This window comes from Medicago sativa, chromosome 3 (genome assembly GCF_051527215.1).
Source record: "Medicago sativa cultivar Bolivia chromosome 3, Bolivia_mono, whole genome shotgun sequence".
NCBI lineage: Eukaryota > Viridiplantae > Streptophyta > Magnoliopsida > Fabales > Fabaceae > Medicago > Medicago sativa.
In genome coordinates, this window is record NC_140751.1 from 64,408,400 (window position 1) to 64,479,693 (window position 71,294).

Consider the following 71,294-nt stretch of genomic DNA (forward strand, 5'->3'; position numbering starts at 1 on the left):
TTTAAAAAAAAATGACACGTGACACCTCATTTAGGGTGCCACGTCAGCGTTGGGGCTAAAACTGCCAAAGATTCAATACTTAAGGGACTGTTTTGTATTTAAATTAGTTAGGGGGCTGTAACCGCAAGTTTTAAAAAAATAGGGGGCCAAAAGTGCAATTAAGCCCTTTTTGAAATAGGCCCCACCTACTTTTTGAGTCTCCGCGAAGAAAGGGAGAGAGAGACCATGTTATTTCCATAGTTACCCCTCTTTCTCTCACATTGTCTTTCATATTATCTATACTTACTTTATAGCATTTTTTTTTCCAGGGAATAGTTTATAGCATTGTTACGATCCAAAAACACATAAAAGTGTGTGAATTGAATTAATTAGTTAATTAAATCAAAACTAGCATGTATACCCGTGCAACGCACGAAAAACTTACTTTAAATAAGAGTATAAGAATACTTTTTATGAATTTGATGTAAGGTCATACTCAAAAAAATATTTAGAGTAATGCTATTAACACGAAACACAGATAGATATTTGTTTAAAAACTTCTAAAAGATATTGATATAAAAAATAATATGAAAAAAGTGTGTGATATTTGAAAGTATAGTATATTTCTCAAAATAATGTTATATTTTATTCAATAGTTTAAATATTCATCAATAGTTGAAAACAACACTCGACACTGTGACTTAAAATAAAATATCATACTACAAAGATCATCAATAACACGTATTACAGTTTTGATTTCTTTTAGAAAAGAACTACTACAATTTTGTTTATTGTTTGTGTATCATGTTTATCTAGGCATTGGATTTATATTTGTTTATCATAATTCATAAAAATTTATAATAATGAATACGATGTAAGAATGTTTAGAAAGTTTTGTAAAAAAAACAAAATGTTTAGAACCTTATAGTAGTACCGAAGCAAAAACGCTACCTAATCTGTGTTCCACTAAATCGATACTAATGTCAAAACCTACAAAGGAAATAAAAAAAAAAAATCAAAATTGGAAACATCAAATTGCAACAATGAAGAGGAGACAATAATAAAGTCGAGACAACATTCAATAGAAGGAATGAAGAAGAGTGCAAAGTAGTAAGAAAAATTAAATTGCTTATATGTAAAACGACTTTTCTCTATCAATCTTTAGAATATATACCTTCTCTAGAAATCACTTGTGCAATACTTGTGATCATTTATCGATTAATAGAATAGAAGTCACAGTTGATATGAACATGGAGAAGTTTGACCTCCAAGCCGTGGTAGCAGATTATAACATCAACCTTACTTGAAAAAAAGAACCAATTGTCTTTCAAAAATATGAGAACAAAAGGAAATAGAAAAGGAGAAGCAACTGAAAAAAAATGCCAAAATAGAAAAGCATAATGTGTCTTACCATCCATATCTTTATCTATATCCAACATGAATACCTGCACCAAAAAAGTAATGAAATGAGAATAACCTGTATACCAAAAAATACTAAGATCCAAAATGAGATAGACTTGCAACTGCACTATGTTCTATAGAACAATCAATAATTTGCTCCTGCATTTGTCAAATCCTTAATCACCTGAGTAAGAAAAAAAAGTTTAATTTAATTTGACTAAATAAAATCAAGAAAAGAAAATAAAACACACATACATTAATGCTAACGTTTGATTAGACGAAGCATTAGGCAAGGGCGATGCAAAACGGAAGTGAAATGAAGTAGATTGTAAAACCTGCATACATGTGATGGATCTTGTGGTGATTTCTGCATATAGGAGGGAGGAGGAGAATGTGGCGATTTCCGCATGCATCATAATAGAAAGAAAAAAAAAGAGAAATAAAAACTGTTGAATAAAAGATATGAATTGGTGGTTTGAATAGGTAGATTGAGGTAAAAAAAGGATCGAAGTTGTGTCTGCGTTAATTTTGTGTGTGGAAATAAGGTGCTCTTGTAGGAAGAATACAATGAACCTACGATGCTTTGTGTTTTGAAAGAAACAATAGTAAAGCCTCTAAAACGTTTTCAAGGAGAAGGGTAAAAGGCAAGTGAAAAATCACATTGAAAAAACAATAGGTGGAAATTCAAAAAATAATACATTAAGTAGGGTGATAAAAAACAATATATTAAGCCAATGAGAGGTGAGAGAAATCAACACCACATTAATGGTCTTTAGAAAAATTGCAGCGGCCATTATTGTTTTTTTTTTGGTAGTGAACGGCCATTATTGTTTTGTCTATATGATTAAAGAAATTAGATTTAAGGAAATAATAAAATTAACAAATAGAAAATAAAAATTAGGCTAATAGTTTCCTCTTTTAGAAATTATTTAGGAAGAGTATGTTGGAAGGAATTGATCATAGAATGACAAATGTCACACTTGCCATAATACTAAGCTTGCTTTGCTTTATTATTATCTATAGATAAACTAGTTACAAACCCGTGCTTCGCACGGGGTTCAGTAACGTATTTGATAAAATATTATATTGGAAGGATAGATTGCGAAATGACATATAATTATAAACCATAATACAATATTTAGAGTACTCTTGCATTACGGATTGCAAAATTAAATCTTCAAAATGGCTTGATCACGAGTAACAAATGAAAACATATTTAGTCAGCGGTAGAAACATTTTTCCAGTAATAATTGATATCTATCTATAAACCAATGAAAACCCTATTACCAAAGCTACCTGATTTATATCATTTTGACTTTCAGAACATATATAAATCCTTTCACATGATCTACAACAAAGGCATATATTAACTGCAATTTAGTATCCAGTTCTTTCAGGTGAACAAACTTCTGCATCAGACGATAGCTGAAAGCCTCTCTACCTAATTTATATCATTTTGTGTTTTAGCTTCAACGTATATAAATCTTTTCACATGATCTACAGCAAAGGCTAAGGGATGCCAATGGATACCCATGGGTACGGATAATATGATACTTGTCCCCACCCCGTTGGATAAATATGATACCCGTGCCCGCCCCGTATCCTCGTGGGTACCCACTATACGGGTACCCGTGGGTATTGAGGTATCCATGGGTATCCATGGGTACCCATGGAGTTTTGAATTTATTTATTTTTTGGTACAAATAATAACTTTTTTTAATTACCAAAAAACTTCAACTTTTAAACACCATACATAATCCACTCAAAATTTCATAAATCATACATAATTCATAGAAAATTCATGATTCTTATATAATCTATATGTTTTATGATGTGAATGAAGTGGAAACGGTGAACTTAATAAGATGAATTAAAAAAAATTAAAATAAAAATAGGTTATTATTGAGGATTTTTAGGTGGGCGGTAAAATTTTCTTTAATAAGGTACCAACTTTAAGTAATAAGATATGATATATAAAGATATATTAGTAATTTACTTAATTTATTATCGGATATGGGTACCCGTGGGTATGGATACAATCCAATCCGTGTTTGTGTCCATATAATAATGGGTAGTCAAATACCCGTTTATTATACCCGTGGATACCAGTTTAGCTGCCCGCTCCATACCCGTGACGGATTTTACCCACGGGTACCCGTGGGCATGGGTATTTTTGCCACCCCTAGCAAAGGCATATATTAACTGCAATTTAGTACCACGTATATAAATCCTTTCACATGATCTACAACAAAGGTAGATATTAACTGCAATTTAGTATCGGGTCCTTTCAGGTGAACAAACTTCTGAATCAGACAGATAGTTGAATGTCTCTCTACTTGATTTATATCATCTTTCCTTTCAGTTTCAACGTATATAAATCATTTCACATGATCTACATTAAAGGCAGATATTAATTGCAATTTAATATCGAGTCCTTTCATGTGAATTATACACACTTTTAAAAAACTTGTTTTAAAGGAGAGATGTTCAAATTACGGAATATTACCATTCTTCGTAAATTTGAGAATGAAGGTCGCATAATCCAAATATTTGTGATGCATGGTCTAAGGCATGGGGTTCAGTGACGTATTTTGTAAAAAAATTGTTCCGAAGGAAAAATGAACAAATTAATAAATATTGTACAAAAATTATAAATCTTTATCAAAATATTTATGAAAGCTTTATCAAGAGCAGGAAAACATCATAAATTACATATCAGTTAAAATTATAAAAGTGAGCGCACTGTCATAGAGTTACCAAAAAGGGATTAACACCAAGATTTACATGACACAAAATGAACGAAAGAAACACATTAAACTCTTTAGCGTCTTGTGTAGGAACTTGGTTATTAATAATTTGACCGTTAAAAAATAAAAAATCTCTTTGATGTCAAAAAAGTAATATCAGCTGAGCAATATTCAGTCTGGAAGATTACATTGAAAGGATAGATGGTAAAATGACGGATAATTGTGAATCATTGTAATATGTCAAAATATAAACCTTAAAAACCATGAACCATCAACTTAGTTTTAAATAGTTAAAAATAAAAAATTGTAAAATAGTTAAAAGTTTTTAAAAATATAAAAATTGGAAAATAGTTAAAAAATATTGGTGAGGTAGCACTTAACCAAGCAACACTAAAAAAATTATATGCATTAGCGTAACAAAAAAACAGACAGACGAACATAAAATATTACTCTAAACGTTAATGTGTGTATATAATCGTGAGGATGAAGAAAGGAGATAAAAATATTTGGGATCATTAAATGACAGCGTGAATAAAAATATTTGTGAGATTGTGATGATTAAACGATATTGAAATTAAATATATAAGTGATAAAAAGATAATAAAATTCCTTTGAAAAAAAGGTAATAAAATTAAATGGAATCTCCTTAAAAAATTAATGGAACGGTTAAAAAAAATAAAGTTAAATGGAAAAAAAAAACATATTGAAATATAATATTAAAAAATAAAGAAAAGGTTCCCAGCGTGGGTTGAAAAGAGGTGCTTGTGAAATAAATTGTCGAGAAGTAGTTTTTTAAAGTAACATTCAACAGCTTCTGGTCAAAGCTCATTCCATTCAATTTTATGCGTTCAAAAAAAGTACTTTTTTTAGTAAGTACTTAATTGCTATTGTATTCGGCCTAACTTCTCCTTAAAAATGTAGAGAAGTTTGAAAAAAGTCAGGTCAAACGATACCTTAATCTCCCACAACGGCAATGTAGAAGCAACTGAATTTGGGAGGAAAAATTGAAAAATAGTTAAAAATATAAAAATTGGAAAATAATTAAAAGTTATTAAAAATATAAAAATTAGAAAATAATTTAAAAAAATTGGTTAAGGGCAAAAATGGAAATTCATAGGCCAACCCTAAAAAAAACCACCCTCCAATAATTGAATTACCAAAATGCCCCTCCTAGGGGCAAATTGGTAAATTCAATGGACATTAACTTTTATATATAGTATATAGATAATTTATTACTTTAAATAATCATTTCATTTGTAAAAAAAATAAAGCACTAATTATTTTAATTAATATTAACTATTAAATGAGCAAAATTTATTTTGGATTGGTGTTTTAGAAATTGTGTTGGCTTTCATGTATGAGATTTTATTTGGGTTTTTCATGGATTGAGAATTATGTAAATAAATATTCTGAGATTGTTTTCGTTTGTGTTGTAGTGGGAGAGTTTGGGAGTCAAGGAGCGATAAATAATCTGGTTCTTTTCTTCTTCATCAGAAGTTCGCTTTCTTCCTCATCAAAGGTGATTTCTTTGTCCATTGATGAATCTAAAATCATGGTTGAATGGGTTTATTATGTTTTGTTTTTATTTTTGTCCTGACTATCATTTCAGTGTACTGTGTTATTTGTTCAATGGGTACTATGCATGTTCGATTGCATGTAGAATTTTTTCATTTTCCAGAAAATTTTTGGGTTTTGGTTTGAACTTTGCTTGCATGTTTTCAGAAAAGGTTTTATTTTTTTATTTTAATTGAGGTTTTGATTCTTTGGTTTTGTGTTGTTGTTAATTGAGGTTTTGATTCCTTGATTTTAAGTGAGGTTTTGATTCCTTGATTTTAATTGAGGTTTGTCATATCGATTTATTCATTACTCTAATTTTTTTTTGGGACAAAATTACTCTAATTGTTAAGAGCATTGATATAGTTATTCAATTAAAGTTTTAACATTGGTTTTATTATGGACTACAGAAAGAATGATAATTTTTATAAGAAAAATTGCATGTTAATGTTTGTACAAATATTTTAGAAAATAATATTATGATTTAAGGTGATTTGAAATGTATTTGGATTTCTGTCTAAAGTGCATAGATATTGAACTCAAAATATTGATAAAGTAAAAGCAGGATCAGGTTACCTCTTACTTTCAGCTGCTGGTTAAGGCAATATGTGTGTCGTATCATCAAACACTTCAGTTGAATTCCCTAGAAGGTTATCAAGAGAATCAATGGTATATATATTCTAAAGAAAGATTTAATTGTAACAATTGAATGGAGAAGGGCCAAAAAATGTATCTCATCTCACCAATAGAAGCTGAGATAGGTGTGGTGTAATTCATCTTTACCACATGCAAATTTTGATCAAGCTTCAAAACTGAAATATTACCACTAGAAACTCCAATATAAATAATAGGATTGGATTCAGATAGTTTGGCAGATAGGATTCATTCTAGCTTTGTTTTATTGTTCTTGTACAACTTTTTTTTTTTTTTTTTCTTTTTTCATGCGAATCTGTTATACTCATTTTTATAGTAATTTGTCAAAAACACAGAGGAACTCAAATATAAAAATTTTGTGTTGCCTTAGTTCCATAGTTTCACTACAACGTCTCTAATATTTTTTCCCCTATTTCTAATGTTTTGGAGATTATATCCATTGATATATGAAAGGTAGCATTCAATAATTTTTCAGTTATTCAGTTGAGGCATAACATGATATTTTTCTATTTGCCTATTTGAGTAGTTTTTTTTCAAATGTGCACGAGTCTTATCTGTTGAGGTGTGTTGATCAAGGGAAGAATCAAAAGTATATTGTGAGTTGAGTTTATGAATCATATTTGAGTTTCCATAAGTTATTGATTTGTGAGGTGGGATTTGTAATGTCTATTCTATGTATGTTTGTTTAGATTACATAAAATTTGGACTATTTGGTCATCGTAATTTTGTTAAAGAAATGTACCTGTTCATATATCTCTTTGGATCTTACAAATCTACCATATAAGACTAAACTAAACTATCCATGTTTGATACTCTATATTCTGTAACAAGAATAGCCAAGAAATATTAAGTTAGCATTGTAATGGTAAATCTTAGTGAAGTATTAGAAGATATTTTAATTGATTGGTGATTTGGGTATGGAAACTTCAGTGTGAACTTTATCTGAAAGTTTTATTTGCTTTGAAAAGAGAATTTTGAAAGTTAATTGGAAGAAATTTTTTAGTTATTCACTTCGGGTATTCCATGATATTTCTCTATTTGCATATTTGAAATTCTGCAAAAAATTCTCCCAATGATAAATGGTAATTTCTCAGGAATTCATGCTATAGAAAGTTTTGATGTTCATGGTTGAGATAATTTATGATGCAGTCATTTAAAAAAGGCAGGATTTAAGAAGTAGCAATTGATAGCAGAATTGAAGTTCCTAAATGTAACTTCATTTATTGTATAGTTAATAACCATGTATAGATGTCATAAGGAAAGGGTGACTTCATCTCTGATAAAGAGACAAGGTATGTTATATTGGGAGAGAAGGCTAAGGCTCAGTTGATTCGTGACTCAAAGAAAGACATTGCACTCAGTTTAACTGAAATACAAAAGAATCCTGAGTTATACTTAGGTTAGTATATTGTGTCTTGAACCTTGTGTTTTATATATATCTAGAAAACAAGTTTAGTCCTAAATTAAATTGTTAAGGAATATTGCAAAATATGGACATTGCTTTGATGGTTTTATAGCAAAATTGTGTTATCCCAAGTGTTTAGCAAACAAAACTCATCCTCCATCAATGTTATTGAATTTCATTGTTGAAATTTTGATTTTCATATTTTTATGCCCTAATTTTGTGTTTCACTGTTGAATTGTTGAATAATTGAAGCTTTGCATGTATCTTTTCCTTCTCAAATCTATCAACAGAAGTTACAGAGAATCAAGGTGAGTTGGGATTATTCAATTTTCGTTTTTGATTTGGCTGAACCACAAATACCCTTTTTCTCCAAAATTAAAGTTTCTTGCTTTTAATTAGGTTGAGATTATTGCATGTAGAATATGGATTAAAAGAGTAGTTGAATGCTCTTCAGGTTAGTTTTTTTTATTGAATTTATGTTCTTGATGTTGAATTATTTTCTGGGTTATTATCAAAATTCTAATTTGCATGTGATTTATGTTTGAGGTTGCAATTATGTTTCTGATAGATTGTGTTCATCGCAACAAATATTAGGTCTGATAGATTGAAGTTGGTCTAATTATGGAAATGGTGTTGAATTTGTTTTATTTCTGTATTTGATTTGATTTATTTATTTATTGTGAAATTTAACACTCACCAAGTGTTTGAGAAAATGTCTCAGTAAAAAGATTTTTAGTGTTGATATTGATTTTGTTTTGGATTTGTGTTGTTGATCTTCTTCTATTCATTTTTGTGTTCTAATTTTGCTATATATTTGAAGAATTCCTTTCAATTTCTCACTCACTGTTCTTTATCTTCCTCTCCACCTAAATTTTCAGATTTCTTCATTTGATCCACTTTTTGATGTAATCGCTGACTAGAAGAACAAGGTAGCAGCACACACTTCCGCGACGTAGGTAAGGTTTTATTTCCCTTGGAAAAGAGAATTTGGAGGTTTGTAGCCCATAAAGTATTATATGTATTGAAAGTTTTGGTTAAGCTCATAATTGGGATTGCATGTGTGTTACTTTTTTGATTCTATTTTGGTGTTAGATGCAAGAAAGTGAATTTTGAAGTAAAGTAGAAGCTTGGGGTCTGATAGCAGCTTGGAGCTTTTGAAGGGAATCAACTCAAAACATGCGAGTTCCTGTTAGTGTAGTACTACCCTTGAGTTTGATTTTATGAAATTGAGTAAGATAACATAAAAAAATTAGGTTATTTTGCATGATTAGAAATTCCCCCAAATTAATGCATTGATTTTTTTTATTGTTATTACTTGATTTTCTATGTTTCTATTTGTTTTCTGTTGGACTGAAATGACAAGAATTGCTCAAAGTATAATATGTGGGAAAGTGCTGAAAATTTGTGTAGAAATGCATTTGATTGAATTTGGCAAGGATGTTAAGGTTAATATTATTTGCGAATAACACTGTTATACCATTGAATCGTAGTAATAATGTCTTAGATTAAGAAAGTAGATGTAGAATCAATTGAGTAAGTTAAAGAAAGAATAGATTGAAAATTCTGCAATTTGCAGCTTGGCTACCCTGTTAGTAAATTGATCATAGACTTTTATACATAGATCATTTGAGAGTGAAACTTGAACCTTTGTAAAGTAGACAAAAATACCTACGGAATAGGCTCAAGAATCATTGAATTTCATTGAGTGAAGTATGAGAAATTCATGTTGTAAGTTGAGAAAAAGTTTCTGCTCTGTTTCTGTATCTGTACATGTTCTTTAGTAAAACTGTACAAATTGGAGAATTAAACACCAAAACTAAAATTATATTTATAATCTTGACATTCTAAGCTTTCCAAGGAATGTTCGTTTAGTCAATTCGGACGTCGTTTGATATTTTAATTAAATAGACGAAGTTGAAATCTGTCTACTAACAAAACTGAATTTTTGGATTGGTTTTGTAGAATTGTACGCACGTATGATGTTTGATGAAATGCTAATACTCTAACACAGATGGTTTTTTGGCATAATTGATGACATAGAAAATTGATTGCCTGTTTGGTTATATCATTTGTATAATCTAACAAAATTTTAATAAGCGAATTTTAAAAACCACATACTTCTAACCAAGCATCACAAAAGATGATGTTCTGGGTGGGGGTAGTTTCTATCTTCCATTTAATTTAAAATGTTTCTATTTATGCTTAGCTATTGTCATTCAATGGTATGCATGAACTCAAAATTTGTTGTGTTCTTCATGACAAATTCGTATCTTATACTACGCTTCGTGTTGTAGGAAATTTGTCATAGAGATCTGAAATTGGAAAACACTCTCTTGGACGGAAATCCATCCCCTCGGCTTAAAATTTGCGACTTTGGTTACTTCAAGTTTAATATTATTTCACTTATATGAACCTTTATGGAGATATATCATATTATGATATCTTATACTATATCTAAAGTTGATAATATTTGTTTGTTGACCTTCAGTAGTTTGGTTCACACATATGTTGATAAAATTCTAACCTCGATTAGGCTTTTGTTTGTTGACATGATGTTTTCGTTATTGAATTGGGTTGGAAAAAAATGGTTTTTGATTTGATTTTGTTTGAAAATTGGTTTTTTGGGGTGTTAAAAAAGCTTTACCGGTTAAAATAAATGCTCTTCTGATACTTTTTTTGCACTCTAATACAGGACCATGAAGATTGGTTTTGAAGTTTTAGCTGCTTGGCATGTGATTGCTACTGTCAATTAGGCTTTACCTTACATATCAATTAAAGAGAAAATTGGAGCAGTGAAGTGATAGAAACTGATATCAAAATATAAACTAATAGTAATTGTACAATATAATCCCAAGAAATTCGAGAGTCTTGGTTCTCTCCCCTCCAAGAATTCGAGAGCTTGGTCTCTCCCTACCTATCCTTTATCCCAATCCCTGAATTCCTTTCTTTTCCTCTGCATCTTATTTATAATACTAAGTCCTATAGCTGTTACATAGAAGTCTAGTAGACAGCAATTACTGCAGACAAGTAACAGTTACTTATTTATAATATTATTAAATAAACCACTAGTATCTATAACTTCTGCCCTTAGGAGTCCTATTACTAACAATACTCCCCCCCTAAAGACTCACCTTGTCCTCAAGGTGAAGGATAACATAACTGTCCACCAGGGTCCCATAACTTGAAGTAGAGTGACAGAGCAAGGTGTGAAACATGATAATTAATGCATGCATCAGACACTCTCTTTTGGGGAGGAATTTTCGGCAGCAATAGGCATAGTGCCAGTTCGATCAAACCAGAGGATAATCCACTCTTCACCACAAACACATCTGGATCTGGCGGCTTTGGCAACGGTGGAGGTAGGCCGCCAAACTCGAGTGAAACCCATCCCTCTCCGATAATTTTTCTAGGCAATTTCGCCCTCGATTCGAACACACTACTCATACCATGTTCATAAAAGAGTCTGTCGATACCAAGAAATTTGCACAGATCTGTTTTGGTCTCTTGTTGCTTTTCCACAATGATGACATTCATGGAGGAATTTTCTGCATCCATTTCTTCTGCCTTCTCTACCTTTTCCTCTTCTGCTGTCTGAATGAGTTCAGAATTTCCTTGATCAGTTTCTTCTGATTGAAGGCTGAATGTGTGAGGCGTCGACGACTCCCATTCCAATCCAGATTCCTCTTCTTCATCCGATATAGGTAGAAGGTCTCTATACTCTGGCTTAAAATGCCAAATGAATGCAACGTGAAACGCTCGCCAACTCGCATGTGGATGGCATCGACTCCACCACTGCCACCATACGAGAGCACGGTTTCGCAAGGCTTTCACCGCCTCCAGCAACTTCTCACCCTCCTGTGTTCCCACGACATCAAAATGTTTCTCAATACAAATCAACCACCAATAAGCGTCACCGCTGCCGTCAAATTGTGGCATGTCCATTTCCCCCCTACTGTGAATTTCTTTCCCTGGATCAGAACTGCTCTGATACCAGTGATAGAAACTGATATCAAAATATAAACTAATAGTAATTGTACAATATAATCCCAAGAAATTCGAGAGTCTTGGTTCTCTCCCCTCCAAGAATTCGAGAGCTTGGTCTCTCCCTACCTATCCTTTATCCCAATCCCTGAATTCCTTTCTTTTCCTCTGCATCTTATTTATAATACTAAGTCCTATAGCTGTTACATAGAAGTCTAGTAGACAGCAATTACTGCAGACAAGTAACAGTTACTTATTTATAATATTATTAAATAAACCACTAGTATCTATAACTTCTGCCCTTAGGAGTCCTATTACTAACATGAAGATGGTTATGGGAGATCTCTTTGGTTGAGGCTAGGAATATTTAAAGCCAATGGCAGATGAGGTTTTGTAAAAAATCAGATTAATGAGGTTTTATATTTGAGTGCCTTTGTTAAGGGCTATGTCCATCATCATCTGTCTCCTTTTCAAGTGTCTCTAGATTAGATTCTAACAAAGGTCGTACTTTCTTTACTTTTAATTAGGTGACAATGTATATGGAGGAAGGAAGGTGTTATGATTTCAAGCCTACACATTTTGATCAATTGTCCAGACTTCTATGCAAGGGCATGTGAAGACTTAAGATAATCTTTGTTTGGTTTGACGATCTTATCTATTGGTACAAGCATTTGTGAGATTGTTTGTTAGAGCTTACAGAAACAACTTATGACATATCCATAAGTTGCTTGCTATAAGCTTGCTTCCATAAGCTCTCTAAAATAGCTTATGAAAACAGTCTATGTGAAAACAATTTGATTTTTGTGGACAAACTTGCTTACCTGTGGGAACTAAGAAGTGGCCAGGTATTGGAGAATTAGATGGTGAAAATAACAGAGGCCTCAAGATAATATGTAATGATTGCAATAATCAATATGAAGGATCAACTTTGGAGATGGATATGTGGAGGTATGTATCAAGGAATTGGTTATTTATTGCTAATTATATATACATAAACTTGCTGAGGTAATATGCACCACCACACTTCTTAATTTGACTGATGAAAGGTATTTTGAATATTAAAATGTTACAATAACCATTTATTTTTATTAGGGGCTGATGTGTTGAATTTATGTTATGGATTAAAAGTGATAAGATCGAGTGTGCTCTCTTTGGTGATTATGTTGATGAGCTGAAGGCAATGATGGGCCATGGAATGCCTATTGTTATGATTCAGTTTGCAAAGATAAAGATATTCAGAGGTTGGAGTCACCATCACTAATCTATATTTTTTTACTAATATTGTTTTAATTTTGACCATCAAATTGACTAATATTTGCATGCAATTGTGCAGAAAGGGCATCGGTGCAAAATGTTCTGAATACTACTAGGATCATGGTCAATCCCGAAATTCCTGAGGCATATGTCTTCAAGGCTGGGTTAGATTTTATTGTTTGTCATCTGAGATTTTTCACTCAGTTTTTCATTCATGTGGTTATTGTTTTTAGTCCATCCTATCATTTGTATATATAAAGATATTCAGAGGTTGGAGTCACCATCACTAATCTATATTTTTTTACTAATATTGTTTTAATTTTGACCATCAAATTGACTAATATTTGCATGCAATTGTGCAGAAAGGGCATCGGTGCAAAATGTTCTGAATACTACTAGGATCATGGTCAATCCCGAAATTCCTGAGGCATATGTCTTCAAGGCTGGGTTAGATTTTATTGTTTGTCATCTGAGATTTTTCACTCAGTTTTTCATTCATGTGGTTATTGTTTTTAGTCCATCCTATCATTTGTATATATGCAGACTTGCTGTTCAAGGCATAGATGCATATGGTGAAGTTTATGCATGGGTTTGCATGTCAGGCCCTCTTTAGAGGATGAATTTCTTCGTATGCATCCGAAGAAAACAATTGCTGAGTTAGTTGGCTGATCGGAATGATATAGGACCTATTGTTCTGATATCGACTCATGCTCAATGCAAGCTTGCAGGTATACATTATGTATATGTATTTATCTTTGCTAATGACTTGGTGTTCTGAAATTATTTTTCTTTTGGCTCATAATAATCTGAGTTTTGTGATACTACCATTAGAACGACAAAATCTCAATACCCCAATTTGAAATAAGTGTGAGGCCGATTGATATATCTGTGGAGCAGAAAGAGTTGATAAGCAAACATGAGCAGAAAGTAGACAGGGATTTTAAATGAGTTGGATGGAAAACCATAACCTTGCTATTTTCAAATTTACCTCAGTCAATAATGCTCAACTGATATGACATTTTATTAATGCCTTTGGTTCTAGTATGATGATAACTACAGTTTTCACTAACATTAATTTTTTTTTAATGAAACCAGTATAGAAACTATGAAATTACAATCACTAATTGTGTGATGGATAAAATTTGAAAAGGAAAATTGGCAATCCAAGCTCCAATTAGAGAACCACGAGTCAAAGAGACTGAGGCCAAGAATGTTGCCGCTGATGTGTTGAAGTGAAGGACAGGTAGAGCTTTGCTAATATCCCTTTTCTCAGCCTGATCGTTCGTTATAAAGTTTAAAAAGAAGATGAAAAATGAATTAGAAGATGTTTCTAATTAAACGGAAGGATAAGGATGATTACTTGCCTGCATAATTCTGTCAACCCAGGCTCTTTTGTCATTGTTTTCAAATCCCATGAACGGTGAAAACTCCTTTATATTCAGTGAATGAAGTTTTAATAAAAAAAAAATCTGCATTAGATTGGCAGTCTTATTGTATATATGCCACCAATAAAATACTCCGTAACTAAATGTAAATAGCATGCAGCTTAGAATTTGTAAGTTAACATCTTAATCTTTTATTTTTACTATGAATTCTATGCTTGAGTTTTTTTTTCATAGGCTTTATGCTTCAGTTGTTAATTTTCATGGAAAAGTCATGCAACAAGTTCAATATATTCAATTTTAGCATTGGTATATAAGTCCTGATGATAAAAAGGCTCAGTACTTTAGTGCTCACTGTGGCTTGGTCAGACATTCAAAGGATAAGCACTACAAGAAACCAAGACCGGATGATCATCCTCATTGCATCGACCAAAGTTATGATGCTTCATGCTACTGATGATTCACTTATTCAGCTAACAAACCGCCCACAAGAGGGCGACAAGCTGCTATTCGATTTGAGTGTTCCTCCTACAGTGTTGTTTGTTGAGGTGGTTCGTAGAAATAATTTTGCTTGAAGAATTCTAATCTTTTGAAAGTTGTATGCTGGCCTGTATATTTTGTATAATATTTTAATGGCAATATGTTTTAAATGTGGTTTGGATTTAGTAATCCAACTCATTTTCGGTAATCAACCTTAAATTGGTTGTACACTACATGGCAACATCTATATTTCTGCCGCAGTACATTATGGATGTAATGAGAATGGTTGTTATGTTATCTTTTATGTCATGCCTTAGACCATGCATCATAAATATTCGGATTATGTGACCTTTGTTATCAAATTTACCAAGAAGACAATGTTCCGTAATTTGAACATCTCTCTTTTAGAGGAATTTTTTTTAAAAAATAAGTAATTCAACCCTTGCGAAACACGGGTTTGTAACTAGTATATTTTTAATTTTCAACAAACCTGCCTCAAATGGGATTAAGTTGCCTATATGGAAGGAGGCAAAGAAAGTAACACACAAATTTGTTATATAAAAGAAAATCACATTCACTCTTTGAAGGATGTATAAATATTAAAAAAAAAAAATTGAGTTTTTTTTCCTGAAAGAACTATATAACGTATATAATCAAATTATTTGTGCGATATGCATCAATATTGTATTGAATTCTTTAGGAATTCACATATAATAAAAATTGTGCTTTTAAATTTTTCAGGAACTATTTACAATCCCTTTTGTGCATTACCGTTGAATTCTTTAGGAATTCATTGAGAAAAAATTGAGTTTTTAAGTTCATTGAGAACTTATTAACATTTCTAATCAATTATTTGTACAATCCTTCAAGGATGTAACTTTTTGATGAATTCTTGTGGAATTCATAGAGAATAGTATTGAGTTCTTCAGGAACTACACTTTTGAATTTTCAAGAATTCACAAAGAATAATATTGAGTTTTTGAGGAACTACATGATAGATCTCTTTAATTTTATAATATGAGATTAATTCTTATGCAATAATTGCATATGGAATAAATAAACACAATAATATAATACAATTTACATAATAATGATTTAATGTATTTATAAGACACTGATTCCAATTGATGGAATTGTAACAGTATAGTCTATAATCATCGATACAAAAATTTAAAACTTATTTACACAAAAATAGATCAAGAAGAATTGCATACCTGAATTGGTTAGAGCATCATGCTGATAACATGTTATGAAACTATTAAAAGAAGAACAAGATTAAAGAGAAGTAGAGAAGAAGAAAGAAACAAAGATGATCCCTTGTTACGTACTTAAGGGATGAGTATAAATAGACGTGACTTAAAAAAGTATAAATAACTTGAAGTTGGAGAGAATTTTGGACAATTATGTACAAAACTATTATGCGGCGATCCATTAACTGCATTCTGTCTGTTCACATTATCTTTAATACGACGTGTGAATTCAAACATAAAATACAAAGGTGGATGGTTGACTCTAGTGTTAAAACAACCGTAAAAAGCATTTAAGTTAAAATGAATGTTAAGACTCGTGTGATAATTACCATGTAAATGGATGGTTGGCTCATTTGGAGAAACTAATCTTGTAGCAATGGTAATTCTCTTTTGATTTCAATTTACATCCAGCCGATTTTTTCATTTAACATCTTTTCTAATTTTGCATCAATACTTATTCAAATTTAATGTCAATTTAACAAAGGTAGCTTCCTCTTCATCGTTGACAATTTGAATATTACTCAAAAATGTATGAAAATGTTGATCAGATTTTGAATGCAGTTGCACACCTTCCTTTTATAAAAAAAAAAAAAAAACGCACGTATATAAGTAAAAAGTAACGCATATGAAGATTACTGTACTAAGAGTTAAATACTCAAGGGGCAAGGGGTAAGTACGTGTGACTTATAAGATTTCCCTAAAAAAAAAAGGTGTGACTCATAAGATAATTAATAAAGTGTCACGTAAGATACAAGCACAAGGGTTTGTGATATCCTTTAAAAAAAAAAAAAGAGGCTTATTTGATTCAATGGTCCCTCAAATAATTTCAAATTTTCATTTTGGTATCACAATTAATAAAACGTATTTTTTGGTCCCTTACTTTTTCCTCCGTTTGTCAAATAAATCCCGACAGTTAAGTTTAACCCCAAATGATGTCTATGGTGGACTAACCATAGATCATATTAATTATTTTAATTTTAACCGTTTGATTCTTTTTTAAAGGAGGACCATCGGATGCGCATGTCTATTTTATCTTACGCTGTGTCAACAACAACCAATTACCTTTCACTTTCTTCATCTTCTTCCTCACTCTTGTTCATCATCTTCATCATCAACATTCATCAAACTTCAAACTTTAAAACCCAAAAACCCAGAAAACTCAATCTCAAATTACAAAATAAATAAATCGGTTACAAAAAAATTGATAGATCCATCACAACATAACCAAATCCAGTATATTACAAAATCAAAAAATAGCGAAGATCCTTACATATAATATTCATGATTCATCTTTACCTATATGTATACACCTTCATTATATTTATGGGTTGTGTTAACCGGTGCCCCCGGGGCACTGGTTAAGGAAACAAAAAAAGAAAGTTTTAATTTAAAAATAACACTTTTTAAACCTTTAAAGAGTTGACTTCACAAGTTCCAATGCAGTATTACTGTATATGCTTCCTTAACTAGTGCCCCGGGAGCACTGATTAACATTTCCCTATATTTATTAATCTTCAAACCCAAAATCCAACTCTTCATTCAACAAAAATCCATTCATTCATACGTCACGTATAAGAAAAAAGAACAAAAAAATCACATAATCTCAAAAAAATCACATAATCTCAAGAAAAGGAAAAAAAGTTAGATGGTAGTGGTACATTATAAGATAAAATAGTCATGTGTAATCTAACGGTCCTCTTTTTTAAAAAAGATCAAAAGGTTAAAATTGAAAAATTAGTAAGGTCTATGGTGGATTATCTATAATCTTGGTCCACCATATATATTTGGGGTTAAACTTAACCGTTTGAATTTATTTAGCAAACGGAGAAAAAATTGAAGGATCAAAAGATATGTTTTATTAATTGTGGGACTAAAATAAAAACTTGAAATTATTTGATGGACCATTGGATCAAATAAGAAAAAAAAAAAAAAAGTTTTGTGATATCCACGCTTATCATATTCCTAACAGATTTCCGGCATTAACAATTTATCAAACATCAAAAAACCGTAAAAAAACATCTTCCGCCGAAACTAAACCACACGACCATGGCTCTTTTGTCGAGGTACTACACCGCCCCTGTTTCTCCATATTTCTTGTCCTTCCGTCGTCAATTCTCAGTGGATCGGGTGCGCAACATATGGATCTCGGGGCTGATGGACCCTGCCAACGCGAAGTCGAAGTGCGTGTTATTCACGGATCCGATCGGAAAGATGCATGAGCGAAAAGTACGACGTCTTCAACGTATGAATTATCAAACTTTTTTGATGAAGCAGCAGTATTTCAATAATTATGGCTGCAAATTTTATGATCATTGGGCTGATTATATCGCGGACCCGGCAGCTATCACCTTTTCCAAGTCAAAAGATTACAAGGTAATAATGAATGACTGAATATCATTCAAATCATATTTGAATTTACCTATGATGCATAGGTACGGGTACCGGTACCCGGTACGAGCACGGGCACCTATACGTAATACGGTAAAATTTTTAAAAAATGATGGTACTGGTAAGTTGGTATAAAACATAAAAAAAAAAATGATTTTTCAAGTGATTTACTACACATCTACCATCATGTTGCTTGAGAGTTTATTTTTTTTGTGCATCACCTCTACTATTTTCATCAAAAGTAAAATAATTTTGGTTATTTTTTCAATACCCATACTTTTTGCTGCATCAACTACGATGAAATAACCAAGTATACCGTTCGGTACTAAGTTACGAGTACCATTAGCGTACCTGATATGGGTGCGTACCCGGTACCGGTACTTCTCAATGTTTGGAGTACCCTTGCTTCAGCTGAATTTACCTATTATTATTTTTTATATAATATATTTCTTTAAAATTTTGTCCTTGCAGATTAACATGATTCATACGCCTGATTGTGTCGATAATTTAACTGTTGAGGTCAACAATGCTTTGCGTTCCTTTGATTGCGCTGTTCATACTCTCAGTAGTGTTGGTGAGGTGCAAAGCCAGTCCATTTCCGTTGATAAGAAAATGAGAATGTATCAACTTCCAAGACTTGTATATCTCAACAAGCTTAACAAGAAGGGAGCAAATCCGTGGGAAGTTTTAAATCAGGTAAATGAATGAATTTGAGTTCATCATGAGGTGTTTGTATTGCAGTTTGGATATCCTATCCAAAAATAAAACCATACACAGTTTGATTCGGTTTTAATGTTTCTTTACAAAAAATCCAATTAATTTGGACGGTTTTTGGATATTCTAATTTCAACTACAAAAACATTCAATTAATATTATAAAGACATGGTAAAGTATATGTTTGACGCAAACTATAACATAATATACAAAAAAAAAAAAAAAATAGAGAAAATTACATTGACCTCCCTCGTGGTTTCACTAAATAACACAAACACCCCCTCTAGTTTTAATAAAACACCCACCTCCCATCAAGTTAACACCGTTGGTTAGAACAACACAGTTCTACAATTTAGCCCTTGTAATTGCTGCCTATCTTTTTGCATTTTCTCATAAACTCTTTTAAAGAGGTTCTATTATTTTCCTTTCAATTCTTTAAACTATTTTGCCTCTAAAATTAATGACACAAATGAAACCTTTCAACTCAATCTCATCGGTCAATTTGATAACAAGTTATCTTGGTTTGTGTAACCTGACGGTAATTTAAGAACCAAACCATCAAATTGGATTGAATTAGAATGAGAACCATCGGATTAGAATAGATTAGAATACAATAATATAGTTTGAGGGCTCTTCATCATGTGCTTCTGTCATGACAGATACTTGGATTAAAATGCATCACCGCATCTGTACAGATAAATACCGATTTTCGATTGAACATTGCCATTTATTAATTTGAGATACTGAAAAACAAAAGGAGAAATAAATAGGAAATGGAAAGGAACTTTGAATGGAAGAAATATAAGAATAATTGCAGAAATGGAGGAAGCCACACTTGAAATGTAACGGAGGCTGCTAACAGTGTTAACTTATAAGGGAGTTGATTATCACATTAAAAATTAAGTAAGGGAGGTTAATGTCTGATCAAAAAATAGAAGGGGTGTAAGTGACATTTTAGCAAACCTCAAGGGAGGTTTTTGCAATTTGCCCAAAAAAAAATTAGCATTATGGAATGACAATGATCAAGTATGTTTAAAACATTAGATTGTAAATAAAACATATTAAATTAAATTAATAAGTGTAATTATTATTAAAGTGTTCTTATCTGTAGACCATTTTGTTTTATTTTTCAGGCTAGATCCAAGTTACGACATCATAGTGCTGCAATCCAAGTTCCAATAGGCTTAGAAGACGATTTTAAGGGACTTGTTGATCTCGTGCAATTGAAGGCCTACTCTTTTCATGGTTCAAAAGGGTATGTTTCTAAAACTTCTGCATTGGTTATACATGTGATTATTCTTCAAATTACTCAATTGTTTCTTATTGCAGAGGAAAGGCCGTCGTTAAAGAAGTTCCTGCAAATATGGAAGCCTTGGTGTTAGAAAAAAGGCACGAGCTCATAAAAACTGTGTCGAAAGTGGATGATAAACTTGCGGAAGCTCTTTGCACTAACAAGCCCATATCAACAGAGACCCTTGAGGTGTGTGGGTGACAATTTCTTTTTTCATCGGAGTTTCACATATTATTTGGTTTTACATTTAGCAAAGATTTGTCGCACGTTATTCTTCCCACAAATAGTTTATCAACATATTGCCTTGAGGTGTTGAGAGTGTTGAAGTTTGAGCGTTCAAAATGTGTATCTATCAACTAAAAAAATGCACAGACGTGTCCTTTATAAATGGTATAGAATGTTGCATGCGTCTCGGATAAAATACCATAATATAGTATGTAAAACATAATATATTTAGAAAAATATAATAAAGTTTATCCACCCATTGTTATCCCCCCAATGTTGTCGATGGCAGATTATGGCGGTGAGCCAAGAATCCGCCGTAATTATAACCTTTGTTGTTAGAGCTTTGCTATTTTATACGACAACTAGTGCCAAAAATTACAAGAATTGCTCTAACAAAAATAAGAAGAAAAAAAAGTATATTGTTTTTTTTAATAAGCTAAACTAGCCCACCCAAATTGGCACAGAAAGAATCGAACCTGAGACTTTGAGGAGGAGTACACTCCAAGGTCCAAACCAAAGCCAAAGCCAACACCACCAGACCAACCTAAGCAGTAAAAAAAAAGAAGGTATATTGTGTCTTTGTGTTAATTAAGTAAATGGTTCCTATAAATACCAAGAATTTCGTTTTTATCTCCTAAAAAAAAAAATCACACTTTGTAATCCCTATAAAATTTTGCAGGGACTAAAATTGGCGACGATATTTTTTTACAGAGACTAAGAATGTCGATGAAAAATTTTGCAGGACAAAAAATGCCAATGGAGAATTTGATAGGGATATTTACAGGGACCATTCACTTAATTAACCTGTGTTTTTATTTGTGTATTTTTTTTTTTAAGAACTTGAATCCTAGAGTTGAACTCAGGACCATAGAAATACAAGCACCATTTTCTACCACTGGGCCATTGCAACATATTTGAAATATGTACCATGCTATATATATATTATGAGTCAGGATCCGTTGACACCGGGTGTCAAAAGTTTGACGCCAAATCTCAACCTTTTACTTTTGTAATCTAAAGAGCCACAATTGTTTGTTAAATTTACTCCATGTGCTTTTTTCTCTTGATTCCCACCGTCTGCATCTTTTTTAACCCAGCTAGGACTAAAAGTTTGTGATAATGTGATACTCATTCTCTTATGGAGAATTTGTTATGCTCTGCCTCACATAAATTAATATTATTCTTGTTTGCATATCCCTTCCCTCTTGGCTAATTCTTTGTATGGATCGCTATAAATTAAGACAATTTATGTAAAGTTTGTGATAACTATTGCAATTGGAGATGAGGGTATTGAACATAGAAGTATTTTGGTTGAGTTTTTTTTTTTTTTTTTTTTTTTTTTTTTTTTTTTATGTAATTTTTTTGGTTGAGTTTGCTTGTATTGAATTGGTGGAATTTTAGGTTAAACGCCATGATTGAACAGTCAATTTAGATACTCCCAGGATAGTGCCGTCGTTTAAAATGAATTGAATATGTAAATTAAATTTATGGTTTTGGTAAAATGGTAAAGCCTTCAATTGAATTGCTGTCAGTTGTCCTATATAGAAAAAAATAAAGAATTATCCTCCGATTGTGTAGTTGAGATCGGTGAGGAGAATATTTGGGAATCAAGTGAAAACAACGCTGGTGAATAAATCTATCAAACAATTGTGGCCCTTTGGATTAAAAAAATAAACGGTTGAGATTTGGATCCTCTCTCTCTCTCTCTCTCTCTCTCTCTATGTGTGTGTGTGTGTGTGTGTACACACACATACCCCCCTAGAATTTTAGAGGTCTAGCTCTTTAGAGCTGTTTGCATCCCCAATGGCCGGCCATTCCATCCTCCATATGTTTATGGCGGGGTTTTGGCTCACCACCATAATTCACCATCAACAACTCTAATGAGGCATATACTTACTCATAAATATTGACCAATATTATCCCTTGGGTTTTTGACATAAAATTGAAGAACAAATTCCTTATTCAAATCCATTTTATGCATGTATTACATTCTAAGGTTATATCCTTTGGAAAACCATATTATCCCTTGGGTTTTGAGATGAAGTTGAGGAACAAATTCCTTATTTCAAATCCATTTTACGCACGTATTACATTTTCATTTTAAGGTTAAATCCTTTAGAAAACCCACTTTTTGTTCATGCCCCTCTGAAGGTAGATGCATTTTCAGATATAGTAATATATGAAAACCATTTGTTACTTTGCCCCCACCCCCATCTCCAATTTTTCCTTATATATAGTTTTCTTTTTGTTATTATTTTGTGTAGGAAGCAGTTCGTAGGGCCACCATAGCACGGAAATTCATACCAGTATTCATGGGCACTGCTTTCAAATCTAAGGTAACCGTTGAATTACCTTGAATTCTTTGTTGTATGGTCTTGACCTTCATTCCTCCCCTTTCTTTCTCCGGTATATGCAGTATGTTCTCTTTTCTTTAATCTTTACTCATTACGATGATTATGATTAAATTAGTCTGGGTCTTCCAGAGACGTCACTTTGGAAATTGTATTCACTCTGTATTGTAATTCTGTTTGTATCAATAAATATTAGAAATTCTCCCAAATCTATTTTGTATTGAACTGGTACCTATCAGGGCCATACTTGTGTCATTAGTTTGTTGGTAGAGCTCGAAGGAGCTTGATGGCTCTACTGAGGGTCCTTTCTTTGTAAGCGCTTCTGCTATTTTGGCTGTAGTTAACGATCTCAGATGGTGAACCATGGAAGAAGGAAAAAAAAATCCTCCATTTTTAGCTGCTATTTCCGCCATAAACCATCATGATAAACCATCATGGTGCCGCCATCCTTCACAAATTCGCCATAGTGGTTGGTGAAAAATCCTTCACTGCAATTTCCCCCATGGCCACTTGATTTTGGCTTGAATAAAAATTACAAGTCAACTCATAATATTGTGTTTTATCAATCTTATATTTTTCATTTTCTGTTTTTTCTGATACAGGGTCTACAATTACTTTTGGATGGTGTAATTAATTATTTGCCGTGTCCAATTGAAGCTAGTAATCATCCTCTCGACCAATTTAAGAATGAGGAGAAGGTATTAAATTCAAAGAAACTTTATACTTTAATATCTTGATTGTCAGAAATTGCAAAGAGTTTTTAATTTGGTGGCCAATTTCTTAAATCTTGAATATTTAGATTCACTATTAAGATGTTGAAAATTGCATAGAATATGTTGTATGTGATAAAACATAATTAAGTCATTCAGAAACAAGAGATATCTATATTAGACTTATTAATACATGTGCAATAACATTAAGTTTCTAGTCATTATAAGTAAACCATGATAATAATAATAGGCAAATTACTTTAAAAGTTGAGAAAACAACTTATAATATGTTAAAATATAAATCATAATTTTTTTTTTTTTGAATGGCAAAGATAATAATGTGTGTGTGTGCGCGCGTGTATGAAAAAAGAAGGATACAAAAGTCTGCAAATAAAGATAAATACATAATAATGTTGTCTTTGTTCTAAAATAACAGAGATGGCCTCTATCGAGGGTATCTCTACCTTTATCCTAGGATCCTAAGTTGTCTTAGTTTGGTTCAGACTACATGGAAGATGTTGCTACCTGCAGGTCCATAGTTTGTGCATTGCTGCAGTATATGACCATAGCTGGAGTAGAAATTGGATATGCTGTTAACAAAGGGTGCCAGTTTGTGGCTCTAACCCTGCAGAGTGAGTAACTTGATTGCAGGAAAGCCAATTTTGAGATATCCCAGAGGAAGGGATCTGGATCATGATTTAGTTCTGGAAGATTCTTCTCCTTTGTCTCCCCCAAGTTTGCAGGCCTATTGTGATGTTATTGGGCCTCTTAGATAAGTATCTCTAGTTAGTTTTCTGTTATTTCTAGTTAGCTACAATTAAGCGCATGTCAAATTGTATGTCACATGAGAGTAACTGCCTCAGACTTTGTTCCATCTGAGTGCAGGTTAAGCTGACTCTAGGGGCAGGATAACAACCATATAAATTCCCGGAATCTACTTTGCCGATTAGATTGTGTAGCTCTCATTTCCTATATATGATTATATTCAGATTCTCTCTACTTTTCTGTCCTTTAACAGCCTCTGATATACATATCACGAGGTCTACTTCCGAGGCATTCTTATGTTTTGGTCCTAACTTGGTGGTTCATAGCCCTAGCTACTTCTAAGGTTTTATCCTTGCTTCATGAGCTGCAAGTTCCCATCTCCATGCTAATCATTTATTGCGACAGTCAAAGCACTTTCGCTTTGAGTTATAATCTGATTCAACATTCTAGAACCAAACATGTGGACCTTGATTTGTTCTGTTTGAGAAAAAGTTCTCGCCAAATCTCTACTTGTGACTTATGTTATGTTCCTGCTCAGGCTTAGATTGTTGACATTTTCACAAAGCCATTGACCAATGTTCCGGTTTGTAATCTTAGAAACAAACTCAGGGTCTTAGTAAAAGAGACTACACTGTTCTACACTCAAACTAATTCACTTTCTATTCCTATGCACTACATAATATCAAACCTGCTCTGTTCCGCAGAATCTTGATAAACATGGTTGTTATGCTAGTTTTTAATCTACTTTAAAAGAATATTATTGGGCTATTTTTACAGGATACACTTGTGGCATTTGCTTTCACATTGAACAGGAAGTATAATCTAAGAAGAACATATCTAAGGTACTGCAACCTTCACATGTGGTTAAATTCTATTTCAATTTGTTTGTTGTCTTATATATATATATATATATACTACCTCTGGTCACACTATTGTAAGCAAGAAAAAATGCTTCAAATCTTGGTACCTATTATAAACAAGAGTTAACTATTTCTACACTATTTAATGCTATTATTCCTAATGAGAAATGCTGTTTGGTACGGGAGTTGGGCAACGAATTTTCACGGACGCGTGTGTATATCTCTTTTCCACGCGTTGGCAGTTTCTGAACATTTTTTAAAATAAAAAAAATTAAAAAGTGAAGAAATTTGCATAACTCACCGTCTCTCTCTTCAATGCCTAGCAGCTTCCAACTTAAAAGTAAAAATGCTAATTCTTATCCCTTTTGATGACCCTTTTTGCTCAACCCACACTACTTCTCCTTCTTCCCCAATTCTTTCTATGCTCTCGAATGACTCTTCTCATCCCCAAACATCCAATTTTTCCTAATACATAATCTAATTACTTCTCTTAATATACATGCTTTATTTTGTTTTTATTTTCATGTGGATTTTCATTTTTTAACATTGTTGAATGATGAGGGAGGGAGGAAGGTGTGGTAGTGGGGGAGGAAATTCGATCAGAAAGGGGAAAGAGGCTGTTGGTACTGCTTTGTTGTGGAGGTAGTTTGAATGATGAGGGAGGGAGGGAAGGTGGTGTGGTTGTTTGCTTGTTGTAGAACCACACAGGACAGCTCTGTTTTATTTTTTTCTTGGAGTTTTTAGTGGTGTGTTAATTAGTTGCGCGAGTTTTTTTATTGGAGATTTTATTGCAGCGCGTAGAAACACGTGTCCGTGAAAATTCGTTACTAAAGTCCCGTACCAAATAGCAATCCTCTATTCCTAATATACCCTTCATTCAATTCTAAAACATTTAAAGCGCGTACTGGTGAGTTTTTTCACTAAATATAAAAAAGAACAATTTAGTAAATTTGACTTATATTTTAATGAAATCTAGAAAATTAATTGCACTCAACTGAACTTCTTAATCACAGTGAAAGTAGTTTTTTTTACTTACAATAGTATGACCAAAGGGATTTGTTGACACTAGGTGTTAAACTAAGCGTACTTACACCTTCAATAACTCTTTGTAGAAGATGAATCAAATTAATCCGACGGTTGAATTATCTTATATTATTTTGTTGATCATGTATACAAAAACTTAAACAATTTAGAATTTGTTGATTTATATGTTTTAATAATAGATATTTACATATGTTTTAAATAGTGTATTACACGTTAAATCAAGATATGTGATGAAATATTGTTTTGAAATTCTATGAAATTTTATAGGTTTGATCAACTATAATTTTTCAATTCAACGGTTGGATTGATTTAATTCGTCTTCTACAGAGAGACATTGAAAGTGTAGGTTAAGTTTGACATACAGTGTCAACGGATCTTGAATCATAATATATATGTATTGATTTTTTTTTATTTTTATTTTTTGTGTGAAGAATCTATAAGGGCGTCATTCAGAAGGGAGATTTTATTACAAACGTTAACACTGGCCAGACGTTCCGGGTAAGTTTAAGGCTCTCACCGTTCTAGTTTGATTGCATTGGTCTTATGCACATCGTGTTTTGCGTTGTGGATCTGCTTTTCTTTTTTGCTATGAAACCCAATCTTGGTTTTTTGTTATTCAATTTGTTCACTTTTTATAAATGTGCGATTCAATTCCAGATTGCATTTATGATAATCTACAATTAGAGTTGTTGTAAATTAAATTCTCTCTCAGGAAGAATGGATAACAAAAATACACAATTATGGGATCTTGCAATATTAATTACCCTCAGATTATCCACTGCTTACTAGTCCATGGATGCAAGTCTCTAACACAGTCATGGATTCAAATTCTTACTTGCTACTTCTTACCGGCAATATTGACTATTTTTTTCAAGAAACTTGTGTTACAGAAAAGTATCTATTTAACCATACTTCTAATATTATCCTCTGGTATATTCAGGTCTCTTCACCTCATTTTGTACTTTTTTTTTTCTTTCTTTTTCCCTAAACATTCACCTCATTTTGTTCTCTTTTTTTTTTTCTTCCCTAAACATATTGATACAGCAAAAGACTAGTACTTTGAAAATATGATTTTGTCTCTGTTTTCATTTATTGCATTTTGAGACAAATGATTATGTGCCTGACCTTTCTTCTATGAATATGCAGATTACTCTTTTGACTGGGGTGCCTAATGATAAGGTGGGGTCACTTTTAGATTTTCACCATGATTTGTGGATCTTCCGATTAAATCGAATGTCTTTGGAGAATTTTTGTATAATTGTTCTGCCAATGCCATATCATTTTTTAAATTCTAATTTTAGCTTTTACTAGTTTAATGAGGCATGAAAATGATTGGAAACAATATGCACTGGTGTGCACTCACAAGTTCATTTTCATGTCTCTTTGATATATTGCATTTTTTGAGACTAGTTATTTTGTGGCTGAAGTCTTTCTTCTCTGCCAATTAACACATGTTCCTCATTCGATTAAGGTCCGAGAGGATGAGATTGGGTTATTTTTTAGATTTTCACCATGATTTGTGGATCTTCCCATTAAATTAAATGTCTTTGGAGAGCTTTCGTGTAATTGTTCTACCATCTCTTTTTAAAATCTAATCAGGATTCTTCCCCCAAATTGGCAGGAGATTCAAGAGGCTCATGCTGGAGAAATAGCTGCTGTAGATGTCTACAATAAATCAGGTTTTACTTTTCTCTCCTCTCAAAGCATATGCTGCATTTCATTTGAGCGCTCGAAAATACTGAAAACTGCATTAGATAAACCTTAAAAATATAAAAAGGAGTCGAGATGACTGAAAAAAATGCTAAACACATTGAAGTCTTTCTGCTTGTAACTTCAATAATGTATATTCACAATGCCTTGTAACATTTTTATTGGGGCTCCATTTTTTGTGTGAAAAAACCAGCGTTCTAGTTCTATATATCCCATTAAACAACACAATCCAATTTCATAAAAATTTATGGGCTTTCCTCTCCAACAAACTATGATAGGTGAAAAAATGTTGATGTGACTGTTTGTTTTTTTGCGTTCATTATTTAATCAGCAAATCTTTTAACTGATGGGGTTATACTAAGATCTGCAATGACTTCTAAAAGTTCCGTTGATGTTCCTGAGTTGGTCTCGATAGATTCTTAAGTGCAAGTAAGTAGTTTCTTTTATATGACAGATTAACTTTCCTACCTTGTCTTCAATGGAAAAATTTACATGATGTAATGTTCTTGTTTTGTGTACTGCTATTAGGTTTCAAAGCTTTGAAGAACTTCCCCTACCTAGCGTAAGGCGTGGTTTAGGCCTCCATCATGGACACATTTACTGAAGACCTTTAGGCCTCTAAAATTAAATATTTACTATACTTGAATAGCAAGTTACAATTTGGCTTGATTGCTTACATTAGTGGAGAAACATTAGTTTTTATTTTATCTATCATACAATCATACAATATAATAAAGCAAACTAAGTAATTATCAATATTAGGTAGATATTCTTTTCCCTAAAAAAATTATAGTTTGTTGTTTTCCCAAATAAACTTTCTTATCAAAATTATTTTCTAAATATATTTTAAATTTAAAAACATACTACATGGATATTGAAATTAAATTAGATTAGTTCATATAATGTGTGTAACATTGGGAAAAGAATATCTACCTAAAATTGGGAAAAGAGTATAACAATACTCTGTTTGTAGCACCCTAAAATTGAGTGCAACATTATATCGACCTATAAACTTATAATACTCTGTTCGAACTACCTGGAACATTCCCCGGCTCCGTGAATTCTTGGCTTGGATGATCCCTGCCCCTTCATCCATCATAATTTGTGCATCCTACCTAATTTGTTAGCGCTTTTTCTTTTAAGGATGCATCTAGTTCTATCTTTCTTTCACCAGTTAATCCACCTTTTAGTGATTCTAGTTATTCTTGTTTGATAGTGCTAGAATGTCTCTTTCATATTGAGCAATTTTGTCTAATGGCATTTGATCACATAATCCATTGACAACTGCATAAATTACTAGAATTTGTTTTTCGTATATATATAGAGAGGGCATATTAAGTGAGAGAAGTGGTTATAAGGAGAGGTGAGAGGCTTAATTGTCAGCTGTTGGATTAAAATCAACGGCTGGTATTAAATTAGTTTAGTGATTAAACAATGCACCACCCAATCTCTTCAATCTCTTTCTTATGGAAAAAGTCTACCGATTGGCTACAAAAGAAACCCATTTGGCTTTTCAATTTTATCTCTTTAACATTGGCTCCCACTCAAGATTTCTCCATATGCCCTTCTCCTTCCTCTCTTTTTCTCCGACTTTTCGTTTCTTTTCCTGCTATTGTCCAAAATATCTTCATCTCCTACCTCTCCAAAATTCCATGGAAAACTACCCTTCTTCTATAATGCTAAATTTCCTTCGTCAGTTTACAACCTGCAGTAGTTTTTTATTTATCAATCTTCAATTTTCCTTTTCATCTCTTTTTTGCACTTCGGTCCTATACGTATTTGTGCACCCATGGTTATTTTTATCTCGCCAAAGCTTTCTTACCATCGTTTTTGGGTTGTGCAGTAGTTGAATTTATATTCACCAAAGATTTCTAGAGCCGTTTGGCTGGAAATTTTATCTAGGGATTGCAAATTGTAATTTTTTAATGGAATTTTTTTAAATACCATAAAGGAGAGCCGTTTGGCTGGAAATTTTATCTAGGGATTGCAAATTGTAATTTTTTAATGGAATTTTTTTAAATACCATAAAGGAAAAGACGTTGAATCACAAATTAACTAAGTGATTACATAATTGTTTTCTTTAAAATAATGTTTATAATTAAGTAATTACATACCCAAAGATGAATATACGAAGAACGTATGGGGAGAGAGGATGAAGGATATAGTGTGAGCAGCTTTCTAATAACTAAATTAATTACAACCGTTGATTTAAATCTAATGGCCATTAGTAACTCCTCTCATCTCTCATAATAAATCTAATGGTTATTGTTTTTGGTAAAAAGCAAGTGAGAGTAGGCTTGCCAAATTATTACTTGTTTTTGGGTGGGAGTAAGTTAGCAACCCTTGTACATATTACTCTTCAATTACATTTTCATTTCTCATGTGTATAATTCATAAAACCTCGTACCGTTTTTGGTTTTTATTCACTTGTGGGAGAGGATTTTGCTAACGGTTAGATTAAAGGACTAAATGCAATATGTGACTGATTCCTTAAAATCATTAAAACCATTGAGTTTGAGACCAATAAACAACATCAAATTAATCACACGAGACAACCGAAAGTGCAACACGTAGGTCATTAGATGTTCCACATATATACATTCTGTAAGTTTCAATTTCTTATGAAACACTACCGCTACGAGCTGCATAGTGATTACGACTCACTCTATCGTGGAGCGAAAAAATAATCTCCCTGAGGATTGGTTCGTGACCATTGAGAAGATTCCCCATGCTCAAAACCTTTCTCCAAGACTGGTTAGCTGTGGGAGGAACAAACATATTTGACAACACTTCTCTTTCATGGTTCCTTACTGCTTGTTTCTTGTCAAATTCCTATGCAAGAAAGATAGATGAAATCCATGTCATTAAAATGGTAAGGAAGACTTATATGTGGAATATTATCAAATCAACAAGTTGCTTTGAGTTATAGAAGCATTTTACCTTTTCAACAACCTTTTCTGTCAAGCTTGTTCCCATAGTTGGAATATAAAAGTTGTAGTAATCATTAAAAATTTCTCTGGAGAGCTGTGGTGCTTGTATAAGCTTGCGATGAAGAGAAGCTGCGACAGTCGGTTATTTTTCAACACGTTCAAAAACGACCATTGAGAAGTCTTCAATGGTCTCACTGTCAGCAGATTATCGATTTACTGCAACAAAATGAGAATGAGTTAAAAATTATTCTTTTCACGTAAGTGAAATTAACGAATAATTAGTTACCTTGTAAAGGCCTCAAAGCAGATGCTATGGCAGGATAAAGTTGTTGAATCTTAGTCTCCATCTGTTTCAGTTCTCCATAACTAGTCTGACTTGGCGTGTCGGCTGCTGCTCTGCAGGCAGTAGACACCATTTGTTCAAGCAATTGACGTGGTCGTAAGGTTTCAAGATAACGAAGAACCTGGAAAATTGAGAATATAAATATTAGTCTCTCAAGCAACCCAAACACGTACAAGTAGTATTTTTCCTTTCAACAACAGTAGAAATTTCATTTGATAGTTTTTTTTTTTTTTGATGGACAGAAGAACATCTTAAAAATGAACTATAATAATCTTATGTCTAGTTGCAGCTGTTATTCATGGGTGATCCCTCAATTCACCAAATAACCCTACCTTATGGCAAGCCAACATGGACACTTTTTCCCATAAAACCACATGTTTGCTTTACCTTTCTTAATATTTCTAACCGCTTATCCGTAGGGGTGTTCATGGTTCTAAACTGCATTGGAACTGAACCACATTAATGGATACAATTCAGTTTTTAAAACCACTTTAAAAAAAACTGGTTAATTTTTCAAACCAGTTCCAGTTCGGTTTAGAACCGGTTCAGAACCGGTTTACAGTTTTGAACCGGTTTACTTATTTTGAACCGGTTTCGAACCGGTTTGTAGTTTTAAACCGGTTTACTTATTTTTAACCGTTTTTTGAACCAGATTTTTCTTGAATTGGTTTTCAAACTGGATTTTAGTCATTGTTTTTTAAAAAAACCCATTTTTTAGTGACACTGGTAAAAAATATTGGTTTTCAGTTATCATAATTTATTTGTTTAAAAAAAGTGATTGTAACTTATTTGTTCAAAAACAGATTATACGCAAAAGCTAGAAACATTATGACTTATTTGTTCAAAAACAGATTATACGCAAATGGTTCACAAATGGTTCACAGATTATACGCAAAAGCTAGAAAAGCTTCTTCGTTTGAATCAATTTTTCAAAATGCCAAGCATGCATACAGGTTTTATCAAAAAGTAGTATTGAAAGTATTTACGATTATCTGACCTTGTGAGAAATAAGAAAAGATTATATCATTGTTTTCATTTTTGTCATATAACAGCATTTCACAGTTCACATTAGCTATTGTTCTTGATAGCAGCAATGGTAACACATTTTTAAAAAATGAAAATATCCAAAATATAAAAATCAATTCTATCTTTTTGATACTAGAACCATTTTTGTATTTCCCGAAATTAAATACGAACACGCATAACATCTAAATAAGCCATCTAAAGTTTTACTTGAATTCAAGTAGCAACATACATATAATTTCATGTTTTCTAAAAATTGAAACTTGAAAGCAAAGTAATATATGAAACTTTTTCACAAGAATCAGAAGTCTTCGTCATTTGGAAATTCCAAGCATGCTGCAACCCACTTATCCTCATCGATAGGCAGAACTGTGATGTCCTCGGAATACAAAATCTGGAAAACTTGTGTACACATTGAACCTGTCGCAAAGTAGGTAATTACTTGTGTTGTAAGTCATTGCCATGTTGGAGTCAGGAATTGTAGAAGGAAGCAAACAAACATTAACATAGCATGAAATATTAAAAAATTGACAAGATGCATTCCCCAATCAATCTTTGTGATAAAAGTAGTTCGTTCTCATGAGCACATGATAAGTATTTGATGTTAAAGAGCATAAATCATATGGCATGAGCTGCATTGTAAGAATGAAACAAACAAAAATAAAATTGAAAGGAAACTCGTATAGTTCCTTTGGGATAAAGAATGGGTACTGTTCCTGAATTGTTCAGTAAAACCAAAAACAAATAAATGTGACTGTGTTCACACACAAAAACTATAAAACACTAAGATGTCAAAATAAATGTGACTACATACAAACAAGTTCAATAATCCTATCATTGGAACTCAGATGTCAAAATGACTCCAAACCAGTAGAGATTCAAAACACTAAGTCAGACAAATGACCAGAACACAGAAAATATTGGTGTACTCAATGGCGGGTTGCAGAAAATGGGTTTGTTCAAATTCTAATACACCACTATAGACCTATTTGACAGCATTTTGCACTTGCAATGCTTACCTACTTATCTTCAATCATCGTCAAGTGTAATCGAGGTCGAGGCCGAACAACTAGGAGCATCTTGCGTAGAAAGTAGATCTGCAAAACAAAACATTTCAGTATGTTTCAATAACATCAAGATCTTCACTAGAAAGAAAACATGTAAATGGTGCGTCAAGCCAATCTTGAGTACAAATCAGTGCTTCCACAGTTCTTGGTGTTAAAGAACTACGGTATGGGTCAAGGACCCTTCCCCCGGTACTAAAAGTAGATTCAGAGGCTACAGTGGATATAGGAATGGCCAACACATCTCTTGCAATGCTTGCAAGTATTGGCAGACGGCTTGAGTTAATCTTCCACCATTCTAGCAAATCAAAGTCCGGACGATCCTCTTCTACATTTTCATTTATAAGATATTTTTGTAATTCAGTCGCTGATGTGTTGCACTCGTCCGATTCATAGAAATCACACAATTCATATGGATCTTCAGCTTCATTAAGAACACCTGCTACATTTCCATAATTACCTAGACGAGACACTCCCCCACCTGAGTATTCCTCGTAAATAGACTTCAAACACGACTGTATTTTTGTTGTCAAAGATTCTGCCTCAGCACTACTATAGATCCTTCTGGCCATCCAGTCCACAAGCTTCAGTTTACGACGAGGGTCTAATACCATTGCAATCAACAAAAACATCTTCTCAAATGAGCCGCCATTGCACTTGTTCCACCACTATACTGGATTCTTGTCTTACAATAGTTGCAGTTTGCTGCCTTTACTCCTTCCACTCTTGGCATTGGTGTAAAATGATCCCAACATGCTGACCGGTTTGACCGGTTTTTACGCTTAGGCGGACCCATGTTTGCATTGTTTGAAACTGGAGGTTGAGGTGTAGAACCACTGTGTGCTTCTGTGTCGGAGCCCATAATGCTATCATGACCATCCATATTGATGCTGTTGCAATTTTGCTGAAAAGGTTTGGAAAATCAAATTTTAAGCAGAAGCATTATGTAAACCACAAACATGATACTCAAAAACTTTACAAAGCCAACATTGCTAATCTTAAGGATGCTCCAACACCATCTTAAAATTCACTTTACAAACATGATTCATCTTATGTAAACCACAAACATGATTCACCAACTAATGATACTCAAACTTCTTATTCTCTCTTAATTAATCATTCAAATAACTAAAATATCATTAAGTAAAATCATGAATCAGTTAATAAAGAATCAAATCAATTATCCATGAAATAATTTATAATAAAAAAAAGGTTGAAAATTAGAGCTCAAAACTTCTTAGAGGATTGCGCCGTCATCGACGAGCTCCAGCACAGTTTTCTTCATCATAGCTCAGAATAACAGAACGAAACAAAAATAAAACTCAACAAAAATTATCAGAAAATTAAAAGATAACATATCACAAACTGAATACAACAAAGGTTCAAGATCAACACCAGTGTTATCTTTGTGGATTTGAGACCCAGAAATCGAAAATTAACATTTCAAAGAGACCCAGAAATCGAAAAGCTATAAGCATAAGCATAACAACTAGAAATCGAAAATTCTATACAAAAAAGAACAAAACCACAGTAGAATGAGCATACCTGTGACGAGAGTACAAAGACGAGGGAGAAGAGTACGAAAATGGATTATACGAATTGGGGTTAGGGTTCGTCTGAATTTAGGTTAGGTTAAGTGAATTGATTTTGTGAATTTGTGATTTGAGATCGATTTGGGGCTAGGGTTCGATCTTCATCATCGATTTTGCAATCGCTTTTGCCATGGGTTCCATTTTGGCATTTTGTGAATTTGGGCTTCAGAGGTTGTTTTTGTGATATTTAGAAAAAAAGGTTCATAAACTTAAACCGGTTCAGAAACTGGTTTTAAACTGAACTTAAATTGGTATTTAAAAAAGGGTTAATATGTGCTTACCCCTTGTAATTTGGACGAGTTTTGGTTTTCTCCCCTGTAAAAAATTTTGTTAAAATTCAGACCCTGTAATTTGAAGATTCCGTCGAAAACCCCCTGGTCGAATCTGGCACACGACAGGTGCTGATGTGGCGTGCCACGTCACCTTTTTATGATGACGTGGCACGCTGACTGTATAATTATTTTATTTTTTTATATTGTACACGTGGCATTTAATGTTTTTTTTTTAAAAAAAACGAAAAAAATTCTTAACAAATAAAAAAAAATGAAAAAAATTCTGAAAAAATAAAAAAATACCGAAAAAATTAATAAAAATGAAAACAAAAATCTGGAAATTTTTTAAAAAAAAATAAAATCTGGAAAAATTAAAAAAAATGAAAACATTCGGGAAAAAATTAATAAATTTCGAAAAATTCATATTTCCAGATTTTTTTCAATACCGGAAAAATGCAAAAAATTCTTTTTTTTCGGAAAGTACTTGTCTTTCAACCGTATAACATGATTTATATACCGGTGTCAATCAATATACATTGTATCCTGTTATTCGGACATGATTTTTATAAATATGATTAATCTTGAAAATTTTGAAAATGATCGATTTTGAAATTTTTGAAAAAAGATTAATCAGCTCTTTGGGACTGGTTGTTTCTTTTCAAAAATGTCCTCAATTTTCAATACAAATAAAACATGTAATACATCGTAAATATTAAAAAAAATTCCAGATTGTTTTTATTTTTCGAAAAAGAAGTACTTTCTGAAAAAAAATGAATTTTTTTCATTTTTCCGGTATTGAAAAAAATCTGGAAATATGAATTTTTTGAAATTTATTAATTTTTTCCAGAATGTTTTCATTTTTTTAATTTTTCCAGATTTTATTTTTTATTTTTAAAATTTTCCAGATTTTTTTTTTCATTTTTATTAACTTTTTCGGTATTTTTTCATTTTTTTTTGTTAAAATTTTTTTCCCTTTTTTTTAGAAAAAATATTTTTTAAAATATTTTTAAAAAAAATTTTAAAAAAAATATTTTTTTAATTTAAAAAATAAAAAATGTCACGTGTACAATATAAAAAATAAAATAATTATACAGTCAGCGTGCCACGTCATCATAAAAAGGTGACGTGGCACGCCACATCAGCACCTGGCGTGTGCCAGATTCGACCAGGGGGTTTTCGACGGAATCTTCAAATTACAGGGTCTGAATTTTAACAAAATTTTTTACAGGGGGGAAAACCGGAACTCGCCCAAATTACAGGGGGGTAAACACATATTAACCCTTTAAAAAATGGTTCAGTTCAAAACTTTATTAAGTGGTTCAGTTAAAATTTGGTTCAATACAGTTCAGTTAGTAGTTTGGTTCAGTTAACTGAATATTTTGAACACCCCTACTTAGAGCATCTCCAATGGGGAGTCCTTACTTAACAAGGACCACTTCTCGTTAAGGACCCTCCATTGGAGGAAGAAAAATTGAGTCCCCGTTAAGGAACGGGCAACTATATAAGGACCCTCTCTCTCCTGGGTAACTAACGGGTCCCACATTTAAAAAAGTAATAAAATGTGTACTACTTGGTTCCACTTGCATAAAGAAGTAATAAAATGTATACTACTTGGTCCCACTTGCATAAAGAAGTAATAAAATGTGTAGTACTTGGTCCCACTTGTAAAAATGAGTAATAGATAAATTATTTTTGTTTAATATGTAAAGATAGTGGGACATATTTAAGTACTTTTCATTGGAGTCCTTATTAGTGTATTGCCATTGGAGTCATTGAGTCCTTAATAGATACTTTTATTAAAAAATTATAAATAAGTGATGTGTCACGTAGGGTCCATTTAAGGAGTCCTTGTTAAGGAACTACCATTGTGGATGCTCTTAGAGCATATCTAATGGGAGGTCCTTACTTAACAAGGATCACTCCCTGTTAAGGACCCCCCATTGGAGGAAGAAAAAATGAGTCCCCATTAAGGAACAGGTAACTATATAAGGACCCTCTCTCTCCTAGGCAACTAACGGGTCCCACGTTTAAAAGAAGTAATAAAATATGTACTATGTGGTCCCTCTTACAAAAGAAATAATATTTTAACAATTAAAAGTTGTTTTGATTTCAAAAAAAATAATTAATAGTTGTTTTAAATATTATTTTATCTATTTGTCATATTTTAAATAAAATGTAATTCATGCAAATTATTATTATTATTTCTTAACGAAGGAATGTAAAATTTGTACGGTTAATTTTTCCATTTTTAAATTATTAGTAAATGTGACAGAAATTTAAGTTCATACGAATAAATAAATATCTTATAATTTAATTTTTTAAGGATTATAATTAAATATTATGAGGTAATTTATAATTTAATAAATAAATTATTTTTGTTTAATTATGTAAAGTTAGTGGGGCCTATTTAAGTATTTTTCATTGGAGTCCTTATTAGTGTACTCTTATTGGAGTCATTGAGTCCTTAATAGATACTTCTATTAAAATATTATAAATAAGTGATGTGTAACGTGAGGTCCATTTAATGAGTCCTTGTTAAGGAACTACCATTGTGGATGCTCTTATCCGTGCACTAGGGCTTTATTAACCGAGCAGGACTGCATTCCAAGACAAATCCTCTTATATAAATACATGGATAGACCTTATTAACTCTTGCAATACTGATGCTACATCTTTTATCTTTGACCCTAGTCACTATTGCAACTAGGAGGTCCTCCCAACAATCATCCGGGGAACTATTCATGCCCTGACTCTGTTTCTCCATAAGTTCATAATCAAATTAGTATGTGTTTGTGCAAGCGGTGGGAAAATCAATTCAGCGGCAAAAAACCACGTTTGAGGAGAAGCTACATTTTGGAGCTTCTTGGAATCACGGTGGAAAATGCCTCGTAACGCGCAAAAGGTGTTTTTGCCGTGATCCCAAACACACCTTTAAACTTTACCATGGTTATCAGTATCTTACGAGTCGTATCTTGATTTGATATTTAATTGAAACCAATTGATACAAATCTTTAGTGCGAGTCTATCTGGACGTGAATCTCATCTTGAATCCGGATTGAATATGATGAATGCTGATTCACAATGATGAATCATGACTCATTATATTGAAACAATACATAGGCTTAGTGTAGCCAACCACTCTTTTTTGACAACTTTGTATAATCAACCACTTTTCTTATATACAATGAGAAACTTAAATTATTTTGAGGTCTATATATGATATATCAACTTATAATTTTGTCATGTCAATTGCTTTCTTACTTAAAAATGACATTTTTGTTGACAATGTATCTTACTTGGATCAAGAAAGGGCTTCTGTTCCGAAGCAGGAAGAGCAGGTGAGCTATTCCAAATCTTTCTCCACAAATTTCCGTGCTCTGACACTCTCTTAAAAAGCTTCCCATGTGGAGGCCAACTATCTTTCGACTTGTTAATTTCAAGAGCATTAGATGATGCTGATCCACTGCTCTCGGGATCATCATCCGCTTCCCAATCTCCAGGTGAATGCCACCTAATAAAGTCTTCAAAAATAGCATCTGGATTCACAGCTTTAAATGCTGACATATCTAATAGCACCAAAGCCATTTTTTGTCTGTCACATATATTATAGTATTGATTGAACAATGTTGACGTGCACTATAAACTATGAAGAATTAAGGGAAAAAGTTTACCAAGAAAGAAAAAACGACGAGTTTATTATGTATTCCATGTCGATCGGAATCCACTGGCACTAGGACAAAATAATTTATCGTCAAATCACTAAACAAGTGTTGTCTCCCAAAACATTCACCTTTGGATTAAAAGTTTCATTATTCAGACCATCCCCTAAAAATTTCATATATTTTAAAAACTATTTGTGCTATTTTCATGTCTAATTTTTCTAATATTGTCCTGCAAAAGTTTCCATTCATAACTATTATCATGTCTAATTTTTCTAATATTTGGTGGGTATGGTCGCATTTCAATTAGTTACTGGCGTAGGTATACTAACAATAATCATAGAGCATTATGATGCATGATCATTTTGGAAATGTTGAGTATATACATTTAGATTATTTTTTAAAATTTGCTTCCAGAAATCAAAATCGACAAGATTATCTCTTTAAAAACGGAACTAGGAGCATAATTAATGCCTATATGTTGTGATAACTAAACAGTATTAAGTTTTTACCTGAAGTTAGGATATCCTTTTCCAGCTGAGCAGAAAAATTAAGTTTTTACCTGAAGTTAGGATATCCTTTTCCAGCTGAGCAGAAAAATTCTGTAGAAAAAAAGGTGCAATCCTAATTTAAAATACGATATATGAAATAGAACGTATATAATTTAACCGCAAGTCTTCTTAGAGTTCAAAATTCACAAGCGATGTATGTAAATGATCAACCAAATTCAAATGAGAAAGAAGCTTCAAAATATTCAAGGATAAAAAAGGCTATTTAGTTGCAAAACCAACATTCTTTCTGTAATCATAATTGAATTCCACTTTCTTTATTTCCTAGTGTCCTTGCATTTTCATCAACCTCAGGACCTGACTTACTTATAGCACTGTATTTTGCTATATATTAAAGTGAAATAAAGGGAATCCAACATAAGCATAACACCATATAGGTACATAAGAAATTCTACGGCTTAGTCTCTTTATTTCACTTTGGCAGTCCTGAGAGGTGTAAACTATCCAATGAATTTAACCGCATCTCATCACATAGTACATTGAACTATATTTTTATGAAGTATATGCAACAATATGTAATTAACTGAGAATTGCATTTAATTACAAAGAGGGAAAAATTAAAACTTCATATAAGCAGGTAAATGAAGGGGGGAAACGGGTTGGTGGAAAAAGGATCAGATGAATATATAAGGTCAAAAATAGGGAATGAAAGACATCATCCCTTTCAAGCGAAGTAAAACCACCTTTTATGAAACAACATTGTAAATTAGTAATTATAGCTTTATTAGAAAATGTTAACTCAATGGTCATATCAGGCAACTACTCAAGTATGTCAATTAGAATATTATACAATATTATATACCTAGAAATTGAGTGGCCACTGTATCACAGGCACAGATAATTCATACCACTTTATTACACCAATGCCTGTGTCAATAGATTGGTTCATGTTGGTTGGTAACTAAATTTAAGAAGCTATACAGCTGAAACTATACCACTGCAGCACCGAATTAATCTTAAAATTTAATATCAATTAACTGCTTGTTGTAACTTCTTTCAGCCCCCTATGTGAAAAATTTGAGAGGTCTATGTGGTCTTTAAGGCTCTAAGGTTTTATAGTCAATGATAAATATCATTGCATTTAAGTTTGAGCTTTCTGTCACAAATAAATAAAAGTTGGAGCTTACAAATGAATCACCAATGGCTTCAACAGCTTGCATCCTCTCTTCATGCATGTCTTCTGTCATAAGAGGTGGTTCCTGTAGCATAGAAAACAAGACCAAAAGCATTATATTCTGCAAGATTGGTGGCAAAGTACTGCTATATGACAAGGCCAAATGGTGTCTGGGTGTTGGAGAAACCTGTGTGTAGGGGGCATGCATACTTTGATATGACTTGAGAAGCATCATAGAATCAACAATACCAGCTGAACCTCTCCTAGTTAAGTCTGAAGATTTTTTGTCTTTATACAGGTCCATATCTTCAGGTTTTCTGATAGCAGTGGTTTTTTTTTTCATTAGAATGGTGTAAATTATTAGACGTCATGTCTACTAGAAAGAAAAAAAAACCATAAATATTTCCAAGAACATGGTACGAATTTGTAACTTGAGGTACAAAATCCATTATTATTCTTAATAACAGCAGAACAATGCAAGAGCTACATAACATGGAAAGTGCAACAGGAACAATGATTTTTCGAAAATTTGGCAAAGGAAATAAAAGGCATACTGGCATATCAGTTTATGCATCATAAAAACCTGCAATATATCATTTTAATTATATTAGGTACCAAAGATCAAAAGCCTACTTTTTAAGGTAACATACCTAAATTCTGCTATTTTGGTTTCCCATATTATAGAGAATTGTGATGAGTCTATATTTAGTCTATTTTTAAGCATTATTTAGTTTCGTTTTAATTAGATTTAGTTTTATTTTATTTAAATATTATTTCCTTTTTGAGCTAGTTTACTACAAATTGCATATTTTATATTTTAGGAACGAATATATGATGGAAGGTGTCTTGGAGCAAAAGAAAGGAGTCTGGAGCTGATTTGGAGCAAAAATACGAAAGATTCGGAACAAAAATATAAAGCCCCCAAGTCAGAAGCTTGGCACGGCCCGTGCCAATATGTGGCACGGCCGTGCCACCTCACAGAAGGCCTTTTGCTGTTTTTTCTTCGGGTCCAAGTTACTCTGTTGTAGTTTTACTGATTAGCCCTTATAGTTGCTTAGATTTTAAGTCAATTATAAAGCTATAAATAGAGTAGCACTCCATCATAAACATTCATCTTTTGTTCTTGGAATAAAAGTTCACTTTTATATTATTGTTCTTTTACTTTATTGCTTTCTCTCTTCTTCCCCCATGTCTACAATGAATGTTAGTGAGTAGACTCTTCTTTGTCTTGGGATTGTTGGATAAGTCTAATGACGTAATCCGGATCAAGCCAAGCCTTAAACCCTAATTATATGTTACCTTAATTCCTAATCTAAATTCACCGTTTTAACATGAATTAATTATTATCAAACTGTGGAAGCGATCGCGGAGGGTTTGATAATGGTTAATTCATCATCACAGATATCAATTCATAACGCGGAACTTTGATATCCGAACAAGTGAATTTAGACAAGGTTTGCGAAACATGAGAATAGTCTAGCAAACCTTGGGACACATAAAGTTTCGATCTTCAAGGGTCCCAAAGGCAATCACCCATGAGAATAGGTGTGGTTGTTGGAGGGATACACTCACTGACTTCGAGAGAAGCTGTGATATGCTAAAGAGAAACTTGTCCTTAGAAATTAAGATTAACGCATAATTATAAGTTTAAGGCTTGCTTGTGAAAAGATTCGTTGTTATGATGAACCAATAATCCCAAGGCTCTTTTATTATTATTATTGTTATTTACCTTCAGCAATTAAACCTCCCTTTTTATAATCTTTCTTCTTTTCTAATCATTCTCTAAAAAGTTAATCGAATTCATAACTCCCTAGCGGAACGATACTCTTTTACTACTATTACTTCGATAGACCGTGCACTTGCGGTTTGGCCTATCAAATTGAAAGTTCATTATCTGCTGTGAGAGAATTTATTGTTCAACATTAGTATATTTTGTTCATCCTCTCTGGTTCCTATTAGATGATATGGTATCAAAGCATATCCTTTATATGTTGTTGGGCCACCCGATTTCTGGGTCACTTACCAATGTCCAGTCTGGAAAACTCTACACACAAGTTGTCTAGTCCTAGACGTGAAGAGGGATGCAGAGGAGATCTCATGTTGACTAGGGTAAGTCCAACTTTTGCTGCTCTCTTGTTTTCCTTTCTAGGCACTCTCTGCTGCTTGCACCTGAACTGATATGAAAAAACATCATTTGTAGTGCAGCAATTAATAATTAGAATGCACAAATCCCATTCTTGAAAGAATACAAACACCAACCTTAAAGATAAATTATACATGTCCATAAGTTAGCCACTCAGGAGAAAAATATTACAATTAGCACATTATATCCCCAAAATATCCCACCAAAGAAGTTTATTGCTTCATATTGCACGGCCTTTCATACGCACACATAAAGAGTTAGAGATAGAAGCTCCAATGGATTTTACTATCAACAAACTATAGAGCACTAAATAACATAGAAACAACGAAAAATGACAAGTCTAAGAAAATAAATCATAAAACAAAAACAGCAAAAGAACAAGGAGATGACCATCCAATAATGTAACTAACAAGGCTGTCCAGCATATTGACATTGAATAAATGGAAACATTCTTATGACATCTATGAGTATTGTGCAAGATTGAAGCTATAAGCACATTACTATTAGTAAATCTGAGAAAAAATTCTTTTAAGGTCAAGCCAGGGCATTCTGGTCTAACCAAATACAGCATAAAGGACACACTTCCACGGAATTTTGGCACCTTGTTGCAACCTACGAAACAATAACACAGATGCGGACACAAGGCGCGACACTGAAACGTCAATACTGGTTATAATTTTAGAAAATAGAATAATTGAATGTATCCTCATCTTCAATCTGAAGTGTCGGTGCTACAAAGATTGCAACAAAAATATTAGATCAAGTCATTGATTAGAAACTATTCTCCTCAAATTTTGAATAGCGTATTCTGAAAATGACGAGTACGTAACGTAGTTAAACCTGCTTGCCAGTGCAATAAACAGCATTTGAATGTTCGATGAAAATGAATGGAGATATACCAGACTGTGAAGTAATTGATGTCAGTGCAAAATTTCTGAGCCTGGTAATCTCAGTGATAGTATTAGCCTACAAATTATCAGGAATCGCGTCTCTTCCAAGCTTTTGAACATCGTTATTTCCAAGTTCCAATTCACCAAACAGTAATTAATTACTAATTAAGCATACAAAAAACAAAAGAAACTCAAATTTCAAACAGTTATATTATCATAATGGATTCAATCATTTTAATTTATTCAAAACTAACAAATCCGTTTCAGAAAAAAAGCATCAAATAAGCTATATCACGAGTTACACATTATCACAAACACGACATATGCAAAACTCGTTACCTTCACTGCAACTGCGTGAAAACCGTTCTTCACAGCGTCTTCCACAAAATTTAACCATTCTAATAGCAAAACTTGTCGCAATTGAATAGTAGCGGATTTGAACCTGTTTGGTGAGAGAGAGAGAGAGAGAGAGAGAGAGAGAGAGAGAGAGTTGAAATTTGGCGGGTAAGGTAACGTTCTGTGACATTTTGAACCCGTTTGGTTTAAATATGGAGATAATAACAAAAAAATAAATCCTTAAAAAAACAAAAAAAATAAAGAAAAATAAATTAATTGTGTTGATTTTAAGTGTATCACAACTTTGGGTTATTAAAAGGTAAAATGTTAGTTGATGATGTGCATTCCAACAATGTGAATCATTGGGAGAAATACTTGCATAGAAGCGAACCTAACACATCATATTTACAAACAGCCAATCATAAGCTTACAACACATTAAATAAAATAATTAAAAATAACACAGGTGAGAGATGCTTATTTTGCGTTGGTTAAAACTAAATTGTGGTCACATATTTGTGTAGTTCAGGTGAGAGATGCTTTTGGTCTACTATCGACGATTAAATGGGTTCACAAGTTACGTTTTAGACCAAATGATTTTAAATTAGACTCAAACTTGGTTGTTGACATTTTTCCCCCCAAACGCACGATGTTATGGAGTTTGATGATATTATTCGTCGTTGTAATACTTTGTTTTCCACTTATTATGAATACTCTAGTGTTGAGTGTGTTAGGAGACAAACGAATGAGGTTGCTCTTGCTTTAGCGGAGGCGATCATATCTCTAGCTAGTTTCAAAATCTTGGTTGAGATGCCTCTTTGTATTAAACACATTTTTAATAAGGAAATGTTATATGCTTTTTCTTTTCAACTTATTTTCTGAGTAAGAAGACTTTAGTAGTAATGTCTTAAATTACTTTGGAAAAAATATGTATGATACATAAAGCCTAATGAAAGTGGATTAATCAGGCATAAAGAAAAATGCCGTGACATTGATACAAACCACTAGTGGAACCAGAATGTCAAATTGAAATATTATGGACTATAGATTCATAAAATTAGAAGCCAACTCAACCATTTTGTCAAACCACCATGCATATAATACCCACTTGCATGTTCTACCAAACCAACACAATAAATCAAGTAACAGCATAACAAAGTACCAAAATTAATATCCTAATAAAGTTCATGTTTCATTTGGTCTTCTTTTTTAACATTCTTGTCATGTAGCTTAACCAGTATAATGATATTTTCAACTGTCACCAACCTTTTCCATCTTTACTTCTTCCAAATCAAAATCAAAAACTCCAAATCAAAATTCTACAAGAATCTCCCTGTTCCCTTGAAATCCATTTCTGTCAAGTTGCTTCAAGGCAACAACCTGCAGTATAACACAGTACTTAGTTATGATGTTACTCACAACCTTAATGAACAGCCTTTTTCCTCAACATAGTATAAGAAAGAGAATTTGGTTGATGTAATACTTGACTTGTGGTTTAAATCCTTCCTTTTAAGATTAATTTATTGATATAAATTAAAGGAAAACATTATATTGTAACAATTTTATATATTTTTTTCAATTTTCTATAAACAAAGAAAATGAAAATAGTGCATATTGAGAAATAAAGTAACAGAATATTTCAATATGAAAATCAGGTAATTATTTCATAATGGAATAATCTGATCATTAAACTTCATCTTACATGTTTTGATGCAAAATACCAGCCATTGCATTACCTTCCCTCCATTCTGTCAAGCCACAAAAGAACACACCAAAACTTCAAAACCGAGAATTATATAATTTGGAATGATCATAACTTTTAGACACAAATAGCTGAATGTGCCAGCGGCTACCTCAGATTTTACAGATTTGGACCAGCCGATAAAAGAACACTCCATAGGTTCTAAAGTGCTAATGATAATTTCACAGATTTTACATAATTGATATGAATTTAAAATCACTTTCAATGCTATTAGTAGAGTATACTATAGAAAATGAAAGTAAGTAACATATGTATACAAGCAATAAGGTTTTAGTTTGATGACCTAATAATGTTTTCAGCTAAGGCGGAACCTTGCCATCTTCAATTCTGCATGTACTTTCTCGAGTCGGCTAATTCTACATTCAAGTTCTGCTACACATGCTTCAAGTAAATAGCTATAGCTTTCAGTTTGAGTCTCAGACTGGCAGATTGTATCTCTTGACAGCCTTGCTTCTTTGATCTCATTTCCATCTTTAAACACAACATCTTCCAAGACATGCTTACAATCCTCAACAAATATCAAAGTAGCATCAGCATCAACATTTTTCTCAGCTAACAAACCATCATCAACAGATTCTTCAGAGTACATAACATAGTCACATAATTCGCGGACGCGGTACGGGTACGGGTTCGCGGTACGCGACAGGAGAAGAATTCGGTACGTATAGGGGTATACAGCTTCGGTACGTTCCGGTTCGTAGTACTAATAATACCTAAATAAATATAGTGAGCTATAAAAAAAAGTATTTTTTTTACTAAAACTTTTAATTACAAAAAATATATTTATAGATTTTCTAAAAAAAAGTAGTTTAGTTAAAAAAGAAAAGAGTTTACTTCTTAAATAAATCATTAGGTCATACACTTATATTATTATTTTCTGCAGAGTTAGCAATTCAAAATTCTTTTGGCCAAATGCAGCAAAGTCCAATATAAAAAAATGGTCCAACAAGAGAAAAGTCCAATTTCCACAATAACCCAAATTTCCACAATAACCCAAATTTTATCATCTTCTACCAAGTTTCTCACTCTCCACTCTTTGTTCCTGTTCTTCTCACTCAGTCCTCAACTCATGGTGATTCATTTTATATTTATTTTGTAGTCTAAACCTTTTTTTCAACCAATCAGCGGTAACCATGCTTTGGTACTCTTGGTTCGCTGGTTTGTGCGTACCAATACGCCGAAGTACCTGAATTCAGTACTCACGTACCAATTCGCAATTCTCCCTTGATTACACGAATTATGTGACTATGGTACATAATTTTCAAAAGTTTAGGAATAGAACCAGACGGAACATCATCATCAGCAATGTTACCGCCCTTGCTAGTTTTCAAACCACCATCAACAGATTTTTTTCAAAAATTTAGGAATAGAACCAAACGGAACATCATCATCATCATCAATATTACCACTCTTGCTAGTTTTCGAACCATCCTCAACACATTTTTCAGAGTACACAGTTTTCAAAAGTTTAGGAACCGAACCAGACGGCACATCAGCAGCAGCAATATTACCACCCTTGCTAGCTTTTGCACCATCAACAAAGGATTCTACAATAGTAACTGTGCAGCCAACAAGTTTGGGAAGAGTAAACTCAGGTGGAATTTGAGCATGAGATCTACATTTTGATGAACTTGCACATCTTTTCTGCGGCACAACATTGTTGACGAAACCCTGAGGACATAATACCGATTTGTTCCACCAATTGACATAACGCGCGGCAACACCAGCCTCAAAAATTCTAGATGGAAAATATAAACATGTATTAGATAAGGGTCTGCAGTAATTTTTCCAAGCAATGGCTATGGTCCCATCCCATTTAGTCTAGACACATAACTAGGAATATCTTGATCCATTCCAAATTGCATAGCAACTCTATGTGGTAGATATTGCTCGATAGACTAAAATCCAACTAGCTCAGAGACTCTTAGGCATTTAACAAATGAGAGCATTTGTATATCCACCAAATCTTTCTTAAATGGTACCAAAGTTTCATCATTTGGATAAAACACTTCACACTTATCTGCATACCGACATAAGGACGCCAAATAAAATCATTGGTAGCTGAATCTAATGCCAACCTCACATTGTCAACTTTCAAAGCCATAACCTTATGCCACCTCAACAATACATGGTCTCCATTACGGATCAATTTGGGTTGTGGCTGCAAATTCTTGAACCTTTCCCAAACCCAAACTTGAACCAAGTAAAAGGGTGATTGTACATTAACCTCCAACAACAAGGAAAATCTATCAGGACATTTTTTCAAATCAACAATTGTTTTCTTAAACAAACTTAAATCCTTATATAAGCTAGCCAAAACAGCCGGTGCCAAAGCAACAAGATTCCCTCTAGCAAGACAAACAGAAATAGGAAACAAACAACTTTTCACCAACATGGTTTTACTAGGAAAAACAAAAATTGACAACCATGTAGCAAGAAATGCTTCATGTTCAATTTCACTATCATTATAAATGAAAATATCCATCCATATTGATGTGGTAGGCATAATTTTTTTACTTTGCCAAAGTTTCTTTCTTGCAAGTTTCAACTTGTTTTCCACGTCTCTCATCTCCGGATCATCAGGTTGGGTAAAAACAGGATAACCAAAGAGAGAGTAGCCTCCCAAAACAATGACATCCTCCAAAGTGATTGTTGCCTCACCAAAAGGAAAAACAAATGTATTTATTTCACTACACCATTTCTCAGAAACCCCATAAACCAAGTCTTGATTTTTCATTATGCGGCTTTTAGTGCTCATTATTGGTCCAAAGATGCCAGCTTTTCTCCACACTGATTCATACTTGGGTTTAAGTTGATCAACCCACTTAACCCATTTCGTGTGTGGGTAGCGCCACCCGTTGAAACGGATTTTCAAAGGCCATTCCTTTGGTTTGAAAACAGAACAAGAAGAAGATGATGATGCAATAGGTTTAAGGCTAAACTCATGAATGGAGTTTGCAATAGGTTTAAGAAAATGCGCATTTCTGAATGTTGGTTTGGTATGACCAGCTGGTGAAACGAAAGCATGAAACTTTCCTTCATTTCCATGATGGTATCTTCGGATGGTTCTTGATGATTCATGGTTGGTTATGAAGAAGAAGAAAAAAATGCTATGATCTTTAACGATTTTTATTTTTATTTTCAGAGTGGTGGTGTGCTTCATTTGACCATTGCAGCGTAACAAACTTTGGAGGTAAGGTACGTCGTGACAGTGTGGCACAAAAATTGGCATAGTGGGCATAAAATGTAAATGGATAGAAACCCAAATTGCCCTTTACTACATGTAGTACTTTTCTAATAACTTCCAGATTTTAAGAATAGGTGATTTAATAACAAATATATTATATTGTGATTAGTTAGACATAATTAATAATGGAAAAGAAGCATGAGTATGGAATGGGATAGATAAAATTCATCAATCTTTGATATGTTCTAAATCTACAAAGAATGGACATGAAGTAGAAAAGGCTACTTTTTATATTACTTAAGGAGTGACTCATTTAAGTTTTTCATAAAGATTAAAACAAGTGTATAAATGAAAAAGAGAAGAAAAAAAATGAAAGAGAGAGAAAAATGTTTTTACTAAATTATCCTTATTAAGTCTTCATAAAAAGAAATTGGCATGTTTTAGTCTCTCAATTTTTTCAATAAAGTTTTAGATCTTGCTAAACTCAAAATATAATTTCTAGGTCCAAATTTTCATCACTTTTATCATGAACTTTTTAAAGTTTGAAAAATTCATATTTACTTCATTTCATTTGTGAAAAATTCTTTGTCACTTGATGATGTTTTTGTCCTTTTACTTTACTTTTGGTTTTGATTTTCAGCCGATGTAAGATGAATTACAAAACTTGGAGGAAGCAATATGTATCGTCGGCTTCAACTGAATCACAGCAGCTACACCTTATCATCTCATTTTAATTTCATGGTCTCCTTTTGGTTTAAATATATTATAATTCATTATAAAATTTCATCCTTTCGACTTAAGTATCTACTAAAATTTTGTTTAATATTTGGTCTTTTACATCTTGGTCGTTTAAAATTTTAGTCGTCAAATTTGTTGACGGAACAAATGAAATAGCTCTAGTTGAAAGTGATTTTTCATCGATATTCGAACCGCAAGTTAAATTAGCAACATCGAAACATAAACACCATGATTAAACAAAAGTATTCTAATCCAACTCTAAACATATTGAAGCACACTTGTCACTTTTCTGAGAAATAGAATCGCACTCTTCACTACACTTTAGTTGCTACATTACCAGAAAAGTTGTTAAGTCCTGTAATGTAGCAACTTTCATACAGTGCAGGTATAAAAGCTGCTATAGATAAGTCCCTGATCTTATAGTATAGTGCAGGTATCCAAAATTAGTTACACTGCACTGCACACTTCAGGGACTTAACAACTACCTGACATTACACTTTCAGAGTAAACAATAATTGAATCATTTCTTGCATTTACATCTTTCTACAATAAGAATAAAAGATATAAATTTCTAAATGGCCCCAGACCTGAAATCCTTGATCAAAAAAATCATACAAAGACATTTACCCTCTTCTGCTATGTTGTTTCAACTATGTTATCCTCACGCTCAGTGTTTTGTGTCAAGGTCATGTTGGGAGAATCACATTTACCTAATGCATCTAGTACCCTTGGCAAATAGGCTTTAAAAATGGTGTTTCTAGTACCTTTGGCAAGCAACAGTATAACATCAATAAAGGCTTAACCTACATGAACTTCTATTTGATAAATAATAAATGCTTTTTCATCTGATGTAAAACAATATTTAAACCAGAAATTACACCATGATTAACCTAAGAAATAGATAAGCAATTAAGAAAACAACAGATGAGGAGGTTAGTTGAGTTACATATTCTTTTGACAGAAGTTTGAAATTGGAATGAGAATGATAATGATGCTAGCGAAATAGTTTTCACGAAAAGGGAAACAAAATTAAACACATTAGAACCTGCCACACCAGTGATACGGAAGAATCATATATCACCTTTCATTCTCAACAAAGCAAATGCAAAATATGCTCCTAAAACTATTTTAGTCAACAGAAAAAAGTGATACTATAGATTATGCTCTTCATATAACAAAATTGATATCGTCATTGACTTCAATATTGCCATGATCTACATAACAGACTCCAAGTTCAGTCCCTTCACATTTACTCACCCCTACTAATTACTATCAATGAAAGATTTTATGTAGCACAGGTTATACAAGAAAAAAGGCACTATTATACGAAACAGCAGAAATCATGAGAAAAATTAAAGATGATGCAAAAACAAATCTATAGCAGAGGTTCTAGATCCATTCTAATTTTTTCTCAAGCAGATTTAAGATTTGAGAATTTGTGTTTTGGATGTATAAGAGAAATAAAAGCTACATTAAATTACTCTTGTTAAAATTAGGAAAGAGATATGCTTCACTTCAGATAGGAAGCTCAAGTGTTGATAATATATACATAGCATATCAGTTGATAAAAATATATATCATAACTCATTAAAACTAATACTACTTTCTCCTTCCTTAGTAGTTATCAACAAAATCGACAGTACGAAAAGAGCGCCACTGTCATGATTTTCAGGAAGAGAATTCAAAAACAAAATGAAGTTTTAAGAAAAAGATGACGGTGGTTGTTGATTCTTTAGAACTCTAGTGAGGAGTTGCTTCAACTCTTCATCCCTCTTCTCCTTCAAATCTATTAACTGAAACATCTTTTCTTGTTGTCTTGCCAGATGCCTGAGTTCCTCTTGGTTCTTCAAGTATAGCTCTTTTAACAAAACCACAACTTCATGATCACTTTCTTTCTTTCCTTTTTCTTCAACCGCTTCTTTAGCTTCTGCTTGAGCTGAAGGATCTTTCGGTACAACAGTTACATTGTTGGACGCAGAGACTTTTTTTGTGATAAAAAAGTGTTTGCTTTCACCTTGAGTCTCAGATAAACAGACTCTGTCATTAGACATCCTTGCTTGTTTGCTCTCATTTGCATCTTCAGAATCCTCCTCCAAACTCTCTATTGAAAGTTCAATGTTATCTACTGAAACTGGCCTTTTCAGTGGTAATATCTTTTCATAATATGCTGAAGAGGCTGAACAACATTGGTCCAATAAATGCTTAGATTCATGGATTTTGCCACCACACTTGTACTGTATCAACATTGGCTTACAATCCTCAACATCAGCATCAATATTTTCATCAGCTTTCAAACAATTATGAACAGCATTTTCATAAGGAACATCAGCATAAAAATCAGCAACCTTCCTAGTTTTAGTTTTGGAACCATAATCACAAAATTTTCCAAAAATAAGAGTGTCAACAAGATTGGGAGGAAAACCAGGTGGAACACTAACATCATTACCACTTGTGTTAGCTTTTCCTACACGAGCTCTATGTTTCCTTGAACTTGCACTTCGTTTCTTCTGCACAATTTTCATAACAAAATCATCGCGACCCAATACTGATTGTTTCCACCACCTTGCATAACGGGCAGTAACGTCTGCCTCAAAAAATCTCGATGGGAAATACAAACTCCTATCAGATATGCGTCTACAGTAGTTTTTCCAAGCAATGTCTTTAGTCTCATTGAAACGAGGCACATCACTCGGAACATCTTGATCCATTCCAAATTGCATAGCAACTCTATGTGGCAGATACTGTTCTATAGAGTCAAATCCAACAAGCTCAGAAACTCTCAAACATATAACAAATGAGAGCATTTGTTCATCAACCAAATCTTTCTTAAATGGTACTGAAATTTCATCATTTGGATAAAACAATCCACACTTATCGGCATATCTAACATAAGGACGCCAAAGAAAATCATCAACAGCCGAGTCTAGTGCCCACTTAACATTGTCAATTTTCAAGATCTGAACCTTACGCCACCTAAACAACAAAGGGTCTCCTCGGTTGATCACATTGGGTTGTGGTTGTAAATTTTTGAACCTCTCCCACACCCAAATTTGAACCAAGTAAAAGGGTGATTGAAGAGTAACTTCCAAAGGATATCTATCACCACCAACAGAAATCTTTTTCAAATCAACAAGTGTTTTCTTAAACAAACTTAAATCCTTATATAAGCTAGCTAAAACAGCCGGTGCCAAAGCAATCGGATTCCCTCTAGCAAGATGAACAGCAATAGGAAACAAACAACTTTTCACCAAAATTAGATGAGGAAAAACAAAAACCGACAACCAAGTAGAAAGGAATGCTTCATGTTCAATTTCACTACCTTTATCAATGAAACTATCCATCCATAATGGTATTCTAGCCTTACCGTGTTTACTCTTAAGTTGCTCTCCTGCAAGGATCAGTTTCTTTTCCACCTCTCTCATTTCTTGGTCTTCAAGTGAAGTGAAAACAGGATCACCAATAATAGGATAACCCCCTAAAACCATGATATCCTCCAAAGTAATAGTTGCTTCACCAAAGGCAAACACAAAGGTATTTGTGTCACAACACCATTTCTCAACAACCCCGTATAGCAAGTCATGATTTTTCTTTATACGGCACTTGGTACTAATTATAGCTTCATAGATGCCAACTTTCTTCCACACTGTTTCATATTTGAGTTTAAGTTGATCAACCCACCTAATCCATTTCAAGTGTGGGTGGCGCCACCCAGTGAAGTTGATTTTCAAAGGCCACTCCTTTGGCTCAAAAACAGAAGATGGTGATGATTGTTTAAACTCAAAAGCTGGTTCATGAATTGAATTTGCAATTGGTTTCAGAAAATGGGCGATTCTAAGAGTTGGTGCACTGTCACCAGCAGGTGAAACCATGTGATCTTCCTTCACCTCCATAATAGTATCTTCCAATGCTTGTTCCTTCATCATGGGTATCACACTCAACTTTAAAAAAAAAAAAATGGTTACTTTCTTTGCAAAGGCTACGTTGTTGGCAACAAAATTTGTAGTACAACAGTAGCATGTTAAGGGGAAAATTCACTAGAGCATCCTTTTGTACAGGAAGGGAGAATGAACGGGGAATGTGTGAAAACCCAGATGTATCCTTTGCTGCTAGTAATTTTCAAAACAAACAACGTGCCATTTTAATTGAGTTTAGGGGCAATTTTGTGTTTTTCCTTGCTTGGTATTCTTGTCCTTTACTTCTCTTTCGTGGTGTGTGTGTGTATGTAATGGCCTTGTCCTTTTTTCAGTACAAGCTGTGATAATGACATTTTTTTTTGACAGAAAATACTTATTGGTGTGATAGTGACATTCTTATTGGTGTAATAATAAGTGTCTTGAAAGATAAAAAGTAACTTATAAAAACATTCATATATACAAATGGAAATTTTAATTAAATGTGGGAGTAATAATCTGGCCCACTCTCTTGTTAAAAAACGTGTTGTTCATTCCAAAGCGGGTGTGGATAGAAAAAAAAACCCCTTTCTTGATTCTTTTGTGTATTGTTGATCTGGGCCCTGGTGGGCTTTGATCCTTTTTCAGTAGTTGTTTTAGAAAAAATTAATATTCTCACTTACGAAATTGCTTATTCACTACATCAACCGCAACAATTAATTATCACTCGGCATTTTTCAAAGGCAGTTAACTACAGTTTGTATTTTTAAGATCGGCTCAATCACTTTTTATTTCGATTCGTTCGATCTTAAAAGTGCCAGTGGCAGTCAATTGTTGAAAAATGTCAAGCGCAGTTAACGACCGCTAATGTAATGAATGACCAATTTCATAATGAGAAGACTAATTTTCAAAACAAATGATACAAATTAACACATTTGTGCTTATTAATGAGGGGTGGTTTTTGGATCTTTTTTGACCAAATATCACCGATCTTCATCTTTTTCCTCTATCTTTCAATCCAAATAAGTGATTTTAACATAGATATATGTTTTTTGTTTGGTTATTTTGTCGTCTCGATGCAATGTTGGTTTGTTCTTCTTCTTGTTGGGGTGTTTGTTGATATCGAGCCTAGGTGCGGTGTTCGTTTCACTCTGATTGACAGATTAATTTCAATCAATTACAAATTCAATCAAATAACTAGTCTTCAAAATATGACCAGTCTTCAAATTGACCCTATAATATCCGCAAAGTCTTAAAAATGAAAACAAATATTCTATCCATGTAATTTGAGATTCTTTTTATTTTTGACCTTGAAAATATGACTTTTCACAAGAAATTAGAATTTTCCAACAGAATGAAGGATTAATAATGAATTTTCATTTTCCCATAATTGAGAATTACTTAAAGAATTTATAATTAATTCATCCTTCCTTTTCATGGAGAAGATTTTTATGATGTCTTAACCATGCCTACGAAATTAGGGAATAAAATTTAACCCGTGAGTATATGCTTCTCGAAACAAAATTGCTATTTTGCACGTGTTAGTTGAAAATTCAAAATAAATCGAGACGTCTTATGAATGCTATGAAATTTTTCATATCCTTTCTGAGTTTTGATAGATGTCTCTATAAATAATCAACTTAAAATTTGATTTCTGGCTCAAGTTTTCCGTTTTTTTTAGTTTTTGACCCTTTTAAAAATTCATAATTAATTTTCCCCTTGTCAGAAAATTCTAATTTAATAAGAAAAACTATATTTTAACGTCCTAAACATGCCCGCATAAAATGATGAAAACATTCAACCTCTAATTCACTTTTCTAAACTTCGCGTATATTACATGGTCAAAAAGAAGAAGAATTTCAAATCATAAGGCTAGAAGATGTGTTTTTGTTTTTACAGGGTTATTTTTCAAACTTTGCGTATATTACATGATGAATTTCAAGTTTTCAACAATTAACCCTAATTTTTATGATGAGATGGTATTTTGATGTTTTTGGCAGTTTGTAGTTACGACAAAAAGTTTTTCCGTAATTTAGTGAGGGACAAAAAATTATGATTTTGTCAAGCTCTTAGTACTTGTTTTATCGAGGCCTAAGTACTGTTTGGCCCGGCTTTTCTTCAGCTTCTCTACATTTTGTAGGAGAAGCTAGGCCAAACACAATATCAATAAAGTACCTTTTAAAAAAAGTACTTTTTTTAGAATGCATAAAATTGAATGGAATGAGCTTTTACCAAAAGTTGTTGAATGCTACTTCAAAAAACTATTTCTCGGCAATTTATTTCACAAACACCTCTTCTCACGGTAGCAACCTTTTCTTTTATTTTTTAATATTATATTTCAATTTGTTTTTTTTATTTAATTTTATTTTATTTTATTTTTTGAAACAATCAATTTAATTTTTTTTGAAGGAGGGTCCATTTAATTTTATTATCTTTTTTTAAAGAATTTTATTATCTTTTTATCACATATATATTTAATTTCAATATCGTTTAATCATCACAACCTCACAAATATTTTTACTTCCTTTCTTCAACCTCGCAAATATATACACAAACACACATTAGCGTTTAGAGTAATACTTTATGTTTGTCTGTCAGTTTTTTTGTTACGCTAATGCGTATAATTTATTTTTAGTGTTGCATAATGCATATAATTATTTTTATAAAATTTTGATTTCAATTAAAAGTACAAGTATAGATGCCTAAAAAAATTATACTTATATATATTTTGCAATATAATGCAACAAATTATGCATATCTTTTTCTTATTAAAAAAAAATTAAACATATCTTTTTTAATGACACCTACAATGTAATAAATATAATATAAATTCTTGTCTTTTTGAGTGACACCAAAAATATAGTCTTCTTATAAAGAAATTTGTTATAGAGTACAATTGGAAAAGAAAAAATCAACTATTTTGATATTATTTATGTTATTATTTGAGCCTCCTTAAATTATTTCTCCTATTCAAATATTTAACAAGTCCTTTACGAATTTGTATTCATGCTACACAAAATAAACGTCATTGAGTAAATATAGTATTTGTAACAAAAATATCTTTTATATTTTAAATATTATTTCCGCTCAAAAAATATTCTAAACATTTTTTTATTTATTATTTAAATTCATAATAAATTCAAAGTTTTTTTTGAAAGAATAAATTCAAAGTTTTGTTCTAGTGAACTTAGCTCAGTTGATAGGAACAGTGCATAAATATATGCAAGGTCCGGGGTTCGAACCCCGGACACCACCAAAAAAATAATAAATTAAGAGTTTTGTATAATATTTTGCCAAACAACTTTTAACTTAAAAATAGCTTTAAAACTAAAAGAAATAAAAAAAACAAACAAACAGCTTTAGCTTCTTTCTTAAAGAACTTTATTTTAACTTTGTTTTAAAGTAGCTTTTAGACCGTAAAAAAGCCTAGCCAAACGGTACCTAAGACTACTTTATAAACCAAAAAGAATAAAAATAATATTGCCCAATCCTTACTTTGTACAAAAAAATATTTGTGACAACAATGCATGTTGTTTGAAATTTGTAAAAAAATTACCTACGAAAGCTTTATATTTTTTTTTAATAAAGATAAAGATTGAAATCAAGATCACGATACATTTATTGTTTTCTATGAATATTTATGTAACTTCATAAAAATACTTTTTTCTATATTCTCAGATTTTGTTAATTACATACTCTTCTATCCTTCTGTCCTCTATCTCTCTTTTCTTTTTTTTTAGCGGACTAAAACCGAAAGCAATTCGATTAGATAATAAGTCAGAGATACATGACAGTCCATCAATAAACAAGTGGAAGCAAGTGTTTAATAGGGCTTCCTTGCTAACTCATGAGCGATCTTATTTGCTTGCCTTCGGCTAAACTCAACCATAGAATTGTGAAAAGGATCACAAAACAATTGCCTACACTGCTAAATAATGCTTCCAAACTCGGTGTTATTGTTACTGCCACTATTGAAAGCATCGACCACTACTTTGGAGTCAAGTGAAAAATTCATATTGTCAAAACCCAAATCAATTACCTACTGCAGAGCTTGATAAGGACCTAGTGCTACACCTATATCCACCGAACATAATGGAAAGAATCATGTTGTTTTTGTAAGAACATAACAACCGTCGGCATCACGAATACACATGTCAATACGAACCTTATTTTGATCAGAAGAAAAGGAGGCATCAACAATACATTAAGTCTACATGGAGCAGGTCTCTGCCATCTGATAATGTGCGTACGACTTGGTCTTGGCTGGGAATGCTGTGAAAGCTTCCAATCTTTCTAACATGTGCACAACTCACTCAACAACTTGTGAAGATGTTTCATTAAATGTTGCCATAATTTTAAATTTTGGGGCTTCCATAAACTCAAAGGATGGTTGCAAAAAGAGTGCATTGAGACGGTTGGAGTTTTTGCAATATATTAAACACAATCGCTGCCATATCATCGTAATTACTTAAAGTGTGTTCTAGAATAATCTATAAACTCGCTTCACACCACACTTGAACAACCTAGGCACAAGTAAGAAGCGCATGCATACAACACACTCAGTGGGGCATTTGACACCTCTATTTACAACACACTTAGTGGGGTATGTGATGTAACGCCCCGTTTTCCCAACTTAAAAATTTCATAAAAATTATCAGAGTTTATCAACATAACGGAGCATCACATACATCAATACATCACTTTCAACAAATATAATAATAGGAAATACTATTTATTTAAGCAACCTGTCTTTATAAAATTCAATAATCAAATGCAGCGGAAATTTAGTTCGCAACGTCACATAAAATCTTTGGCATAAAAGGCCACAACTTAACATCTCAAATAGTCTTCATAAAATGTTCAACATTTATTAAATAAAATACGTAACAAGGAAAACAAGCATCAGACAATCCCCATCTCGTTACGTATGTGAGGAGTCTACTCACGAACACAACTAGTCTTTATTACCTGCACATTACCCACGGTCGAGGCAACATATACGCAGAAGGGGTGAGATTTCACATTCATTAATTAACAAATAATAATTCATAAAGATAACCAACATCATATATCTAACATTAATATCATCATTTAACATCATTTAACAAGGTTAAGTAACCAACAACTTCGTAGTTATTCAAAGGTAGCATATTCATCTTAATTCACTTCATTTACATCATTATAATTATTGTGACAGCAACAACAGCAACAAGGCAGCAACATCATCACAGCATTCATCATTTATTATAATTTATGATGACTCTACAATGCAACAACAATATCAACAACAACTTAGACAACATCAACAAGCATGTGGTACCACCAGGGCATTAAGCCCCCATCGCTAAGGTCATAAGAACCTGTCAGGCATTAAGCCCCCATCGCCGACTATGCAACAACTCGACTCTAAATGCAACAATCTTCATTTTTAATGTTAAATTAATTAACAAATAATTCACAAAAACTCATTACATCAAAACAGCATCACTGGAACATCATAATTAGCAGCATCATCACTAATATAAACATCAGAAGCTAATTCATCAAAGATACGGGCGAAAAGACACAATTTCGCACAACAACAGGTCTGTACTGCACTAACTCGCAGTGGCGAGCTAAACAACTCGCAATGGCGAGCTCAACGGGGAAGCTCGCAGTTGCGTACAACATTGCTCGCAGTTGCGAGCTAAGGGGTTACTCGCAGTTGCGAGTAGGATCACTCGCAGCTGCGAGCGATGACAGAACAGGGTTCTGTCGCAACTCTCATCTCTCATCTCAGCACACGAATTCTCACCTCCCAGCCCTCTAATTCATCCCCAATCAACATCTAAACGTGTTCTATGACTAATTAACACCTGTCTACATCAAACCACATCAAAATTCACATAATTCTTCCATTTTTAATAATTTTGACCTAATCCCAATCCCTTAAACCTACAACAATTGATCACTTCTATGAATCAAAACTTGTTAATAATGAGAGTTAGTCTCACCCTTACCTTAGATTATGTTTCTGAAATCCAATAGCCGCGTTCTTCATTCTTTAGGGTTCTCTCTGACTTCTCCTCTTTCTCTCTTCTTTTCTCTGTTGTACGCGTTCTCATTTTCTCTCCCAATTACAGACTTTTATTCTTTCCCTAATTGCTCTTCTCACCACAACTTACTCTTTCCCCTATTAATTTAATTATTTCTACTAATAACAATATTTCTCCCCCACTTAAGAAAATACTTATATTATTAACATATCTTCTACCAATATATATATATATATATATATATATATATATATATATATATATATATAATAATAATTCACATATTATTCTAATAAAAATCATAAATCACTTAAATATTAATTATGAAAAAGTGGGCGTTACAACTCTCCCTCACTTAGAATATTTACGTCCTCGTAAACGTACCTTGTTCAAACAACTCTGGGTAAGATTCCCGCATCTTACTCACCAACTCCCAAGTCAAACTTTCACCGGCTGCTCCTTCCCAAACAACCTTCACAAGAGGTATCTCCTTGCCTCTAAGCCTATTCACTTCTCTATCCTCTATTCTCACCGGTAGGGTCTCGATTGTAAGGTTATCCTTTACCTGCACATCATCTCTTGGAATCACATGGGATGGATCTGGCACATACTTCCGAAGTTGCGATACATGAAACACATCATGCAAGTTCGAAAGATGTGGTGGCAAACCCACCCTATAAGCAACCGTTCCGACCCTTTCTGAAATCTGATACGGACCAATAAACCTCGGAGTCAACTTCTTTGACTTCAATGCCCGTCTCACACCCGTCACAGGAGTGACTCTCAAAAACACGTGGTCTCCTTCTTGAAACTCAAGATCCTTCCTGCGCTTATCATGATAACTTTTTTGTCTATCCTGTGACTCTTTCATCTTTTCTCTAATTAACTTCACCTTCTCGGTAGTCTGTTGGACAAGTTCTGGTCCCAATACCACACTCTCACCGGATTCAAACCAACACAACGGAGTTCTGCATCTCCGTCCATACAATGCTTCGAAGGGTGCCATTCCAATACTAGCATGGTAACTGTTGTTGTACGTGAACTCTATCAGAGGTAGATAACTATCCCAAGTTCCACCTTGCTCAAGCACACAAACTCTCAATAAATTCTCCAGCGACTGAATTGTCCTCTCCGATTGTCCATCCGTCTGCGGGTGGTACGCTGAACTTAACTTCAAGTTAGTGTCCAAGGCCTCATGCAAACTCTTCCAGAACCTCGATGTAAACCTCGGATCTCTATCCGACACAATACTCGATGGGACACTGTGTAGCTTCACAACATCTCTAACATAAATCTCTGCTAACTGGGACACAAGAAAGGTAATATTAATCGGAATGAAATGAGCCGACTTCGTCAATCTATCTACGATCACCCAAATTGCATCATTCCCTTTGTTGGTATTCGGCAAACTCGTCACAAAATCCATGGATATACTATCCCATTTCCATTCTGGAATCTCTAGCGGTGTCAATAACCCAGCAGGCTTCTGATGCTCAACTTTCGACTTCTGACAAGTCAAACATGCATACACAAATTGTGCCATGTCGCGCTTCAAACCTGACCACCAAAACATTTTCTTCAAATCTTGATACATTTTAGCAGCTCCTGGATGAATACTCAAACTGCTTCTATGGCCTTCTTCAAGGATCATCTTCTTCATCTCATCATTATCAGGAATACAAATTCTTCCTCGAAACCTCAACACTCCTTGGTCATCAACCTTAAAGTCACTGTCTACAGCAGGATCGCTTGCAACCATTAAATCCACCAACTTCACATCTACTTTCTGCGCCTCTTTGATACTATCCAGAAATTCATTGTTGATCTTTAACATCCCCAATTTCACACTCCTTGGCGACATTTCGTAACCCAAACTCAAGTCTCTAAACTGTTCTAGCAATTCCATCTCCTTAACCATCATTGCCGACAAGTGTAAAGTCTTCCTACTTAAAGCGTCTGCAACCACATTAGCTTTACCCGGATGATAATTCAAACTAAAGTCATAATCTTTCAATAATTCGAGCCACCTTCGCTGTCTCATATTCAATTCCTTCTAATCAAACAAATACTTCAAGCTCTTGTGATCACTAAACACCTCAAATCTCGAACCATACAAGTAATGTCTCCACATCTTAAGTGCAAATACAACTGCAGCTAATTCAAGATCATGAGTAGGGTAGTTTCGTTCATGAGTTCTCAACTGTCTTGATGCATATGCAACCACCTTACCATCTTGCATAAGTACACCTCCTAAGCCCAACTTGGACGCATCACAATACACTACAAAAGGTTCATCAGGTTTCGGCAAGATCAAAATCGGAGCCGTCGTCAAACGCTTCTTCAACTCATTAAAATTGTTCTCGCAATGGATATCCCACACAAAGGTTTTACCTTTACACGTCAACTGCGTTAATGGAAGTGCTAACTTAGAAAATCCTTCAATAAATCTTCGGTCAGTGGCGGAGCTAGGAATTTTAAGTCGTGGGGGCAATTTTCGACGAATATATAATATCAAAAATATTAACTTTTTCATAAGAGTATATATATACATCACAATATTCTCGACCACTTTTTAAATTATGAAAATATATGAATGTTTTTGAAAAAATGCAGAATAACAATCATTTCTTACGTTATCATGTTATATTGATTGTACTCTAAAAAATGTTAAATTGATTGTTGAAATAAAATAAAATCACAATTATAAAAATATTATGATCTAAAATATTCAATATTAAATTAAGAAAAATGTTAAACAGTGTCCTTAGGGCATTGGTGAAGAGAATTAAAATAGAAAAAATGTATTGGAAAATGGTAAAAAGTTGTGAATTCAACTTTTTAAAAGTCAAAAAATTGTTGATTTCATTGTCAACCTACTATTTTTTGTTTCCTTAACAAGTACTCTAAAAACACTTGTTACCACAATCCTTAAATTAATTATATGTCATGTCAAGTTATTGTGAGAGACAAGAATTAAAGAGTTGAGTTATATTTGTCATGAGCTGCACTACTACTAAACAAACCAACTAAAACATGAACCAACTATTCAAAATTACCACTTAGTAGTAGTATACATAAGTATAGTATTATATATTCCAAAAAAATTGTGCAGGCAGGTGCCCTCACAGTGTTGTGAGTGGCTCCGCCACTGTCTTCGGTAGTAACCCGCTAAACCCAAAAAGCTTCTAATCTCTGTAACTGACTTCGGAGTCTCCCATTGTGATACCGCTTCAACTTTAGATGGATCAACTGCAATACCACTACCAGAAACAACATGGCCAAGAAAACTTACTTCCTTCAACCAGAACTCACACTTAGACAATTTAGCATACAACTTCTTTTCTTTCAGCACTTGCAAGACAATCTTCAAATGCTTAGCATGTTCTTCCTCTGTCTTAGAATAAATCAGAATATCATCAATGAACACAACCACGAAGCGATCCAAAAATGCATGAAAAATGCAATTCATATACTCCATAAATACGTCAGGTGCATTACTAACACCAAAAGGCATCACCTTATATTCATAATGTCCATATCGCGTCCTAAAAGCCGTCTTCTGCATATCTTCATCTCTTACTTTAATCTGGTGATAACCCGACCTCAAGTCAATCTTGCTGAACACACGTGCACCCACTAACTGATCCATCAAGTCATCAATTATTGGAAGTGGATACCTATTCTTTATAGTTACTTTGTTCAACTGTCGATAGTCAATACACAACCTCATACTGCCATCTTTCTTCTTAACCAGCAACACTGGAGCTCCCCAAGGTGAAACACTTGGTCTAATAAACTTCTTGTCAAGTAGATCTTCTAACTGTTTCTTCAACTCAGCCAACTCAGAAGCTGACATACGGTAAGGTGCCATAGACACAGGCTTCGTTCCCGGAACAAGATCAATAGAAAATTCAACTTCTCTTTCCGGTGGCACATCAGGAATTTCATCAGGAAAAACTTCAGGGAAATCGCACACTACTTGTAACTTATCGATCACTGCTTGATTCTCCAAAGATAAGGATGCCATCAAATAAAACATTAGGATTCCATCGCGTTCTAGATGCTTCAGCTGCTTAGTAGACAAAAACTCCGCTCCACTTTCCTCTTCAGCAGAAGAGAAACGCACCGACTTACTAAAACAATTAATGAGAACATGGTTGTACTCTAACCAGTTCATACCAAGAATCACATCCATTCCACTCAAAGGTAGACATACTAAATCAATCTCAAAATCACGATCAAACATAGACAGAAGACAACATAAACAGACGAGAGAAGTGGTCACCGAACCCTTAGCTGGAGTTTCGACAACCATTTCTCCATTCATATCAGACATAGCAAGGCCCAACTTAGAAACACAATCAAATGCAACAAAACAATGTGTAGCACCAGTATCAATAATAGCAACTAAAGGAGTGTCATTGATATAGCAAGTACCTCTGATCAAACGATCCTCATTCTCAGTCTGAGTGCCAGTCAAAGCAAAAACCTTACCCCTGGCCGGGGCCTTCTTTGGTTCAGTACACTGAGCAGAAATATGTCCTTTCCCTCCGCTATTGAAATAAATAGTGTCATCGTGCTTGCATTCTGCAACTGTATGCCCTTTGACACCACAACGGTAGCATCCTCTCACCTCAGTAGCACCACAAGCATTACTCTTGTGACCTTTTTCTCCACATTTATAACAAACAATCCCAGCAGGAGTCTCATTCTTCTTAGGCCTTCTCTCATCATTCACTCTTTGCTTGCCCTTATCAGCTGGAGTACTATAAGGCTTCCCACGATTATGTTGTTGCTTACCCCTCCTCTCAGTCATAATCTTATAATGAGCCTTCGAATCATCTTCATAGATTCTGCACCTGCTTACCAACGCAGAAAAGTCACGGATCTGTTGGTAACCAATGGCTCGCTTAATATCAGGACGCAAGCCATTCTCAAACTTGATACATTTAGAAAACTCAGCATTGTCTCCAGTATAGTGTGGATAGAACTGAGCCAGCTCCACAAACTTCGCCGCATACTCTGTCACCGACATGTTTCCTTGCTTCAGCTCAAGGAACTCGACCTCTTTCCTTCCGCGAACATCTTCAGGAAAATATCTGTTTAGGAACTCTCCCCTAAACACAGCCCAAGTAATAGCTGCACCACCTTGCTCTAATTCAGGTAAAAGACTCACCCACCAGTCATCAGCTTCCTCAGCTAGCATGTGCGTACCAAAACGCACCTTCTGATCATCAGTACATTGCATAACCCTGAACACCCTCTCAATCTCCTTGAGTCATGCCTGTGCTCCATCAGGGTCGTACCTTCCTTTGAAAGTGGGAGGATGATTTCTCAGGAAAGCCTCCAACATTCTTACGTCAGCATTTACACCAGCACCAGCATTTGGTTGTTGTCCTATAGCTTGGGCCACAGCTTCCAAGGCAGCAGCCACCGCAGCATCATATCTTCCAGCCATTCTAGTTCTCTTATAACAGATAAGATTTGCAGCTTCCAGTTTTCTTCACTGCGCAACACACAACAATTAGAATAACACAATAAGGGTATCCTAACTGTTAAAACGACACAACTTGACTCACTACTTGGCCGGACGGACCGACCAGGCTCTGATACCAATTGTAACGCCCCGTTTTCCCAACTTAAAAATTTCATAAAAATTATCAGAGTTTATCAACATAACTGAGCATCACATACATCAATACATCACTTTCAACAAATATAATAATAGGAAATATTATTTATTTAAGCAACTTGTCTTTATAAAATTCAATAATCAAATGCAACGGAAATTTAGTTCGCAACGTCACATAAAATCTTTGGCATAAAAGGCCACAACTTAACATCTCAAATAGTCTTCATAAAATGTTCAACATTTATTAAATAAAATACGTAACAAGGAAAACAAGCATCAGACAATCCCCATCCCGTTACGTATCAGAGCATCCTAGACGACACGATGTGAGGAGTCTACTCACGAACACAGCTAGTCTTTATTACCTGCACATTACCCACGGTCGAGGCAACATATACGCAGAAGGGGTGAGATTTCACATTCATTAATTAACAAATAATAATTCATAAAGATAACCAACATCATATATCTAACATTAATATCATCATTTAACATCATTTAACAAGGTTAAGTAACCAACAACTTCGTAGTTATTCAAAGGTAGCATATTCATCTTAATTCACTTCATTTACATCATTATAATTATTGTGACAGCAACAACAACAACAAGGCAGCAACATCATCACAGCATTCATCATTTATTATAATTTATGATGACTCTACAATGCAACAACAATATCAACAACAACTTAGACAACATCAACATGCATGTGGTACCACCAGGGCATTAAGCCCCCATCGCTAAGGTCATAAGAACCTGTCAGGCATTAAGCCCCCATCGCCGACTATGCAACAACTCGACTCTAAATGCAACAATCTTCATTTTTAATGTTAAATTAATTAACAAATAATTCACAAAAACTCATTACATCAAAACGGCATCACTGGAACATCATAATTAGCAGCATCATCACTAATATAAACATCAGAAGCTAATTCATCAAAGATACGGGCGAAAAGACACAATTTTGCATAACAACAGGTCTGTACTGCACTAACTCGCAGTGGCGAGCTAAACAACTCGCAATGGCGAGCTCAACGGGGAAGCTCGCAGTTGCGTACAACATTGCTCGCAGTTGCGAGCTAAGGGGTTACTCGTAGTTGCGAGTAGGATCACTCGCAGCTGCGAGCGATGACAGAACAGGGTTCTGTCACAACTCTCATCTCTCATCTCAGCACACGAATTCTCACCTCCCAGCCCTCTAATTCATCCCCAATCAACATCTAAACGTGTTCTATGACTAATTAACATCTGTCTACATCAAACTACATCAAAATTCACTTAATTCTTCCATTTTTAATAATTTTGACCTAATCCCAATCTCTTAAACCTACAACAATTGATCACTTCTATGAATCAAAACTTGTTAATAACTAGACTCTAACCCGTGCGATGCACGGGTTTTGTATATAAATATTATATTGATTGTACATTCAATACTATCCTATGAAACGACTGCAAAAAACAACAACAAAAAATGCAAAAATTACACTAATTTAAATTATTAAATTTCTTTTCTTACCAAATAATATTACCAGGTTGTGTTTTTGAATTTATTTATTCTCAATCTTCATATTCGATTACATTCATGTTAAAAGAAAACTAAAATAAACAAATTGAAAATAGTAAACATTTTTGAAAAGTCAGAGGGAGAAATCAAAGTAATGTTATAATCTAGTGTAGTGATTTTTGCAAATAAAAAGTCAGAATAAATAACTTCAAGTAATATAATATATGAGAAACAAAGAGGCTGACAAAATTATCATCGGAATCAGTCAAATTATCAACAATTTTAAATATCGTAACACGTAGTAAACATACACCAAGAAACTGATCCTAACCGCAAGGGCCGTTAATTCTATAAAAATGAAAAGGAAAATGAACTTTTATGTGGTAACTGAAATAAGAAGAAATATGAAAAGGAACTTTTATATGGTAAACGACAGAAAATAATAACAACAACAACAACAATAATAATAATAATAATAATAATAATAATAATAATAATAATAATAATAATAATAATAATAATAATAATAATAAATACTGCCATCAATAAAGGAACCATTAAAAATGAAAAGAAATTGTTATCAGAAAAGGAACCGCTAGGGCGTTTGCGTCTTTAAAAAAATGTTTTAGTATTGTGGTATATCAATTTTGGAAGCAACAATATTTCAATCAAAAAGGAAGTGACTTAGTGGGGAGAGTTGTAAAGTGTAGCCAAGAGGTACCCGGTTCGAATCCTTGAAAAACCCTCCGGTTCGAATCCTTGAAAAACCCTTTTTTTCATAAAAAAATATTCAGACCCGCCAAAAAGGGCGGGATTAGGGTTAGGTCAGACTGTCTAACATTTATATATATTAAGATTAAGATGAGAGTTAGTCTCACCCTTACCTTAGATTATGTTTCTGAAATCCAATAGCCGCGTTCTTCGTTCTTTAGGGTTCTCTCTGACTTCTCCTCTTTCTCTCTTCTTTTCTCTGTTGTACGCGTTCTCATTTTCTCTCCCAATTACAGACTTTTATTCTTTCCCTAATTGCTCTTCTCACCACAACTTACTCTTTCCCCTATTAATTTAATTATTTCTACTAATAACAATATTTCTCCCCCACTTAAGAAAATACTTATATTATTAACATATCTTCTACCAATATATATATATATATATATATATATATATATATATATATATATATATATATAATAATTCACATATTATTCTAATAAAAACCATAAATCACTTAAATATTAATTATGAAAAAGTGGGCGTTACATGTGACTCATCTATTTTGACAAACAAGTGACTCACTTTAATAGAGGAGCCACATGACTCCTCTATTTACAACACACTCAATGGGGCATGTGACTCCTCTCACTACATGCAAACATGTAATTGTCCTAAATAGAGGAGTCACATGACTCCTTTACTTACGACACACTTAGTGGGGCGAGCAACTCGTCTTTCTTTCTTTTATGAACTAAACAATGTCTAATTTTAATAGTGGCAAAATTACAAATAAGTGAAAAATGTGATTACTTTTATTTAGTATCGTTAGACATAAGTTGATTGAAATCAAATGACATTTTAAAGTGATGTGACGAAAATTATTTTGTTGATCGTAGGTTGGGTAACTCAATTGTTTTCGTTAAAGGTTAAGGAGTTTGAGTTGTCGAGTTCAAACTCGGACGAGAGATAAAAATATTATTCTAACAATTAATTATTTACGTTGGTCATTTAAAAAATGAAAATTATTTGTGCACACCCACATCATTTGACACCATGAGTGACAGAGATAGAGAAAGTGTGTGATAGATGTGATAAGAAAGTGATGCTATAGGAATAGAGAAATAAAGAGAAAATGAGATGTTAAATCGGTGTTTCAGAATTATGGATGTTCAAACATAAAAGTTGAATAAAAATATGATAAACAAAAGACACACAAAAAATGATTGGGCTGATTATTTTTTTTTTATCCATAGACGGAATGACAAATGACACCTAAAAATTCAAACATAACATACAAATGAGAGAACTCATATTCGAACCCACATAAGTACGAAAATATCCAACCTAACATTGTCGATTGAGTTAGGCCTCCCAGATTCTATTTCGATTAAGGTTGAACGGAGGTAACTAGCAATATTTTTATGCAATATCAAATCTGCTTACATAGTGCTACATAAATTCAATCTTTAATTGAAACAATCTCTACCTAAACTTTGCGTATCTCTTGACCAAATTTTAAGAAGAGAAAAAGGTAATTTATTCTAATTAGAGCAACATAAGTGAAATAAAAAAGTTTAAATTTTCATTGAAGAAATTAGTTGTCAAATTAATTCCAAAAAGTCTCTCTCTTAAGAGGCTCATAATCTTGGAATACATTGGAAGATGAGGAGGAAGAAGAAGGAAAGTTAATATATTGTGGAAGAACTCCATAGCCATTACTATTGTCAGATAGTAGCATCAATTTGTCATCTTGATCAACATGTGTTGGTAATGAGTTGGTAACCGTAGTAGAGTCTTGTTGCATCTGGATGCAAAGAATCTCTGATTGAGCCATTGCAAGTTGCATTTGTAATTGTGAAACTTGACTTTGAAGGTATGATATGGCTCCAACACATCCATAAACAGGATCTCTCACTCTTGCATTTGCTTCAAAAACTAAACTGTTCACTGCTTCTACTCTTTGATGGATTGGAAGCTCCTGCAAACAAAACATACCAATATTGAGTCATGCTTCTTACACAACAAAGTACAATAAAAAGATAAAAATAAAGGGCAGCCCGGTGCACTAAAGCTCCCGCATACGCAGGGTCCAGGAATGGGTCCCACCATTTTAGTGTATTATACGCAATCTTACCCTGTTTTTGTAACGCCCCGTTTTTCAGCACCAAATACTGTGCGTCTGTTTTTTTTTTAGCGAAAGAAAATTGTTAAACTTTTTTAAACGCAAGTTACAGACTTTTATTCACAAAATATATTAAATGTTCCTTTTCAAAATGAAGGCTAGAGTTTTATAGAGCTTTGTATGACAATTCAATAATTTAAAAGACATGATTACATCCCTACGCAGAGGGAGAATTTCCTATCAAAAGTATTGCTCAAAATTAAAAGGACTCCTACATTGATCTTTAACTCTATAATACATAAAGGTGGGTACTAGACCCACAACTGACATCATCCTAAAGGATTTCTCCCTATCGACTATGTGAATGGTCTCGAATACGTCTGTTGGTGAACGTGATCTATCATGCGGCTGGGTCGAATCCCTAAGACGAAATAGTCCACTCATATGGGAAGGTGGAATCATCATCTTCTGCTCTCGTATCTCGGCTTCCTTTGAAATCAACATAATCTAATGGCATATAGCCCACACATCCACTAAAAGGGTCACCATTTCCGAAAATAACAAATATACATATGACGCATAAATAGTGCAAACATTATACGTGGATTAAAGATCTCATTTTAACCCACGTATGGAAACAAGTAGAAATTAAGATTATTAAAAATATTAAGACTCGATTCCTAATGCAATGCCTATATGCCGATGCATATGATTCCGGAAATTATCACCGCTCCGCAGAGGGTTGTGGCAACGCCACTAAGGAGATGAGTATCTACTCATCTATCAGACTCGATGATCCACTACGGGATAAGGTGGTTTTAAAAACGCACCTCGTGCCACCTCTCCGGTGTGCACCTCGTGACTCCTCTCTGGTGGTCACGTAAACTATGAATGCATGTACGTAAACATTTTCACTAGGTATATGGACTTCTAGTCACATGTTACAACTTAACTTTACCATGAACAATCTTTCTCATGTATAAATGATCACATGTATGTATTCATTCATTAAGCCTGGAATCTACACAAAAGCACATATGAAAAAGGAGAAAATATACACAATTAATTTAGCATGTATAAGCATATCTAAAAAGTGGATAGGTGCCCTTACCTCGACTAGCTTTTCATCCAAACAAATTTGACCATGTCCCTTTGATATCTTTTAGTCATGAAAGTCCCTCCAAGTAAATGTTTTAATTTCTCTTCTTACTCACTTCATCAAACTCTCACAATCTCAGTTTACTCTCACTCAAACCTCACTTATCTCTCAAAGTTCAAGACATCGACACTTAAGATAAGGGAAAAGAAACCGAAGCAGATAGAGAGAGATGATCATACCTGAGAAAGAGAAAGAAAATACGACTTGCACTTGAAAGAGAGCAATACAATACGACTTGACAATTTTCTACGAAAGAGGCCATGAGATTAAGAACAAGACTAAGATTTATTATTATTATTTATTTTATTTGTTTAGATAAAAGCTAACACTATTAGAAGTTTTCCTTTTCTAAAATAAACTAGCACTTCAGAATAATTCTTGATTAAGAAAAGTTTCTAGCTTTAATTAAGGTTATCCTGTTTTAAACAAGTCTTAACGATTTTGTTTCTAAAAAGGTTTGAC

At 33.4% G+C, this 71,294-nt stretch overlaps 7 protein-coding genes, 2 long non-coding RNA genes, 1 other non-coding gene and 1 pseudogene across 19 annotated transcripts in view; 3 read left to right on the forward strand and 8 right to left on the reverse strand.

Moving 5' to 3' along the window:
• Positions 1–940: 940 nt before the first annotated feature.
• LOC146939136 (uncharacterized) lies at positions 941–2,162 on the reverse strand. 2 transcript variants are annotated; one of them, XR_015031559.1, is made up of 4 exons: positions 1,716–2,162; positions 1,391–1,564; positions 1,154–1,281; positions 941–969 (listed from the first exon to the last, which is right to left on the reverse strand). It is a non-coding gene; the product is annotated as an uncharacterized LOC146939136 (long non-coding RNA). The 2 variants fall into 2 exon arrangements; XR_015031560.1 differs by having other exon boundaries at positions 1,724–2,160.
• Positions 2,163–5,484: 3,322 nt separating this feature from the next.
• LOC146939137 (ATP synthase subunit gamma, mitochondrial-like) lies at positions 5,485–10,630 on the forward strand. The gene is made up of 7 exons (XM_085749739.1): positions 5,485–5,646; positions 7,599–7,734; positions 7,993–8,048; positions 8,140–8,194; positions 8,619–8,696; positions 8,833–8,918; positions 10,035–10,630. The coding sequence occupies exons 1-5, from the start codon at positions 5,485–5,487 to the stop codon at positions 8,630–8,632; spliced, it is 423 nt and encodes a 140-aa protein (XP_085605865.1). The 3' UTR covers positions 8,633–8,696; positions 8,833–8,918; positions 10,035–10,630.
• Positions 10,543–11,937, reverse strand: LOC146939138 (uncharacterized). Its single transcript, XM_085752918.1, has one exon. It carries the CDS (start codon positions 11,680–11,682, stop codon positions 10,879–10,881), a length of 804 nt encoding a protein of 267 aa, XP_085609044.1. The 5' UTR covers positions 11,683–11,937; the 3' UTR covers positions 10,543–10,878.
• Positions 11,938–12,044: 107 nt separating this feature from the next.
• LOC146939139 (uncharacterized) lies at positions 12,045–15,169 on the forward strand. 6 transcript variants are annotated; one of them, XR_015031562.1, is made up of 8 exons: positions 12,045–12,135; positions 12,249–12,669; positions 12,814–12,962; positions 13,055–13,139; positions 13,338–13,422; positions 13,519–13,703; positions 14,126–14,218; positions 14,595–15,169. It is a non-coding gene; the product is annotated as an uncharacterized LOC146939139 (long non-coding RNA). The 6 variants fall into 6 exon arrangements; XR_015031566.1 differs by having other exon boundaries at positions 12,850–12,962; XR_015031561.1 differs by having other exon boundaries at positions 12,045–12,109.
• Positions 15,170–18,071: 2,902 nt separating this feature from the next.
• On the forward strand, positions 18,072–29,206 carry LOC146939140 (elongation factor G-1, mitochondrial-like). Its single transcript, XM_085752919.1, has 12 exons — positions 18,072–18,460; positions 18,947–19,171; positions 20,323–20,444; positions 20,519–20,669; positions 22,970–23,041; positions 23,659–23,754; positions 25,309–25,373; positions 26,867–26,933; positions 27,582–27,614; positions 28,057–28,114; positions 28,477–28,574; positions 28,674–29,206. The coding sequence occupies exons 1-11, from the start codon at positions 18,134–18,136 to the stop codon at positions 28,566–28,568; spliced, it is 1,308 nt and encodes a 435-aa protein (XP_085609045.1). The 5' UTR covers positions 18,072–18,133; the 3' UTR covers positions 28,569–28,574; positions 28,674–29,206.
• Positions 29,207–30,658: 1,452 nt separating this feature from the next.
• Positions 30,659–44,235, reverse strand: LOC146939141 (uncharacterized). Of its 4 annotated transcripts, none has more exons than XM_085752924.1 (9): positions 44,084–44,235; positions 42,735–42,880; positions 40,899–41,028; positions 40,725–40,796; positions 39,591–39,630; positions 38,666–38,935; positions 31,362–31,539; positions 31,086–31,291; positions 30,659–30,977 (listed from the first exon to the last, which is right to left on the reverse strand). In XM_085752924.1, the coding sequence occupies exons 3-7, from the start codon at positions 41,013–41,015 to the stop codon at positions 31,523–31,525; spliced, it is 516 nt and encodes a 171-aa protein (XP_085609050.1). In that variant the 5' UTR covers positions 41,016–41,028; positions 42,735–42,880; positions 44,084–44,235; the 3' UTR covers positions 30,659–30,977; positions 31,086–31,291; positions 31,362–31,522. The 4 variants fall into 4 exon arrangements, with proteins under 4 accessions (XP_085609050.1, XP_085609047.1, XP_085609049.1 ...); XM_085752921.1 differs by having other exon boundaries at positions 42,735–42,885; XM_085752923.1 differs by having other exon boundaries at positions 42,735–43,853.
• LOC146939142 (zinc finger BED domain-containing protein RICESLEEPER 3-like) lies at positions 32,540–35,336 on the reverse strand. Its single transcript, XM_085752920.1, has 3 exons — positions 35,051–35,336; positions 33,461–34,409; positions 32,540–32,861 (listed from the first exon to the last, which is right to left on the reverse strand). Exon 2 carries the CDS (start codon positions 34,135–34,137, stop codon positions 33,556–33,558), a length of 582 nt encoding a protein of 193 aa, XP_085609046.1. The 5' UTR covers positions 34,138–34,409; positions 35,051–35,336; the 3' UTR covers positions 32,540–32,861; positions 33,461–33,555.
• LOC146939143 (small nucleolar RNA U61) lies at positions 34,729–34,798 on the reverse strand. Its single transcript, XR_015033708.1, has one exon. It is a non-coding gene; the product is annotated as a small nucleolar RNA U61 (small nucleolar RNA).
• A 1,901-nt stretch (positions 44,236–46,136) lies between the features above and the next one.
• LOC146939144 (uncharacterized) lies at positions 46,137–48,922 on the reverse strand (annotated as a pseudogene).
• Positions 48,923–51,277: 2,355 nt separating this feature from the next.
• Positions 51,278–53,978, reverse strand: LOC146939145 (uncharacterized). The gene has a single exon (XM_085757912.1). The coding sequence runs from the start codon at positions 53,687–53,689 to the stop codon at positions 51,467–51,469; it is 2,223 nt and encodes a 740-aa protein (XP_085614038.1). The 5' UTR covers positions 53,690–53,978; the 3' UTR covers positions 51,278–51,466.
• Positions 53,979–69,136: 15,158 nt separating this feature from the next.
• The window catches only part of LOC146939146 (LOB domain-containing protein 12-like), a 5,668-nt gene continuing 3,510 nt past the window's right edge, over positions 69,137–71,294 (reverse strand). Inside the window, exon 2 of the mRNA XM_085752925.1 lies at positions 69,137–69,529. Coding sequence (XP_085609051.1) covers positions 69,158–69,529 — 372 coding nt within the window. The 3' untranslated portion in view covers positions 69,137–69,157. The remainder of the gene's footprint in view (positions 69,530–71,294) is intronic.

What these genes read in the sequence shown, in the direction of transcription:
- LOC146939137 (XM_085749739.1), top strand. Translation starts at nt 5,485, where the DNA reads ATGAGATTTTATTTGGGTTTTTCATGGATTGAGAATTATGTAAATAAA. An exon ending in CGCTTTCTTCCTCATCAAAG is followed by an intron (nt 5,647 to 7,598) that starts GTGATTTCTTTG and finishes TCATAAGGAAAG; the next exon opens with GGTGACTTCATCTCTGATAA. An exon ending in AGAAGTTACAGAGAATCAAG is followed by an intron (nt 8,049 to 8,139) that starts GTGAGTTGGGAT and finishes GCTTTTAATTAG; the next exon opens with GTTGAGATTATTGCATGTAG.
- LOC146939138 (XM_085752918.1), bottom strand. Translation starts at nt 11,682, where the DNA reads ATGGACATGCCACAATTTGACGGCAGCGGTGACGCTTATTGGTGGTTG.
- LOC146939140 (XM_085752919.1), top strand. Translation starts at nt 18,134, where the DNA reads ATGGCTCTTTTGTCGAGGTACTACACCGCCCCTGTTTCTCCATATTTC. An exon ending in TCTTTTCATGGTTCAAAAGG is followed by an intron (nt 20,445 to 20,518) that starts GTATGTTTCTAA and finishes TTCTTATTGCAG; the next exon opens with AGGAAAGGCCGTCGTTAAAG. An exon ending in GCACTGCTTTCAAATCTAAG is followed by an intron (nt 23,042 to 23,658) that starts GTAACCGTTGAA and finishes TTTCTGATACAG; the next exon opens with GGTCTACAATTACTTTTGGA.
- LOC146939142 (XM_085752920.1), bottom strand. Translation starts at nt 34,137, where the DNA reads ATGTTTTTGTTGATTGCAATGGTATTAGACCCTCGTCGTAAACTGAAG.
- LOC146939141 (XM_085752924.1), bottom strand. Translation starts at nt 41,015, where the DNA reads ATGGACCTGTATAAAGACAAAAAATCTTCAGACTTAACTAGGAGAGGT. An exon ending in TGCATGCCCCCTACACACAG is followed by an intron (nt 40,797 to 40,898) that starts GTTTCTCCAACA and finishes TCTATGCTACAG; the next exon opens with GAACCACCTCTTATGACAGA. An exon ending in AAAGGATATCCTAACTTCAG is followed by an intron (nt 38,936 to 39,590) that starts GTAAAAACTTAA and finishes TGGTGCTATTAG; the next exon opens with ATATGTCAGCATTTAAAGCT.
- LOC146939145 (XM_085757912.1), bottom strand. Translation starts at nt 53,689, where the DNA reads ATGATGAAGGAACAAGCATTGGAAGATACTATTATGGAGGTGAAGGAA.